The 72,089-nt window shown below is 41.4% G+C and overlaps 1 protein-coding gene across 6 annotated transcripts; it reads right to left on the bottom strand.

Annotated features, from left to right (window-relative positions):
* Positions 1–43,297: 43,297 nt before the first annotated feature.
* Positions 43,298–70,017, bottom strand: slc23a4 (solute carrier family 23 member 4). 6 transcript variants are annotated; one of them, XM_064951529.1, is made up of 13 exons: positions 69,811–70,017; positions 66,350–66,497; positions 57,709–57,843; positions 57,193–57,350; positions 51,365–51,524; positions 50,193–50,374; positions 49,555–49,675; positions 48,738–48,894; positions 46,822–47,075; positions 46,504–46,668; positions 45,755–45,863; positions 45,473–45,568; positions 43,298–43,707 (listed from the first exon to the last, which is right to left on the bottom strand). In XM_064951529.1, exons 2-13 carry the CDS (start codon positions 66,395–66,397, stop codon positions 43,454–43,456), a joined length of 1,839 nt encoding a protein of 612 aa, XP_064807601.1. In that variant the 5' UTR covers positions 66,398–66,497; positions 69,811–70,017; the 3' UTR covers positions 43,298–43,453. The 6 variants fall into 6 exon arrangements, with proteins under 6 accessions (XP_064807601.1, XP_064807600.1, XP_064807602.1 ...); XM_064951528.1 differs by lacking the exon at positions 69,811–70,017 and adding an exon at positions 68,598–69,535; XM_064951530.1 differs by lacking the exon at positions 69,811–70,017 and adding an exon at positions 66,686–68,579.
* Positions 70,018–72,089: the final 2,072 nt, after the last annotated feature.

Genomic DNA, 72,089 nt, shown 5'->3' with positions numbered 1-72,089 from the left:
GATGGGTCTCTATTTTACAGCAGGGGTAGCCTGACATATGTTAACAGAATCATCACCATCTGTCTCAATATGGCCGTCCGCCGCAGACTCCTCCATACTGCTATGCCCTGGTTTCTGCAGAGTCACACTGTGCCAACGGCTGTCAAACATCCACAAGGGGCAGAAAGGGTTCAACCTGTCTCTGACTTTCTTCCCTCTTCTCCTCGGTGTCATGCATTTCAGTAAGTGTGTCAATCTCTTCTCCAGTTGCCTCCTCTGGTTGCTCCTTGTCACCCACGGGCCATCCTCACCGCACACTCCTTCGTACGACTTACAAAGCCTCCTCTAGTTACATGATTAATGAGCTTTTCAACACACACAACACCCCAGCTTCTGTGTTTAGTGTATCATATACAACCTTCCCCGTGAGGAGTGACATGAGACAGTCAAATACTGAGGGTTTTGCAGGAGTATTTTTTTATATAAGCCCCTGGCTGTTTGGACATGTATAAATATCTGTGAATATGTGTGACTGAAGTGGATTAGACTGTACAGCTCCGTGCCAACTGCACACCATATGACACTGATCCACCAGCCAGGAGGATGCCATTGGGTTACTGGGATGTGAGGCTGGCAGATTCCGGCCAGAGGAAATCAGTAGCAGCTAGGACAATAACCAAAGCACAGGGCATTCTTGCATGACTGGCACGCTCAGCTCTGCTTCGGAGAGAGAAGGAAGTTGGTCAGAAAGATGCTGGGGATTGTGGATGAAGTGCAGTGGGTGGATAAAATTTAATTAATGAATGGCTGGATGGATGGATGGATGAAATAATGGCTGGGTGGAAATAGGTGAAGTAAACCACCTTTGTTGTCATGTCTGGCTCATTAGTCATTCGAACTTGCTTTACTGTACTGGGAGCACAGGTCGCAGGGATATTCTCTGAAGTTTTGCCCTGGGAAATAGAGGAGAAAAAGAAACATGACAAGGAAAAAGCAGACATATTACTCACAGAGTTAAACATCACATGAATCTTCACTTTCACAAGCACCCTAATGGAACTGTTTGATGTCTACACTGCATGGCCTGATGGGAAGCTGCTACTGACGTTCTCGGCCCAATAATTATTCCTCGGTGGCCACTCCTCTCTGCAGCTGTGGGCCACATGAACTCGCATGAATCTGGCCCCTTGCTGCCACATTTACATGGCAGGGATAAAAATAGACCAAACCTGGGGGGACCGGAAAGACAGGACCCAAGCATTTCTAATACTGACTTGAGTAGACACTACTGTATACATACCTTACATGGGTAGGTCCTGGACTTTAAACTACTTTGCTTTTTAATTCTATAAAATGTAGTGAATGACCCTCTCCCAGAGCTAACGTAGACCATGCCACAAACATCTGAACTGGATGTTCCCTAAATCACCCATGAATACGTTTGTAGCTCATAGAGAGAGCTGCCATGTAGTTATAGTAGACCAGTACGTACAGCACAGTACAGCACAGTACAGCACAGCCCCTCTCTCTCATATTGGAAATGGAACTGTATTTGTTGCTGGTGCTGAGGTCTCTATTCTAATACAGGTATAACTGGAGAAGTCTGCCTTTCTCATGAAGGATCTAAACCAGCTGTCTCAATTAAAAAATGTCAGGTCCCCTCAACATGTATGGTCCCAGTCCAACCCCAGAACATGCTCTAAATACCATTAATCTCATATGGTCACACTAATCATAAAGCTGCTGGACCTTCCAGACTTCATCAAGTCACACTCATTTAGTCTTGACATTACACATTCATTACACATCTAACACAGCAGATATGTAAGATCCTTTATCCTGCTTCCATACCATAATGGCATTTGTTAACGGATTGGTTAAAACCGCATTCCAGACGGTGTCTATTCTACAAGTTACCACCGGCAAAATCTATGACTTTAAAATGCCTATTTACTTTGATTGCGCAATCCACTGTCTCAACAGCCCAGCCAGGCAATTTATAAACTTGATCTCCACTATAAAAAAAACATCTATACATTATCTCACATTTCTTTTAGTCAAACATTGATTTTTCAACAGCTGAGATTTGTATAAACCTTGCTGTCTGTCTCTCCGACATTTGCAACCTTGTTTCAATAGTCAAATTCGATCTCCAGCTGTCCCATAGCAATGAACGTGTCAGGACAAGACGGCCAGACAGACAGCTATACTCAGGCAGTTGAAGTCATGAATCAGCTGGCATCATTTTTATGGATATATACAAAGAAATGTCAATTGAAAAAAGGTCAAACGAAGTGCAGCTAGTTTGCAGTTTTTCCAGCTTCAATTTGAAGTGATTGTGTTAGCTGTGATGTTGGCTAGCTCCTCTGAACAACAGTGTCCTGACGAGTGAGCACATTTTCTATGACAGGCGAAATTCACCTCATTAGCTTCTTGTTATGGATCAATCCAAATAAATGTCACTAGAAAACAGTTTAAACAAATGCAAATGCAGCTACTTTGCTGTTATTTTGGCTGCACTTTTTTGACATGACCGTAAGTTAGTCGTAGATGGCTAGCTAGCAGGCAAGGGATAAGCATGTTGCGAGCCAGTATGTCGCTTCCATAGATGAACAGACAGAATGAGGTAGCAAACCTAGATTTTTGTCGGGACTATATCTTGACTATGAAATAGTTTGAATAAATTCATACAAATGACGGTTATGTTATTAGAATTTGTTGCTAACCCATTGTATAGAAGTGATAATGCCCTCAAAGCCGGTGTTTGGGGATATATTGGCACGGTTCATCTCGGGCCTAACACCCGTGCCAATATATCCTCCAAACACTGGTTTCTCTGGGATTATCACTTACTGTAATTACACAACCAAAGCAATATGGTATTTGTCTTAAACGTTTACAGTCATGGGAATTGGCCTATATGGATAGGGCAAAATTGAAATGTTTCATACAGAATAAATATGAAAATGCGTATGCATAACCATGGTAGCAATTGAAGAAAACAGTTTGGATGTAATGGGGAAATTATTAGACCAAAGGTGATAACACAACAGTTCACCTGACACAAGACACATTACACTGTTGATTTGATGTGCATCTGACATTTACTGTACTTTTCATTGCATTTGTTGATAAAGAAATCTGAAAATATTCTGGATACATTTAATAACGTGTTAAGACTATTCCTAGAAAATCTGGGGTGGGTGCAACATAAAACAAAAAAAATGAGAAGGGTTTGAGTGAGAGGACGAGGTGGTGTCTCCAAGTGGCTGCACACCTCTCCAAAGTGAACACAGTTCCTAAGAATGTTCCATACACTTTTATGACTCAAAGAGTCTTCAACTATAAGGTAACTTTTTTTTGCTATCCTAGCCCTGCTGTTGAGGAACTAGAGCAAGCACTCTTGTAGTTGTTTTGTTTGGAACACAACCCTCATCTGCTCCTTCACACAATTACTCTTATTGTTTACTCAATCCACAAAATGATTGCATTCAGGTGCGTGTGCTGCGGAAAATTTTCTTCACAATAAACAAACATAGGCTCATTCTGTTCAGAACAACCCAGGGTATTACTCCATGTCATTTTGTAACTGTACATCAAACATGTTGATCATAAACGTTGACAATGTATATGACATGAGTTTTATGAAATGGAAATGTGATGTGCACATTTGGACTCATGATTGCTTGATTTGCTTGAATGACGTCGAAGCGTTATTTATTATTATAATCCTCACATCTTTCAAAATCTTTCTTCATTTACAGTATTTCTCTCACAGAGACAACAAACATTTGCAAAAGTTGCAAAATTAGTGGGAGGGATGTGGCAACTTCTTGCCAGGCGAGTTGTTCAAGTTTAGAATAGCTGTCAGTCAAAACCAATACATGGCTGTGAGGCACAGAGCCAGACTCTGATGTCATGTATAGCATGTTACTGTACAGCCACTGCATTCCAATGTAGGTGCTTATTCGTACCCAAATCTACCATTTCCAATGGAAATTAACGTTAAAGTCTGTGTGGGAATTTAGAAGAGGGTTGGCCACCAGAAAGACATGACCTATAGACTTAATTCAATAACCGATTATTTTTTATGTTGACTTTGTGACAAACCAAAGCAAAACTTTTACCATTTCAGTTCTTTCTTCCTCCTGGACTATGCATTGTGGTTAGTATTTCATTAAGAGCCTCTGTGAAATATTTTGTGAAATACATCTTAACCTTGTTACAGGCTTTGGTTTTTCTCTCCATTTCGAGGTTGGTTAGCATGATAGCACGTTAGCTGAGGTATGCCCTGCTCAGTCACCTCGTTAGTTAGTATGTGCTACAGTACACCTGTGCTGGCAAGTCATCTCATTAGTCAGGATGTGTTTCACCTGTGCTAGACCAGCTGGGTTTTTAGTGCATCAGCTGAGGTGTGATTTCCAGCTCAACCACTTTAGTTTGAAAGAAGCTTGAGATTCCATGTTTCCCCTGTTTGTTTTTGCTCCATATTCTTTTCACTCCTTATCCTAAGTTGGTCTGGGTTCTTCTTTTAATTTGTCTTTTGGGGGCAAACCTAGTGGGTGTCCATGGTGGGTGTCTTTTAGAACCCCTTACTAGTGGCTTTGCCAACTTTCAGAACCTTTTTTGAAATGCTTTATCTGTCCATAACAACCTGCACTCATACAAACTGGATGTTACTGTTATGATAAAGATTTGTATACTGTACATACTGTATAGGCAAATGGACATGAAGCAGAGATTAAAAATATGCACTAGCTAAATCTAGCACAATAAAACCAAATGTTGAAAAAAAATCAGTTCACAAATGACGGGTTGAAAGGTGAATATATAGGCTAGTTGTACATGTGTTGTGTTCTATCGTTGAATTCATATCCGTTTAGTTTTATTTAATATTTAGCATGGGTAATTTGCTAGCCACAGATTCTTCTTCAATGAGGCTTAACTGTGGTTGGAATCCAACATGTTGCATTACCACCCCCAACTGAACTATAGTATTGATCCATTACACTTTGTGATACAAAATGGGAAAGGGAAAATACATTTAAAATATACAAAAATATATATTTTAATTATCCTACCAACTAACCCTACACGCATTAAAACCCACCACCTTATCCCACTACTTTAACCCCATCTAATCCTACCCCAGGCCACTGATCTGAGAGGACAGACACCACTCCACACACCCTGTAACTCTTCTGAAGTCAAATCTCGTTCCCCCAAGTACTTCTCTGAAGCTGCCACCACAACATATGTCTTCATATGTGATCTGGGGACACACTGGGGAAGTGTTTGGGCTCTCGTTGAAGAGAGAAGTTTTTTCGGCTCAGTAAAGCTTCAAATATAAATTAGTGGAACACACCTCTATTCAAACTGTTGTTAGAAAATAAAACTATTTTAAACTGACAAGTTGAAACATAGCATAAAGATAATTACGAGGCAGCGTGCCTTGGTTTGAGGGCAACATGGGTTCACTGACCTGTTGTGTAACAATGACATTTTGGAATAGTGAGTGTATTCTGACATCACGCACATTAAAAAACTCACGCTGGGGTGACCATTTTTGTTCCGAAGAGCAAAACAAAACAGATCTTGACCCAAGTTGTGTGACACAGAGCGCTCGCTCCCTCTAGTCAGAAGAAACACAAACTAATATCACAAGTCCACGACAGGTAACCTTCACTGATTCAACTGCACCCAACTCCTTTCCCACCCACCCTGAAACCACAAATGGATCCTCCAAAAGGTCAAGGATCCACTTTTTCCAAAAATGTCACTCCTACTGGACCCAACTTATCTCTATCATAACCATGTCCATCACCTTCTACCCTTTCCATTTCACCTTCAGAACTTGAACTGTCGTCCAGCTCACTCTTTTTGAACTTGACACCAATCATCCTCGACACCAATCTTCCTCGATGTGGGTGTCTCTCGTGTGTGTTTGCAGGTGGGTAGAGTTAGATAAATAGTAAATGACACATTGTAAATAGGACAATATTTTCATGTTGCACATTTTAGTTTTCAATATTTGTAAATGAATTTCTACAATTTATAGTTGTTTTGAGGTTTTTAAGTCATTGAAATTTGGAGCTATTGACTCCCATGTAAATTGTGTAATTTACTGATGGTCCCTAACTATCCCCATAGGGATGTCTAATGTCAAACCAAGTTGCCAATGGGCGTTACGATTGAGTCATGTGCAGCTGCACTCCGAATGGTTGATTACTTGGGTGCTGTGGGCATGTGGGCAGAAAAACAATAAACCCAACCCATAGGAAACTGTTATGGTATCCTTCAATCCGTGACATCATTTTTTTCCTGTCATCTTGCAAATCTCCTTTTTGGACTTTATGACCCAAATTATCCTATTTACACTTTGCAGTCAATTTTGACACGAAAATAAATGTTTCTAAAGATGCCATGTAGGCCATTTTCAAAAGGAGAATCTATATTTTTAGGGGCAGTCTCTCTTGAAAGAGCGACTGAACTTCCTGATTAAGCCTTGTTTTGAAGCTTGAACATTAAGTAATGTTAGCGCCATGACTGAAGCCAAACAAGAGTTGTCTTGGGGGTGTGGTTTGTTGTGGATGTTTCTTGGGTGTGTCTTTGCCATTCAGTCACAACGAATAAGGGCATTAGTGAGTACAGCGAGGTAAGCTAAGGTAGCTTTGTTATGGAGAGAACAATGTTTTGAAGTTAAGGACTTTTTCCCTCCTGACCTATTCGCCATCTCAAGGTGGTCAGCTACATGGCCTAAAATATCAGTGAATTCGGCTATTTCAGCCACACCTGTTGCTGACAGGTGTATCAAATCGAGCACACATCCATGCAATCTCCATAGACAAACATTGGCAGTAGAATGGCCCATACTGAAGAGCACAATGACTTTCAACGTGGCACCATTATAGGATGCCACATTTCAAACAAGTCAGTTCGTCAAACTTCTTGCAGAACTAGAGCTGCCCCGGTCAACTGTAATTGCTGTTATTGTGTAGTGGAAATGACTAGGAGCAACAATGGCTCAGCCGCGTAGTGGTAGGCAAACATAAGTTCACAAAACGGGACCGCCGAGTGCTGAAGCACATAGCTTTTAAAAATTGTCTTTCCTCAGTTGCAACACTCACTACCGAGTTCCTAACTGCCTCTGGAAGCAACGTCAGCACAATAACTGTTCGTCTGGAGCTTCATGAAATGGGTTTCCATGGCTGAGCAACCGCACACAAGCCTAAGATCACCCTACGCAATACCAAGCATCAGCTGGAGTGGTGTAAATCTCGTCGCCATTGGACTCTGAATCACGCTTCATCATCAGGGACAGTGTCTCCTGACCCCTCCAGTCTCAGCCTTCAGTAGTTTATGCGTCGGGGGGCTAGGGTTAGTTTGTTATATCTGGAGTACTTCTCCTGTCTTATCCCATGTCCTGTGTGAATTTAAGTATGCTCTCTCTAATTCTCTTTCTCTCTTTCTTTCTCTCGGAGGACCTGAGCCCTAGGACCATGCCTCAGGACTACCTGGCCTGATGACTCCTTGCTGTCCCCAGTCCACCTGGCCGTGCTGCTGCTCCAGTTTCAACTGTTCTGCCTGCGGCTATGGAACCCTGACCTGTTCACCGGACATGCTACTTGTCCCAGACCTGCTGTTTTCAACTCTCTAGAGACAGCAGGACTGGTAGAGATACTCTTAATGATCGGCTAAGAAAAGCCAACTGACATTTACTCCTGAGGTGCTGACTTGCTGCACCCTCGACAACTACTTTGATTATTATTATTATTTGACCCTGCTGGTCATTTATGAACATTTGAGCATCTTGGCCATGTTCTGTTATAATGGCCACCCCTCATAGCCTGGTTCCTCTCTAGGTTCCTTCCTAGGTTTTGGCCTTTCTAGGGAGTTTTTCCTAGCCACCGTGCTTCTACACTTTGCATGCTGTTTGTTTCAAAGTTTAATTTAATGTAAAAACATTTTATTGTGGTGATGGTATCAACTGCAATTTTAATGCCTAGCTTTGGGTTCAGCTGTCCTACAACACAATATTCTATAACTGGCTAGTTTTGTCTCGTCTCTTGTCTCTCCTTATGGGGCGGCAGGTAGCCTAGTGGTTAACGTGTTGGACTAGTAACCAAAATGGTTGCAAGATCAAATCCCCGACCTGACAATGTATATCTCTTTCGTTCTACCCCCTGAACAAGGCAGTTCCCAACCCATTTCCTAGGCCATCATTGAAAATAAGAATTTGTTCTTAACTGACTTGCCTAGTAAAATAAATAAAAATGTCTGGTATTAGATCTATCCCAGGGGACAAATCCCAGAACTCCTAATATTCCAACAGGTGTAAGCTGCATGTGGTCATTGCAAAAACTTCACCCAGCTTGAGCAAAGAATATGTTCTATTTTTTACAGAAAGTATTCATACCCCTTGACTTTTTCCACATTTTGTTGTTACAGCCTGAAATTAATGGATAAAAATAAATTCTCACCCATCTACACACAATAGCCCATAATGTCAAAATGAAAACGTGTCAAAATGTTTAGCAAATTTATAAAAAAATAAACGTCTCATTTAGTGTACATCACTCTTCACACCTGAGACAATATTTTGTAGAAGCACGTTTGGCAGCCATGACATCTGTGAGTCTTTCTGGGTAAGTCTCTAAGAGCTTTCCACACCTGGATTGTACTTAATTTGCCCATTATTCTTTTCAAAATTCTGCTAGCTCTGTCAAATTAGTTGTTGATCATTTTCAGGTCATGCCATAGATTTTCAAGTAGATTTATGTCAAAACTTGGCCACTTGGGTAACATTCACTGTCTTCATGGTAAGCAACTCCAGCATCTCCAGTGTATATTTTGCCTTGTATTTTAAGTAATTGTCCTGCTGACAGTTAAATTAATCTCTCAGTGTCTGGTGGAAAGCAAACTGAACCAGGTTTTTGCTTGTGGTTAGCTCCATTCCGTATTTTTTTTTCTCCTGAAAAACTCCCCGGTCCTAAATGATTACAAGCATATCCATAACATGATGCAGCCACCACTATCCTTGAAAATATGAAGAGTGGTATTCAGTAATGTGTTGTATTGGGTTTGTTCCAAACATAATACTTTGTATTCAGGACAAAAAGGTATTTGCATTGCCACATTTTTTATAATATTGCTTTAGTGCCTTGTTGCAAACAGGATGCATGTGTTGGAATATTGTTAATCTGTACAGGCTTCCTTTTTTCACACTGTCAATTAAGCTAGTATTGTGGAGTAACTACAATGTTGTTGATCCATCCTCAATTTTCTCCTGTCGTTGCCATTAAACTCTGTAATTGCTTTTGAAGTCACCCTTGACCTCATGGTGAAATTCCTGAGTGGTTTCCTTCCTCTTGGCCACATGAGTTAGGAAGGAGGAAGCTTTGCATTGGTCAGTAGCCTACAGAGTAATAAGAGTGCATTAGCTGAACTTATGTATATATTGTCAACAAAGTGTTTTGACAACTTTCAAGTGTAACAATTCCATGTAGAATACACCATACTTCACATAATGCTGCAGAAGCTCCAACATAACTATGTGCAAATGTAATACCTTCATATATGATGTCCTTACAGGAAGGTATAACACTTCACCAATCAGGCCAGACGGAATAGTTGTGCAGCAATGCTCCCCATCCAACCTGACAGAGCTTGAGAGGATCTGCAGAGAAGAATGGGGGGAACTCCCCAAATACAGGTGTGCCAGGTTTGCAGCATCATACCCAAGAAGACTCAAGGCTGTAATCGCTGCCAAAGGTGGTTAAACAAAGTACTGAGTAAAGGGTCTGAATACTTACACTACTGTTCAAATGTTTGGGGTCACGTAGAAATGTCCTTGTTTTTGAAAGAAAAGCCTTTTTTTGTCCATTAAAATAACATCAAATTGATAAGAAATACAGTGTAGACATTGATAATGTTGTAAATGACTATTGTAGCTGGAAACGGCTGATTTTTTTAATGGAATATCTACAGAGGACCATTATAAGCAATCATCACTCCTGTGTTCCAATGGCACGTTGTGTTAGCTAATCCAAGTTTAGCATTTTAAAAGGCTAATCGATAATTAGAAAACCCTTTTGCAATTATGTTAGTACAGCTGAAAACTGTTGTTCTGATTAAATAAGCAATAAAACTGGCCTTCTTTAGACTAGTTGTGTATCTGGAGCATCAGCATTTGTGGTTTTGATTACAGGCTCAAAATGCCAGAAACTGAAGATCTCTTACAATGCTGTGTAATACTCCCTTCACAGAACAATGCAAACTGGCTCTAACCAGAATAGAAAGAGGAGTGGGAGGCCCCGGTGCACAACTGAGCAAGAGGACAAGTACTTTAGAGACACCTCCCAGGTCCTCAACTGGCAGCTTCATTAAATAGTACCTGCAAAACACCAGTCTCAATGTAAACAGTGAAGAGGCGACTCCGGAACCCTGCTTACCTTCCCCCAAACTCTTCGATGGAGAGCCGGGCACCTGTCAGGCGTTTCTTGCTCAGTGTGCCCTCATCATCGAGCTTCAGCCCTCCTTCCCCTCGGACCGCTCTAAGATGGCGTACCTCCTCATGCTGATGTCCGGGACGGCTCTCGCCTGTGATATGGCTGTATGGCTGTCCACCTGGGATCTGCCCCTCTGAGTGGAATCCCTCTGAGTGGAATCCAATCTATAAAATCATTAGCCTCTCTGCTGTCCGTCTTCTGTTTCCCTGTACCCTTCATATACATCCTACCTTTCATGTGTCCAGAGTTAAGCCCATTTCTCAGCCCTTTGTCTCCTGTTTCCAGGCCCCACCTCTCCCTCGTCTCATCGATGGCCAACCGGCATACACGGTGATGTGTCTCCTGAAGGTTCGACCTTGGGGCAGGCGGTTCCAGTACCTGGTTGACTGGGAGGGTTATGGCCGTGGGAGAGGTGCAGGGTCCCCGCTAGGGACATCCTGGACCCAGGCCCACAGAGGGTAGTTCATATGGCCCAATACACTGTCAACCAGGACCTATATACCAGGTCGTGTCAGAGGAAGGCCCAAACAATTGTCAACAACTCCAGTCACCCAAGTCATAGACTGTTCTTTCTGCTACCGCACGGCAAGGGGTAACGGAACGTCAAGTATAGGTCCAAAAGGCTCCTTAACAGCTTCTACCCCCAAGCTATAAGACTGCTGAACAATTAACTTCTTATGGCTGCAGGGGCACTATTGAGTAGCTTGGATGAAAGGTGCCCAGAGGTGCCCAGAGTAATCGGCCTGCTCCTCAGTCTCAGTTGCTAATATATGCATATTATTAATAGCATTGGATAGAAAACACTCTGAAGTTTCTGAAACTGTTTGAATGATGTCAGTGAGTATAACAGAACTCATATGGCAGGCAAGAACCTGAGAAGAAATCCAAACAGGAAGTGAGAAATCTGAGGTTGATACATTTTCAAACCATTCCCTATTGAAATCCCATTGCGATATGAATGACAATTCACTTCCTAGGGCTTCTACTAGATGTCAACCGTCTATAGAGATTTCAATGAGGCTTCTACTGTGTTGTGGGACTGAATAAGAGGGAATGAATCAGACTACTGGCAGAGAGCCAGTTCCCGGTCACGCGCATACCGCATGATATCTTCCTGCATTCCGTTCCTCCTCAAGACACAAAGGAATTTTCCAGTTGGAACTTTATTGAAGATTTATGATAAAAACATCCTAATGATTGATTGATTATGTGCTTAGTTTGAAATGTTTCTTCGACCTTTTATATAAGTTTTTGAAGTTTTTGTCTGAAAAAATGGTCGACCAGCACCAGCGTTTGGATAGGTGTACCAAACGCGCTAACAAAAGTAGCTAATTGGACATAAATAACGGACATTATCAAACAAATCAAGCATTTATTGTGGACCTGGGATTCATGGGAGTGCATTCTGATGAAGATAATCAAAGGTAAGGGAATATTTAGCATGTAATTTCTGGTTTATGTTTACTCCAAAATGGCGGCTAAATTTATTATATTTCTGAGCGCCGTCTAAGATTATTGCATGGTTTGCTTTTTCAGTAAAGTTTTTTTAAAATCTGACACAGCGGTTGCATTAAGGAGAGGTATATCTATAATTCCATGTGTATAACTTGTATTATTATCTATATTTATGATGAGTATTTCCGTTGAATCGATGTGGCTATGCAAAATCACTGGATGTTTTTGGAACTAGTGAACATAATGTGCCAATGTAATCTCAGATTTCTTTTATTTAAATATGAACTTTATCAAACAAAACATACATGTATTGTGTAACATGAAGTCCTATGAGTGTCATCTGATGAAGATCATCAAAGGTTAGTGATTAATTTTATCTCTATTTGTGCTTTTTGTGACTCCTCTCTTTGGCTGGAAAAATGGCTGTTTTTATTGTCGTTTGGTGGTGACCGAACATAATCGTTTGTGGTGCTTTCCCTGAAAAGCATATTTGAAATCGGACACTGTGGTGGGATTAACAACAAGAGTACCTTTAAAACGGTATAAGATACATGTATGTTTGAGGAATTGTAATTATGAGATTTCTGTTGTTTTGAATTTGGCGCCCTGCACTTTCATTGGCTGTTGTCATATCATCCCATTAACGGGATTGCAGCCCAAAGAGGTTCAAATGGCTCCCGGACTATTTACATTTACTCCCCCAAACATTTCACGGTAAGGTCTACCTATACCTGTTGTATTTGGCGCATGTGACAAATACAATTTGATTTGATTTTGATACAGTACAGTTACCTAATTTACCTAAGTTACCTAAGTTACATTACCTAATTTTCAAGCTTCTGTAAGTGCGATCCAAGTGAGAGAATACATGCACTAGTACACCAGAGTGCATGTAATATCTGCATGAGTACAATGTAATTACTAGGTGTTACACAGGATTTGGCTAGTTAAAATGAAGTGTATCTTGAGGGGTACTTGTAATTATAGTGTACCAATAGCCAGTGGTGGAAAAAGTATCCAATTGTCATACTTGAATGAATGTAAAGATACTTTAATAGAAAATGAAAGTGAAAGTCACCCAGTAAAATACTTGAGTACTTGAGTAAAAGTCTAAAAGTATTTGATTTTAAATATTCTTAACTATCAAAAGTTAAAGTATAAATAATTTCAAATTCCTTACATTTATAGTGGATATATCCAGGAAAGCCAAAGTTCCAACAGCTGGGCCTAAAATAGTGTATAAGAGATCATACAAAAGATTTTGCTGTGACTCTTATGTGGATGATGTTTAAAATATGTGTTGGTCTGATGTGATTAATGAGGAGCATCCAGACACTGCACTTGATGAATTTATGAAATTGGTTCTTGTAGTTATTGATAATCATGCACCTGTTAAGAAACTGACTGTTAGAACTGTTAAGGCTCCATGCATTGATGAGGAATTGAAAAACTGTATGGTTGAAGGAAATGGGGCAAAAGGAATTTGAGAAATGATGTGACTAACTCAACAAAAAGAAGAAGAAACTTTATTATGAAGCCAAGATCAATGATATAAAGTGATGATTGATGGAAGAAAACTTTTGAGTACTTTAAATGAAATTATGGGCAGAAAGACAAATTCAACTCCATCTTTCATCGAATCAGATGACTTATTCATCACCAACCATTTGATGTTGCCAATTATTTGAATGATTACTTCATTGGCAAAGTGGGCAAACTTGGGCTGGAAATGCCAACAATGAACAGTGAGCAATTTTAATCAGCAATAAAAATAAACAAATATTTTGTAAAGTTAGTGTGGGAGAGTTGGATTTTATCGATCAATAATGACAAACCAGGGCCTCCCGGGTGGCGCAGTGGCTAATGGCGCTGTACTGCAGCGCCAGATGTGCCACCAGAGACCCCTCAAGATACACTTTTTTGAAACTATGTAAATCACATGTAACACTTACGTGATCTTCCTGTCCGGGTTGGCGCACCCCCCTTGGGTTGTGCTGTGGCGGAGATCTTTGTGGGCTATACTCGGCATTGTCTCAGGATGGTAAGTTGGTGTTTGAAGATATCCCTCTAGTGGTGTGGAGGTTGTGCTTTGGTAAAGTGGGTGGGGTTATATCCTGCCTGTTTGACCCTGTCCGGGGGTATCGTCGGACTGGGCCACAGTGTCTCAGCCTCCAGTATTTATGCTGCACCAGTTTATGTGTCTGGGGGCTAGGGTCAGTCTGTTATATCTGGGGTATTTATCCTGTCTTATCCGGTGTCCTGTGTGATTTAAGTATGCTCTCTCTAATTCTCTCTCTTTCTCTCTTTATTTATCTCTAAATAAATGTGATTAAAATTTGATTGAAATAAAAAAGATCCCAGAAATTTTCCATATGCACAAAATGCTTTTTCTCTCAAATTGTTGTCCCAAATTTGTTTACATCCCTGTTAGTGAGCATTTCTCCTTTGCCAAGATAATCCTGACAGGTGTGGCATATCAAGAACCTGATAAAGCAGCAATATTGTTACACAGGTGCACCTTATGCTGGGGGACAATAAAAGGCCACTCTTAAATGTGCAGTTTTGTCACACAACACAATACCACAGATGTTTCAATTTTTGAGGGAGCGTGGAATTGGCAAGCTGACTACAGAAATGTCCACCAGAGCTGTTGCCAGAGAATTGAATGTTAATTTCTCTCCCATAAGCCGCCTCCAATGTCATTTTAGAGAATTTGGCTGTACATCCAACAAGCCTCACGACCGCAGACCACGTGTAACCACGCCAGCCCAGGACCTCCACACCTGATGAACATCTGATGACATCTGATGAAACTGTGGGTTTGCACACCAAATAATTTCTGCACAAACTGTCAGAAATCATCTCAGGGAAGCTCAACTGTGTGCTCGTCGTCCAACTTAAGTGGGAAAATTCTCCCACCATTCTGGTGGTGGTGGGGTTATGGTATGGGCAGGCATAAGCAATTTGAATGCACAGAGAATCTGTGACAAGATGCTGAGGACCATTGTCGTGCCATTCATCCGCCGCCATCACCTTAATTTCAGCATGATAATGCACGGCCCAATGTCACAAGTATTTGCATACAATTCCTTGAAGTGGAAAATGTCCCAGTTCTTCCATGGCCTGCATACTCACCAGACATGCCAACCATGTTTGGAATGCTCTGGTTTGACATGTACGACAGTGTGTTCCAGTTCCCGTCAATATCCATTAACTTCCCACAGCCATTGAAGAGGAGTGGGACAACATTCCACAAGCCACAATCAACAGCCTGATCAACTCTATGCGAAGGAGATGTGTTGCACTGCATGAGGTAAATGGTAAAGGGGGTGTGGTATATGGCCAATATACCACAGCTAAGGGCTGTTCTTATGCACAATGCAGCTCAGAGTGCCTGGATACAGCCCTTAGCCATGGTATATTGGCCATATACCACAAACCCCTGAGGGGCCTTATTGCTATTATAAACTTGTTTCGAAGATAATGAGAAGAGTGAAAATAAATGTTTTGTCATACCACTGGTATACATACCACGGCTGTCAGCCAATCAGCATTCTGGGTTCAAACCACTCAGTTTATGAAAATGATTCAGGTAACTGACAAAATACTGACAAAATAAAGGAAACACCAACATAAAATGTCTTAATAGGGCGTTGTTCCACCACAAGCCACCAGAACCGCTTCAATGCATCTTGGCATACATTTTACAAACGTCTGCAACTCTGTTGGAGGGATGTTACACTATTCTTCCAAAATAAATGTTATAATTTGGTGTTTTGTTGATGGTGGTGGAAAAAGAAGTATCAGGCACTGCTTCAGGATCTCCCATAATTGTTCAATTGGGTTGGAATCTGGTGACTGAGACACACACCAACACACCCTTTAAACTTCCTATGCTCCTAGTATAGTATACCTATATAAACAATACAGTACAGTACGTCCGACCTACAGCCAAAAGAGGCAACGGTAAACGGTTTTTGTAATGAATACACACATTTTCTGTGTTGTCTCTCTCTCTGTTGGCTCTCTGTTGACTGTACTGTACTGTACTGTATATATACAGTGCCTTGCGAAAGTATTCGGCCCCCTTTTGCCACATTTCAGGCTTCAAACATAAAGATATAAAACTGTATTTTTTTGTGAAGAATCAACAACAAGTGGGACACAATCATGAAGTGGAACGACATTTATTGGATATTTCAAACATTTTTAACAAATCAAAAACAGAAAAATTGGGCATGCAAAATTATTCAGCCCCCTTAAGTTAATACTTTGTAGCGCCACCTTTTGCTGCGATTACAGCTGTAAGTCGCTTGGGGTATGTCTCTATCAGTTTTGCACATCGAGAGACTGAAATTTTTTCCCATTCCTCCTTGCAAAACAGCTCGAGCTCAGTGAGGTTGGATGGAGAGCATTTGTGAACAGCAGTTTTCAGTTCTTTCCACAGATTCTCGATTGGATTCAGGTCTGGACTTTGACTTGGCCATTCTAACACCTGGATATGTTTATTTTTGAACCATTCCATTGTAGATTTTGCTTTATGTTTTGGATCATTGTCTTGTTGGAAGACAAATCTCTGTCCCAGTCTCAGGTCTTTTGCAGACTCCATCAGGTTTTCTTCCAGAATGGTCCTGTATTTGGCTCCATCCATCTTCCCATCACTTTTAACCATCTTCCCTGTCCCTGTTGAAGAAAAGCAGGCCCAAACCATGATGCTGCCACCACCATGTTTGACAGTGGGTATGATGTGTTCAGGGTGATGAGCTGTGTTGCTTTTACGCCAAACATAACGTTTTGCATTGTTGCCAAAAAGTTCAATTTTGATTTCATCTGACCAGAGCACCTTCTTCCACATGTTTGGTGTGTCTCCCAGGTGGCTTGTGGCAAACTTTAAACAACACTTTTTATGGATATCTTTAAGAAATGGCTTTCTTCTTGCCACTCTTCCATAAAGGCCAGATTTGTGCAATATACGACTGATTGTTGTCCAATGGACAGAGTCTCCCACCTCAGCTGTAGATCTCTGCAGTTCATCCAGAGTGATCATGGGCCTCTTGGCTGCATCTCTGATCAGTCTTCTCCTTGTATGAGCTGAAAGTTTAGAGGGACGGCCAGGTCTTGGTAGATTTGCAGTGGTCTGATACTCCTTCCATTTCAATATTATCGCTTGCACAGTGCTCCTTGGGATGTTTAAAGCTTGGGAAATCTTTTTGTATCCAAATCCGGCTTTAAACTTCTTCACAACAGTATCTCGGACCTGCCTGGTGTGTTCCTTGTTCTTCATGATGCTCTCTGCGCTTTTAACGGACCTCTGAGACTATCACAGTGCAGGTGCATTTATACGGAGACTTGATTACACACAGGTGGATTGTATGTATCATCATTAGTCATTTAGGTCAACATTGGATCATTCAGAGATCCTCACTAAACTTCTGGAGAGAGTTGGCTGCACTGAAAGTAAAGGGGCTGAATAATTTTGCGCAAAGTTTTTGATTTGAGGGGGCCGAAATATCCAATAAATGTCGTTCCACTTCATGACTGTGTCCCACTTGTATACTTCACAAAAAATACAGTTTATATCTTTATGTTTGAAGCCTGAAATGTGGCAAAAAGTAAAGTTCAAGGGGGCCGAATACTTTCGCAAGGCACTGTAGGTATACTATAGGTTTATTGGTATACTATATATATATATAGTACCTATATACCTATAGTATACCTATATACATATAGTATACCTATATACCTATACTATATATATAGTATATATAGTATACCTATAGTATACCTACATATACAGTACAGTATGTCCGACCTACAGCCAACAGAGTCAACACAGAAAATTAGTGTATTCATTACAGAAACCGTTTAACATTTAAGAACCAAACTGAACAAAACAGGGAGGGTCTACCTAAATTTGTCCAATAGAAATTCTCGTTTGCGTTTTCTGTTTGACGTAAACTCATCTAGTTGCTAAATGTTTGGCTACAGACTAAACGTTTTGCAACGATCTGTGTAATGGTTACACCCCAGTTCTAAGGTCATGACATTTCATGACATAATTATTCCGGTCAATTTACATGTTGACGAATACATGCACTCATAATTTACATGCACTCATAACTTAAGATTTTTTGACTCTATAAAAAGTAAAATAAAAGTCCTATTTTGTCCAAACGGTTAGTTTGGGGCCTCTGTGATAACGGTAGCTCACTACACACTTTACAGCTGCTCACTAAAATACTGCTTTTACACCGAAAGATTTCTGCCTGTATATTTATATGCTAGGTCACTAGCAATAAAACATGTACAGTAGTCAGAGTGCAAACGCAGTATATGTCTCTTGCAGTGAAACTAAATCGCACAAAGATTATTGTATCACAATAATAATCACATTAAGAACAGCCAGTCACTGCATTGGATGAGGCCACATCCAAAGGCCTAATCCCAGGTTTTACTGAACAGACATATTATACCGTAACCCTCAGTGTCGGTAACCTTGCCATGGACACAATGAGTCTGGGCTGCCACTGATTCTGAAAAGTACCATGAGTTCATTGCACATACCATCAGAGGCCTAGTGTAGTTGCAGCCATATCAGAGTAGAGGGGTCTCACAATAAGGCAGGAATGGGCCCTAGGATTCATTTCACAAAACAAAAACAAAATATATATTTTAGAATAGTAGAATACACAAGGTGCATTTTTGAAATCTGTTTTTGCATCAGCAGTTTTTTCTCTTGTTAAAGTCTGTCACAGATTGTTGATATGGACTAATTGAGTTACTAACATTTTTTTAGATTGGTAAACTAGTTTAGCAGCCAGCTATCTAAACTTAGTAATCACGGTGCCAGATAATATGGCTTAGGCTTGTTACTGTACGTGCTATATATTCATTATACACAAACATTATAACAAATTGTGTATTAATAAAGCTTTATTTTTGGTACTGTGTTGACTGTCTGGGTTGTGGGTGGCATTTTGGAATACATGTTTGTTTTCTGAAAGATATTTCACTCACTTTGTGCTCTGTATACCCCCTCATGCGCGTCTGTCATTGTACTCTACCTTTCACATCGCACAAAGTAGCCTACACATATTGTTCTTTGACTCGATTCGAACATAAATTCAGTAGATTAAGACAAATGTCTTTCATATCTCTTTAATAACACAAGTCAGGCACATGAACTCCCAGCCTTAATCTTTGGTGTCTCATAAATAGTGTCCAGTCAAAAGGGATTGTTACCCTCTGGTTAACAGGGCCCCTTGGGTGAGCAGCAATCATTTCTCTAACAATATTAAAATAATCTATCAACAAAAATAAGATTACTGATAGACTAGTGACAAGTAAAGGCAAATGTGGACACACACTGAACAAAAACTCCCAACATAAATAGGCCTATGCATAATAACTGTGTAATGTGGACACTTGAGTCCACTTACGTATGTTTGTTCATGTTAACTTTTGAAACAACCTTTGATGGTTGTAACTCAAATCAAAAACATGTTTCAGTGAAAACACAAAAAAGGACTCTCCAAGGCACTTCAAAACAATTTCTCAGCATCTTGTTAATGTTTTAGACATTCCACATGGCTGATATGGTAAAGAATATCTTAAGGGGGCTCATGGGTGAGAATAGAAGATGGTTAATCTTATTTTGGATACTAATTCAGTTCTGTCATGCAGCTGGACAAAAAGGGAGAGAAAACTCTTGAAAACAAGCCCTGTCTCAACCACAAGAACGCAACTGAAATGTATGTCTTCAATTACATAAAACCCACTCAACCATAGTCTCCTTCATTTGGCTGCCTGTCTTGGAGCCTATAATGACACTTCTTCACAGTAAATCACTACACTTTCATGTTAATGCACCCACAATAGCTAACAATTTAAATTAGGAAATAAAACGTGACAAATCCTAGGTTCTCCAATACAAATCTGTAACAAAATACCAGAGAGCCAACACACAAGTATCTAATTTTAAGATCAAACTGGTATATGGATTACTGTAAATTCAAGCTAAAAGAGGCGACCTCCTTGCAAAATGGAAATATCTGTGGTTTGCAACTGACGAAAATGGTACGCTAACAAGAATTTGGAAACCTCCTCTGCCATGTTCTTGCATACAGTGGTAGCAAAGAGAGGAATAATGCCCAAATTAGCCAGGGGGAATGTAAATATATAGTGAACAAAAATATAAACGCAACATGCAACAATTTCAAAGATTTCACTGAGTTACAGTTCATATAAGGAAATCAGTCAATTGAAATACATTTCTTTAGGCCGTAATCTATGGACTTCACATGACTGTGCAGGGTGGAGCCATGGGTGAGCCTGGGAGGGCACAGGCCCACCCACTGGGGAGGCAGACCCAGCTAATCAGTTTTTCCCCACAAAAGGGCTTTATTACAGACAGAAATAATCCTCAGAATTTGAGACATTGGTGGCTTTGTGTTATGTGACAAAACTGCACATTTTAGAGTGGCCTTTTATTGTCCCCCAGCACAAGGTGCATCTGTGTAATGATCATGCTGTTTAATCAGCTTCTTGGTATGCCACACCTGTCAGGTGGAAGGATAAATTGGTCACTAACAAAGATGTAAACAAATGTGTGTACAACATTTGAGAGAAATAAGCTGTTTTTGCAACATGTAACATTTCTGCAATCTTTTATTTATTTTATTGGCCAAGTAGTTCTGAAGTTTCTCTACAGATTCATTCATTATTACTGTATATAATGCAACACATTGTTGTTGATTGAACTGTAAGAAGAAAAGCCTCAGACAACCAGTCTACCCCACATAGGTATTTCAAGTTGCATGTTCATAAAAACATGTATTTGAGAAAGCCTCACTATGCAAGCATGTATTTTAGATAGCCAAACATGTATTTGAGAAAGAAGCAAAAGCTTGCATCTGAGAATTAGGCTGCACCCAAGGATGTAATCAAGAAGAACTATATGCCACAACGGCAGTAGGAATTCTAAATCACTGATGACAAGATATTCAAGGGGGTAAGCTAAAGATGTATTGATTAATGACAAAACAATAGTTCCTTAAAGTCCTGTGAGTTGTGGCCTACCTACTCCAGAAAGGACATGTCACCCCTCTAAATACTTCCCAGACTCTGTCTGCCAGAGGACGATTTGCCTAATGACTTCCCTGTGGAGCACAATGTGTATTTTCATGCTTGTCCCCTGTATGCTTGTTTTCGAGTTGTGCCCTCAGGTTCTTCAGACCCTATAATTTCCCCTGGGTGTCTTGAACATGGGCTGTCAGTCTATGGTCTCTGGGACTGGGAATGTGTCCACTGCCGCCCCTCTCATGGGCAGACAGCTCTTACTGCCTGCCTTGGTGTGGAGACGTGGTTCTTTGCTTCTCTCTCTCCAGCTTCCCGCTTCTCCATGGAGAGCCTCAGCCTGGTGTTGAGGTGGGAATATGGTAGGGGGCATTGGGAAAGGATATTTCCATTCACGACTTCCTCCTGTCTCATTTTTTCCTCATTATTAGGATGCTTGCTGTTGCTGGCCCTGACTTGTCTGTTCCAGTCAAGCGTATTGATGACGTACACAGCGCAGACAGAGAGCATGTAATATTTTGGCATCTATAATTCCTCCAACGTTTCAGTTGTTTAACCTCAGCTGTGTCAAATTGTGAAATGCAATGCGCTGACCATCAACTGATCACATTCCACTCCCTCATCATCCACAGCAAGATAAAGCTCTCTCTGATCTATAATGTACAATGCCTACTGCAGCCAAACAGCAGGCTATAGCTCCACTCCACAACCTGGCCCAAACCTGAACTAGCTGCCTGTGATTTGTCAAGCTTTTAGCCAGAACTTTTATATACTGCCAATAAAGTCTCTAGCAGAGAACGGGGGCTCTATAGCAGCGAGTGGGTCTGCTGAAGAAGGGCTGCCTATTGATGGAGTAGTGTTTACAACAGAGATCCTCAGCACAGTAGGATGGATACATTCCAGAGATACATCAGGCAGTGCTAGGGAAGACATTAGTCTTCCAGGTTCCATCCCTCTATGTGATTGTGTTCTGATTGTTTTCATACTGTTGTTAGGTATGGAGTTCTCAGCCATACATACTTTCAACAACACGTTTTGCTGTACTGTGCCGCTAGTACTGCACCACCATATGGCTCTTCTATATCTTCCACACAAATGAGTGGAAACTGATATTTGATTATATTGAAAAGAGGGATATACATTTTTTAAAATTATTATTACCCACATGGTGGGGGGTTTCTTAAAGCACGGTACCACAGGGAAAAGACGTCAATACAACATCTTTTCCATGTTGGTTCAACGTAATTATATTGAAATGACTTGGAAACAACGTTGATTCAACCAGTGTGTGCCCAGTGGGGTTTCCTCTCCTCAATTAAAGTGTATCCTCTAGTAAATTAAAAATGGCTTGCTTGACAACAATAACAAAGACCTGCAGACTACTTGTATCAACAGTAAACACTGAGACGGTTTCATCCCATTACAGTCCACATTAAGTTTTCAAAAGTTTTTTTCTTTCTGGGAGACGCTAATGAGGTTCTCCCATCGCACTGGAAACTCAGTCATTCTCAGAGAAAATATGATCATTAAAATATTATGAGACACATTGTAGAACTGCTAACGGGCTTGGGGTATAGGCCATCCACCGCAAGACAACAAATATTATTTTGATACGTGTTAACACGAAGACTTTGATATATGGCTGTTTTGCAGGGAGGCTGGGATGCAGCTGCTGAATGCAAGTTTGCCTGTTTGTTTTGATCCTAATCATGGGGGGTGTCTTTGGGTAGGAGTCGTTTCTATTTCCCCTTGCTATAAGTCACTGTCAGAAACATATTTTCAGCATCGGAACATCTGCTCCCTGCTATTGGGAAACTGAATAGAGTGACAGGAAATCTTGCTGAGGTCACAATAAATCAACTGCAGCAGAAAGACTTTGAGGAGCCGCTATTATAGAGCACACGAGCCTTGCAAGCCGAGCAGTGGGCAATAGTGAGAAATTCATTATGCTGGCTTCACCTCTAGGGTCACAGAGAGGAAGGAAGTCGGACACTGTACCGAAATGGAGCCGAGACACTTTTTTCAAAACAAGCCGTGGACAACAAGATTCCCTGTTTCCAACTGCAGCTAGGAATAAGAAGTGGTATCTCTGGCCACAGGAGGCTGCTGAGGGGAGATTGGCTCATAATAATGGCCGGAACGGAGCCAATGGAATGGCATCAAACACCTGGAAACAATGTGTTTGATGTATTTGATACCCTTCCACAAATTCCTCTCCAGTCATTACCAGGAGCCCATTCTCCCCAATTAAGGTGCCACCAACCTCCTTTGTCTCTGGCACATATAGTATCATTACCTTCACCCCTTTGAGTTATCCTGTTGCTTATCCATGTTGGAAACAAATGACCCCAGCCAATATTTGTTTATAAGCAACGAAGAAGCAATTCCATTGAAGTAGGACGTCTGGGAATCTGAGTCCAGTTGAACCTTTTAACAGTCCTTAATCCATGGGGGAAATGCATTTTTAGAGTACAAGCTAGTTGATTCGTTGATTAAGGATTATTATGGCCTCCTTAGTACAGTTCAATGGAAGCAGAATTACGGCAATACTGGTTCGTCTACAGTACATCAGGGTTTCTCATTGTTTTCTAAATAAATGCTTCCTCCAAAATGTTCAAAATCATTGTGGCTCTGCTGTTATAGTCTACCAAATAAAGCTGTGTGCAGTATGGCAAGGACTTGGCACTCCCTTTTTTATACAGTATTCACTACATACATTATAGGACTAGTAAACACATGTGGTCTGGCAAATTCAAACACCCTATGGCCTAAGGCTAACATCTTACCCAAACAGCAATCCCATGCTGTCAGATGACTCTTAAAGTCACGTCTCTTCAGAGGCCACTTTCACGTTTAGGTTTGAGATTTTCGAAATTAACATTGGAATGACTCTCAGAATTGATCCCGCATGGTCGAGTCGTGTCATTCCTCAGTGTTTCCCCCAACCGATTGAGTCAATAATTTGGCTTTGGGTGGTGTCAATCATCCTTGATTATGTATTACTGTGTACATGTAGTGTATGCCTAATATTGTGAAGAATATATGTACTGCATTGTAATTTGTTCACGAGACACAGTACTGACTTGAATACCCCTCTCCTCAGCATCATCTCTCAGCATCATCTGCCAAACCCACCCCCTCGACGGAATCATACAACATAGCCATTAAAAAGCTATAAATTTACCATTTACGCTGGCTTTCTCTTGTCCGCATGTGGCTTGGATTGAAATGAGCTGGTATTTTCTGTGTCCCCTGGAAGCTATAATTTTCAGAGATCAACCACCTCCACATAAAGCAGCATGAAACATCCCCTATGGGAGCGCTCCTCCTTCACTCTGAGTGCATTTTATCCATTCTACATAGGCACTTGGAAAACAAATAAAAGAAGACTGGGAATGGTAAAAGGTTTTTGAGTTTTGGCACTGTCCACCTCGTTTTCGTAGGTTTTTAAAACGCGGAAGCCAAACGGGGAAACTATGGATACAACTTCCTCCGCGCCTCTGCATTATCATAATTCATAGGCGCGCCACTAGAAATCCCTGCTTTAGCATGTTTCTATTGGACGATACATCCTTACAAAACATACCATATTACTGGCCTGCTAATGTTCCTGGACCTTGTAGGCTAAACTGACAAGAAAAGACCCATAAGTGATCCAAATGGTTGCCAGATCAGGCAGGCTAGCTGCAGTTATTTCGAAATGAATATGCATTCAAAATGCCTGGCCTTTGAGCGGTTATTCAAATGACATAGGCTATTCACTGCAGTTACCAGCCTAGACTAGAGTTTTGTACTCACTTCAATACAACAATAACATTCTTCATGACATTGTGTTGTTGTAGCTTGGGTAGGATACATTTATTGTCCCAAAAAACGGAATGAATAGGGTAGGTTATCGAGCTATGTGCCCGTGGACAGGGAGCGCTGACATGGTTTCATAGGCTACTCTTGTCGCAAAATAGCCTATAGACCTACAACAAATTAGTATAGGCTACTGTACCATTTGTCCCATTTCTCATTTACATGTAATTGGACCCATGTCACAGTACTAAGCTATTTCAAGTCTTTTTTCTAATCCGAAGCGCAGTTTAACAGTAGAAAAGACGGTACACCTTTTTCATTGATATTTGTAGTCTGAATACTGTAATGTCAAATTTCTCATGCAGAAAATATTTCATTTATAAACATAATACAAACAGTGAGCTCCAGAAGTATTTTGACAATGACACATTGTTTTGTTGTTTTGAAATGATACAATTATTGAGGTTTAATTTGAGAGTATCATTGCATGCTAAGAATATGGGACCATTACTCAAATTTGGACACCATTAATAAACATACAGTGGGGCAAAAAAGTATTTCGTCAGTCACCAATTGTGCAAGTTTTCCCACTTAAAAAGATGAGAGAGGCCTGTAATGTTCATCAGAGTTGATTTTTAATTAATTTATTTGCAAATTATGGTGGAAAATAAGTATTTAGTCAATAATAAATAAAAATGTATAAATAATAAAAGTTTTTCGATACTTTGTTATCTACCCTTTGTTGGCAATGACAGAGGTCAAACGTTTTCTGTAAGTCTTCACAAGGTTTTCACACACTGTTGCTGGTATTTTGGCCCATTCCTCCATGCAGATCTCCTGTAGAGCAGTGATGTTTTGGGGGTGTTGCTGGGCAACACGGACTTTCAACTCCCTCCAAAGATTTTCTATGGGGTTGAGATCTGGAGACTGGCAAGGCCACTCCAGGACCTTGAAATGCTTCTTACAAAGCCACTCCTTCGTTGCCCAGGCGGTGTGTTTGGGATCATTGTCATGCTGAAAGACCCAGCCACGTTTCATCTTCAATGCCCTTGCTGATGGAAGGAGGTTTTCACTCAAAATCTCACGATATATGGCCCCAATCATTCTTTCCTTTACACGGATCAGTCATCCTGGTCCCTTTGCAGAAAAACAGGCCCAAAGCATGATGTTTCCACCCCCATGCTTCACAGTAGGTATGGTGATCTTTGGATGCAACTCAGCATTCTTTGTCCTCCAAACACAACGAGTTGAGTTTTTACCAAAACGTTCTATTTGGTTTCATCTGACCATATGACATTCTCCCAATCTTCTTCTGGATCATCCAAATGCTCTCTAGCAAACTTCAGACGGGCCTGGAACACTGGCACTGCAGGATTTGAGTTCCTGGCGGCATAGTGTGTTACTGATGGTAGGCTTTGTTACGTTGGTCCCAGCTCTCTGCAGGTCATTCACTAGTGTGGTTCTGGGATTTTTGCTCACCGTTCTTGCTCATCATTTTGACCCCACGGGGTGAGATCTTGCGTGGAGCCCCAGATCGAGGAAGATAATCAGCGGTCTTGTATGTCTTCCATTTCCAAAAAAATTCTCCCACAGTTGATTTCTTCAAACCAAGCTGCTTACCTATTGCAGATTCAGTCTTCCAAGCCTGGTGCAGGTCTACAATTTTGTTTCTGGTGTCCTTTGACAGCTCTTTGGTCTTGGCCATAGTGGAGTTTGGAGTGTGACTGTTGTCTTTGTGGACAGGTGTCTTTTATACTGATAACAAGTTCAAACAAGTGCCATTAATACAGGTAACGAGTGGAGGACAGAGGAGCCTCTTAAAGAAGAAGTTACAGGTCTGTGAGAGCCAGAAATCTTGCTTGTTTGTAGGTGACCAAACACATATTTTCCACCATCATTTGCAAATAAATTCATTAAAAACCCTACAATGTGATTTTCTGGATTTTTTTTCTAATTTTGTCTGTCATAGTTGAAGTGTACCTATGTGGGGCGGCAGGGTAGTCTAGTGGTTAGAGCGTTGGACTAGTAACCGAAAGTTCGAATCCCTGAGCTGACAGGGTACAAATCTGTCGTTCTGCCCCTGAACAGGCAGTTAACCCACTGTTCCTAGGCTGTCATTGAAAACAAGCATTTGTTCTTAACTGACTTGCCTAGTAAAATAAAGGTAAAATAAAAAAATGATGAAAATTACAGGCCTCTCTCATCTTTTTAAGTGGGAGAACTTGCACAATTGGTGGCTGACTAAATACTTTTTTGCCCCACTGTATAAGTTAATTTGTCCCAATACTTTTGGTCCCAGAAAATGGGGGGACTATGTACAAAATTTTCTGTAATTTCTAAACAATTCATCCAACATGGATGAAAACACCATCAAATTAAAGCTGACAGTCTGCCCTTTGACCTCATAGGTATTGTACCCGTTCAAATCTAAAGTGCTAGAGTACAGAGACAAATACTTTTGCAGCTCACTGTATAGCATAACCATTGCAGAATACATTTCTCCCTTTTTCAGTACATGTTGAGAGAGTTGAGTTCGTATTCTCGAAGTAGCCAAACAAAACAAATTACCGTGTGCATCTCTCACTTAGCTGGGCCTATTAGGTAGGCTATTATAATTGTAAAAGATTTCTCTATGAATCTGACAGGGAGCGCGGTTTACAACATACAGAAGAATTGAACAGTTGAACAGACAGTTGATCTTTTGCATTGAATTGCGTAGGCTACCACTGTAAGTAGGCCTGCTGTAGTTTTAATTTTTTTCTCACTAGACAATGTTTCAGAATCCGCATGCAAGGCAGCATATTTAGGCTTGGGAAAAAGTGAATGCAAAACATTATTGCATTCAAACGATCTGTTAACAGGTCCAGAAAAAAAAGTCCAGAAAAATGTGGTTGTCTTTCAGATATGGTCAGATACAGCAAATATCACTGCAAAATAAAACATTCTGCCAACATCTCCAAAGATATTTGATCAAGTTCGCCATACATTGCTATTTCCTTTTAGATAGGCCTACTGTCTTGGCCTACCTCCTATACTTCCAAAGTTAACAGCAAGTAAGGCTGTTATTATTACCATAGAAGGTGAATGATGGGCGTTTTTCAGGCAGAATTATAATGCTTGTTCACTTGCACACAATTTTACAGACAGATCTCATTTATAACGGGAAATATTTATATGTTTAGAAATCGAAATGGCGCATGCAGATATTTAGTGTTTATGTGTTTCTGAAAACAACTGCGCCCTTGATTTGATTTGATTTATTTGCTGTATAGCCTATAAAGTATATTTTTTACCTTGATGTAGGCTACTACTTTCACCACTTTTAGTCTTGAAATCTTTGGTTGTTTACTACACTACCTTACTCCCTCTGTTTAGCACATGGCCTCACATGTGAATCCTTAACTTCTTGAAACTCCCCATCCCGGATCCGGGTTTGTGACTAAAGCCTCAGGCTCATTAGCATAACGCAACGTTAACGATTTCTGAAAATCGCAAATAAAATGAAAATAATGCGTCTGCTCTCAAGCTTAGCCTTTTCTTAACAACACTGTCATCTCAGATTTTCAAAATATGCTTTTGAACCATAATAATTGACTAATTTGTGTAAGAGTATGCAAAGCTAGCATAGCATTTTGAGTAGCATTTAGCACGCAACATTTTCACAAAAACCAGATAACCAAATAAATAAAATCATTTACCTTTGAAGAGCTTCTGATGTTTTCAATGAGGAGACTCTCAGTTACATACCAAATGCGCAGTTTTTCCTGAAAGCGTCTGTGTGTAGGAGAAATCGTTACTTTTCTACATTGCGTCTGGCTACCGAAACGAACCGAAAATTCAGTCACCTACAACGTAAAACTTTTTCCGGATTAACTACATAATATCGACCGAAACATGGCAAACGTTGTTTGGAATCAATCCTCAAGGTGTTTTTTCACATATCTCTTCATTGATATGCAGTTCGTGGAAGCTTGCTTTCCTCTCTGTATCACATGGAAAAATACTGGCAGGTGACTTTTGCGCACCAATTTCGGCGCAGGACACCGGGCGGACACCTGGTAAATGTGGTCTCTTATGGTCAATCTTCCAATGATCTGCCTACAAATACGTCACAATGCTGCAGACACCTTGGGGAAACGACAGAAAGGGCAGGCTCATTCCTCTCGCATTCACAGCCATATAAGGAGACAATGGAAAACAGAGCCTCAAAAATCCTTGTCATTTCCTGGATGCCATCTCATCTTGGTTTTGCCTGAAGCTCACGTTCTAGGGCACGCACAGAGAATATCTTGGTATTTCTGGACACGTCAGAGTGTTTTCTTTCGAATGGTATCAATTATATGCATAGTCGAGCATCTTTTTGTGACAAAATATCTTGTTTAAAACGGGAACATTTTTCATCCAAAAATGAAATAGCGCCCCCATAGATGTAAGAGGTTAAAGAGATGGTTGGGGAAAAGGCTTAAGAGGGTGTGAACAATGCTGACTGGGTCTAGAAAAAGAAGAGCTCTCCAGTAGTTGTACCAAAACATTCAAAGGCCATTTTCTAAAAAGTGGGGTTACAAGTTTATCAACGTTTAAAGCAGAATTACTTTCCCATTGTTCCTCAACTGCAGTGTATGATATATAATTTTATTGCTCTGAGTCGCTACTTTTATCCAATGTTATTTACACCATGAAAAATGTTTCTACATAAGCATTTGCCTACTGAAGTAGGTTACGACGCTGAATTGCAATCAAGACCCTGGTGAGGATGACAAGCATGCAGGTGAGCTTCACTGAGGCGGTTTCTGACAGTTTCTGCAGAAATTTCAACTGCTGTCTGGGTGGCTGGTGTCAGACAATCCCGCAGGTGAAGAAGCCAGATGTGGAGGTCCTGGGCTGGCATGGTTACACGTGGTCTGCAGCTGTGAGGCCGGTTGGACGTACTGCCAAATTCTCTAAATCAACGTTGGAGGCAGCTTATGGAAGAGAAATTAACATTCAATTCTCTGGCAACAGCTCTGGTGGACATGCCTGCAGTCAGCATGCCAATTGCACCCTCCCTCAAAACCTGACATCTGTGTTGTGTGACAAAACACACATTTTAGAGTGGTCTTCAATTGTCCCCAGCACAAGGTGAAATTTAATCAAGTCATACATTGATATTTCCTTTAGATAGGCCTACTGTCTTGGCCTACCTTCAATACTTCCAATGTTTAATGATCTGTGTAATGATCATGCTAGTTAATCAGCTTCTTGATATGCCACACCTGTCAGGTGGATGGAATATCTTGGCAAAGGATAAATGCTCACTAACAGGGATTTCAACAAATGTGTGATGTTTTATTTAAGCTCATGAAACATGGGACCAGCACTTCTCATGTTGCGTTTATATTTTTGTTCAGTGTATAAAGATGTGAAGTGCTAACCACATAGGCACCCAAATTGAGTCACAACATTGTAGCGATGTTCTGATAATTTAAGACACTTTATACAAAGCATGGAGCTAAATGATAAATTAATCATTATAAATGCACATTTCATTGTGAATTGAAATGCTTTTCACCTCTACTTGTGGATAAATTACTAACTGGTTGCCCCTCTCCCGGGACTATGTGTCCAAATCATTAAACAGTTGGATAGTTTGGTGTGCGTATGTGTGAATGGGGAGGGATACAGTCTGGAGAAAGAACAGTTTGGATAATGAAGACTAATACGCTCTCAGCGACGCCTCTCTTTCTTGCTCAGGGAGGACGATAGCACAACATGTTCTTAGAGGATGACTTTCAACATCACCTTCCGTGGAGGAAGTATCACAGCACTTTAGATGGGAAACTGATTTACTTTAACTGTAAGTGTAGCCTAATATCTGTAAGCTAAAGATTGATAAAAATAGCAATTTAAAAAAAACTTGGTATGAGATACGTACTGTTTGGCATAGTAGTAAAAAGATCCACTCAAACTAATCTCTCATGAAGGACTTCGTTCTAGGTGCCGAGGTTACAATCAAACTGACATTACGTTTTTACAACTATTATTCTAGTTGGTCTCAAACGGTGTCAAATGGAACAGTAATATTATCCTAGCCCATATTGTTTGGTGGTTACAACATACAGTACACACTTTTAATATTCAAACAGTTGTCATCATTTTTGCTATCGTATCAATGTCAAGACAACCCTAAATCCTCTAACCTCCAATGTTTCTTGGAAATGTACAAAGACAGGAGTGTAACATTTTGCTTTACAGCTAAACCCCTATTGGCTTTTCTTAGATATTCCAAAGAGAAAAGAAGAGCAAGTTGAAAGGGTTATTAAACATGTGGCTATGGTTATGAGGAAAATAATGGTACAAACGTCTAAAATTGTACTGGATTTGCAAAGCATCTCATTGGTCATCATTTGGAGCTTCATGCAGCCAACACAAATCAATTTCAAATGTTTCACAATGGCTGTTTTATCTTCTTGGTATAGTGGCTGTAAGACAAATCTATTGCAAGCAAAATGTCAAGCAGAACCATCCTCCTGATGTTAGACGTCTGGGATGACAAATCCACTAAAATCCCCACCACAGAATAATGTATTTTTCCAACAAAGAAAACAAACATGCATTGTCATACTGAATGACATTGATGTTGCCTGATTTGTAACCTTGTATTTAGATTGCCAGCTTCCAGGATACTGGCCAATGATATACAGTTGGTGACATAGCCTGTGTGTTCTGGAAATGTATAGATGTTAATGACCACACTGGGAGGATGGAGTGAGTGGAATATGTGTACAATCTATTTAACTTGGAACTTGGAATCCAATAATATTTCCATCTTTGACAATATGCATCTCACTTCTTGCAAACAATTAGTCTGAAACTGTTTAGAAAAGAAATGGCCTCGCTACTGGGAATTAGATTTCCAAGGCATTGTAATAATGTTTTATAAAGAATATGTTTCCCTGAATGATGTATACTGCTAACTGCCTGCCAACTCATGCCCCTCCTCTGGTTAACTCTATAAACCAATCCAGCTGGGGTCTGTTTTAGACTGCTGTGGATTTTCAGAGGTGTTTGTAAAAATGTCCTCTGATGCTGTGACCTGGAGGACAAGCTACAAATGCTACCCTACTCAGACTCAATGGGTGCAATGTAAATCCACACAGCTCTAAATGGTCCCTAGCTGTACTGCGTAAACTATATTCAGACAGCCTTTCTGATAGTTTCACACACCCATTTCCAACTTCTGTAAAAAATTCTCATTGACAAACCATGAATTACAAAGCATTTATTTTTCCATAAAGCGTCTTCTTTACAACACAGACCTGTAACATGGGCAACCACATCGGCCCAGATCTCTGTCACGTGGTTATGCCATTGTTTCTGCTAGAGTGATGGGGGTTGTTTACACACAAAATGGAAAAGTCCTTGTTGGTTCTGTAAATGTGTCAAAGTTTAATGTCACGCTCATAAAATAGGATGAGGTCTGGTTTGGATTATGGTCTGATCTGACACTAGTATTGCAAAGCCGTTCCTTATACCAGGTTTTTAATGGCTGAATTTGTGGCACCTAAAGTAAATATACACAGATGTTATACATGTAGTGTACATGCCAACACGCTGACACACACCTAATCCACTTCACACGTGTTTACAGTCATACTGTACACACACACACACACACACACACACACACACACACACACACACACACACACACACACACACACACACACACACACACACACACACACACACACACACACACACACACACACACACACACACACACACACACACACACACACACAGAGATCCCTCTGTGACTAATGAACTGATTTGCGTGTTTGCTTTGGCTGATTCGACCATCCTCATTAATCAAACAGGGAGGAAACATCTCCTGGGCCTTTGAATGCTCACATAAAGAGTCCAAACACAAATAAAAGTGAGACTGAAGAAAAGAAAACACAGTGAAAATTTCCCCTCAGAAAGGCTGAGCCGGTGAACTTCAGCAGTGTGGCTGGTATTAATGCTCACGTAGATTTATGAGATAAATGATTGTCCAGAGTGTTCTCTGTAATGCATATCCACACTACTCATCCCCAACAGGCCGGGAGAGAGGGACGCCAGCCCTGGAGACCATACAGCTGGCCTCCCAGATCACCTTTCAATACCACACGCTCTCTGAGCTGCTAATGTTTGTGTAAATAACTTGAAAAGGAAATGTTCGGTTCACCACAGAATGTTAATCGATTTAGCTAAACAATGTATTGAATCACTACATAGCCAGCCAAGGGTATATGAGACTAACATTTTCCTTTTTAGAATAATTTGGATTACATTGCATTTCACTGTAAAAGCATTGATGTCTTGATGTGGTTAAGTGGCAGCAGAGAGATGAATACAGAATGCTTGGTAATGCCCGTAGATCATTTACCCACTGTTTGGTGGGTAAGCTACACATTGGAGCTTGTGTGATGCCCTTGATGCGTTTGATGCCTTTCCCATTGAGTCAGTAGAGCAGAATGCACCTTGACCCACATTTTCCAGTAAACCTTTCGACAGTCAACACAGTGCAACTGGAATAGAAGGACAGTCAGAAACCTATATTGAAGCACATCCTATTGCTCATTTCCTTGTTTTTCACCTTAGCCAAGCAAGACTCATATTACAGTCTGACGGTCTTCGGCCACAAAAATGTTGTGTCCTTTTAATGCATATTCACTAAAATCAATTGATTTCCCATTTAAAAGTTCAATTATAAAACGTTATTTGGTTAAGTAATTACAGTCTGCTGATAATAGACAGGGTATGTTGACTTGTTAGTTCATAATGAAATAGATCTTATAACCTGCAAAAGCTAAATAACGACGGCTAATTGACCCTCTTTAACCATGGGATACTATGGATGCTTGTTTTGAAGGGGTCTATTGAAGTTCACTGCAAAGGGAGGGACCTACCTTCTAACAATCATCTCCTAATGTCTGTGAAGCAGTGAGTCAGTCAGGGAGTCAGTGGTGAGACCAGACCACAGGGCAGTGAGTAGCTCAAGATTCCCAAACCACAGAAAAGTTGTTTTGATTGAACCACTATTGCATGTGACTTCAGAATGATCCTCGATATGATACAAGTCTCCTTCCCGAAACTCTTGAGCCATGGCGTGAGTTGACTGTTACCTAATCAGTTTGTCAGCATTTAGTCAGCCAGTGTTGCCACAAGTTGCACATTGCCTAAGTCTATAATATAATAGTCAGTGAACTTGAAGATTTTCAATTCACTTTCTTGTTCGAAAGGCGTAGCACACTTACTCGACTTTATTATGCTCTCACTCAAACTTGAGTGTTTTGTTTCCATGCCTTTGTGGGAATAACAACAGATGCCATGTGCTATTTCATAAATCAGGCTACAGTATAATCACTCTATATTTATGCAGGACATAGTATTATACGTTATGTTGAGTGCTGTGTAACAAGTGGCTCTTGTAATGGTGAATTTCAGAATATATGAATGTCTGGACTTACAGTATGTTGCATATAGACTTATTTTGCATAATGTAACACACAAAGCCCTCAACCTAAGCTGGTGGCGGGACTTTGTTGACCTGCTAGATGTCTTTGTTTCTCTGAATGGCAGAAAGAGATTACAAAACTACAGCGATGGTGGAGATCAGAGGACATGACAAGAAAAACAAGCATATTTAATTTCATCAATGCTGAGTCTCAAACGATACGCGCTTTGAGGTTTTGTATGAGATACTTCTCACAACCCCTGGGTTCCGCATAGGGAATTCCTCTCCTCGTATGGGTACATTAGACTTGGAACCAGCACTAACATCATTACTCAAACTGCATTGGAGCCTCAAAGAAATCCTAGCATTTAGCACCGGACTAAGATTTCATTACTGATGCTTTATTTGATATAAATGACTCAGACGTCTACGGTATAAACAACTCAGACGTCTACGAGGCCACAAATCGATGACAGTGAAAGCATCCATATCAATCTCCTCCTAACCTCCCCTCTCATCTCGGCCCCTCACCAACTCAACCTGCCCAACACACCATTCATCCCTACTAACGGCCTCCTCATAAAGTCTATCCCTCTCTTGGACTGTGTTTGCCTGACACATACCATTTACTCCAGCCTAAAGCGTTGGCGCCAAGTGCACAGCTGTGAAAACAATAATTTCACATGCATTTCCCAATTTTAGAGCTTGAAATCATTTGACATTTGGGGTCCTGTGTCTGTGTACTGGTGTAGGCTTTGGGACTACAAAGACTGAGCGGATCATCAGTCGGAGACAGATATGATAAGACTGGTCCACTGGGGACCAGATGTCAGAGAACACCTGTCAGAGAGAGAGAGAGCAGTGGCTATTTTAGCTTGTAAATGTTGGTGGGTTAAAAAAATAATAATAATTGTGGGATGCGTGCCAGCAAAGCCACTACATTAATTGGACGGTGACAAACGGTGCCCACAAACTGTTAGGGCCTACATAAAGCTGTCCCAACAGTAGAGTCCCAACAGCAGTCCCAACACCTTACCACTGCTACACCTGGCTATCAGCGGAGCCTTGTCTGGCAGTGAAACAGTTAATTCAGCCTCATTTACTGCCTTTAAAAAAACATAGCTGATATAGCTGACTTGCTTAACTTTTTGGCGTACCCATCCCGTTAGCGGTATCATTTTTGTCAACATCCGCTGAATTGCAGAGCGCCAAATTCATATTAAATGACTACAAATATTACATTTTCATGAAATCACAAGTGCAATATAGCAAAACACAGCTTAGCTTGTTGTTAATCCACCTGGCATGTCAGATTTCAAAAATGCTTTACAGCAAAATCTATCCAAGCGTTTATGTTAGAACATCTCTCTCAGCAGACAAAACATTACAAAACATTACATTACAGTTAGCAGCAAAGTGGATTGGTCACGAAAGTCAGAAAAGCAATAAAATTAATTGCTTACCTTTGATGATCTTTGGATGTTTGCACTCCCAGTTAAACAATAAATGTTCCTTTTGTTCGATAAAGATTATTTTTATATCCAAAAACGTTCATTTGGTTGGCACATTTTGTTCAGAAATCTACAGGCTCGTGCAGGTCATGGCAGGCAGACGAAAATTCCAAATAGTATCCGTAAAGTTCGTAGAAACATGTCAAACGTTTTTTATAATCAATCCTCAGGTTGTTTTCAATAAATAATCGATAATATTTCAACCGGACCGTAGCTTTTTCAATAGGAGAGAGAGAAAAAACGTCTGCTCCAAGCTGTACTGCTTGCAAAACTCTGCTCCAACTCTACTCACATCCACTGATGCGATGTGATCGTTCTCGCTCATTTTTCAGAATAAAAGCCTGAAACTATGTCTTAAGACTGTTCACACCATGTGGAAGCCATAGGGAAAGAAATCTGGTTGATATCCCTTTAAATGGAGGGAAGGCACAGTTTCTCTTAGGCACTTCCTGGTTGGATTTTCCTCAGGTTTTCGCCTGCAATAACAGTTCTGTTATACTCACAGACAATATTTTGACAGTTTTGGAAACTTTAGAGTGTTTTCTATCTACGTTTTCATCCAAACATCAAAATACTACACCCTACACTCAACAGGTAAAACAAATTGAGATGTACACACTATGGCATAAGGGGACGACAAACGGATGAGAGGCCATCTGTAATTTTTATTAAAACATTAATGAGCGATTTGTTCAGAACTTTTGAAATGTACAGCAACAGAATTCAGAACATGGGCCGTTCTTACAGTGTTCTCCCTGTACACCAAGTCAGAACCATAGGATAAATAAAGGCGCCATATAAGCAGACACTGAAAGCTCTTACAATATTCAATGATTACATTTCTCAAAAAATGGTTATAGGCTACATGTGCACTACCAAGTCAGAACAGTAGTCAAAATTAAGAGGTGAAAATAGACCAAATTATTAGGACGAGGCACATGGGCTACTAACAGCTTACTACACAGCATTGTCTTGTCTTTACTATCATTAAACTGAAGACTTATAGTTTTTATCAAAGTGATTAATCATGTAACTGTAATTACATGATATTACATGATATAACTGTAATTAACTAGGGCACCAAGGAAAATATTCAGATTACTAAGTTATAATTTCCTAATATAAGCTTTCAGATATTTTCATATCTGATCAATAGTCTTCTGATTAATGAATTATTTACTTTACCTCACGTTAGTCTCATTCCAAACGTCATAAATTGTTGGTTATCTGCATGAACCCAGTCTTCACTATTAGTCATCCATACATCAATTGTCTTAAATTATTTATTTATTAACTAACTAAACAATCACAGAAGTGCACACACAATAAAACAAAGTAAATATGGTTACAAGAAATGATAAGGGAATGTGCCCTAGTGGGTTAAACTGGCATTGCGGCTTGTTAGACAAAAGGGAAGTGGGGGTCGACTGAGAAGTCACTACAGAGTTAATAATAATAACAATTGAAATGCTAATCCTTTGCACATGAACGCTCACTCATTCGGGAACAATTGCAATCAATATATATATATTTACGCTCAGTGTGTCCTCGTGATCGCTATTGAAAAGTTAGTTTCTGTTGGAGAGTTTTCGTCCTCTCTCTCTCTCTCTCTCTGTCGTGGTTAGAGTGGATAGTTCAGAGCGACATTCATTCATGTTGTTGTAGTATGGATGTTTTGGCAGTTGTCGTTCTTCACTTTCAATGATACCGAATTCCTAGCTACAGACTAGTAATTAATATCAAAGACTTGTTCTTATTCTGTCGGTATCGATAGTCTAAGAGTTTAACCACGTGGTATGGTTAAAAGATTCAGCAATGGTCTGTGGAGAAAAACATGGTCTGGTGAGAACTTCTCAAAGTTGGAGTTTTATTCGAAATTTCAGAAAAGGGGCTGGGCTCATGGGCGGTCCTCTGATTTAGTTATACTCAAAAGGGAATTGGAGTTTCCTTCATTAAACAGTCCAAAATCACATAACACAATTTTACGAACAGTATCATCCTCACTCATTCATGTTATACAACAATTAGATGTAAACCTCATATCTGAGGCTATTATATAAACAGCATTATGGTAATGTGGCCACACCGTCTCCCATGAGCTTCCCCAAGTTGTAACAAACGGACCAGTTCGTAACTGGATTTTTCACCGATCTTTTATACCTTCTCCGGAATGTAAATGTTGTTCGGACCTCAAGTTCTGTGAGGTGGAAGAAATTCCTTTGTTCTCTCTGAAAATTCACTCTGTCTCTATACTGTGGCCATGAGGAGATAATATCTTTGAGGAATTTACGTCATCTCTGACCACTGCAGCCTAGTTGTAGGAGGCAGGGAGAGGCAGGGATAGGGAATGGGGCTTGCTGTACCCAAAGAGGGCAATGTCATGACAACATACACTTAGTATTACTTTCTTAGCTCCAGTATACATATCTCCCTGGCATATTACATCATTTATGCAGCAGCATACAATACATTTTTGGACTCACCCTTGTTGTGCTGTGCTCACTTGAACAGAAAGGTGGTGCTTTGTCCTTCGTGGGCACCGATACGTTTTATCTATAATTTTTCTTTATTATTTATCTTCATATGGCAAGGATTAAAAAGGATTTACCAGTAGATTGTCAACTTGATTCATGACGATGACTGCCAGCTAAGATTTTTGAAAGTCAGTCCAATCAAAGCTACTGTAGATATAATCAGGCAGTTAACCCACTGTCCATAGGCCGTCATTGAAAAAAATAATTTGTTCTTAACTGACTTGCCTAGTTAAATAAAAGGTCAAATAAAATAAAAAAAATGTCAGGTTATCTGCGGCCAATAACTTTGAGCCTTATTTGATGGGCACTTCTAATGTAACTCTATGGCAACACCCAAGGGGCTTGAATTTTCTAGCTCTACCCTTAAACTTAGCGGTGACGTAGTGTCCCAATGAGTGACAGAACACTGAGCCAATCACGGCGCAACGCTTCGTATTTTCTGCTGACTTGCCCCACCACAGAAAGCACTGAGCTAGGCTGAAACATCTGCATTTTGGAGCTGCCTTACTCAAGAAAACAAAAAAGAGACAATGTTTGTATGCGGCTTTATTAACTCAATGATATAAATATATATTTTTACATTGTTTTCAAACTGATATGTGACACGTATTAATGCCAAAATAACATGCAAAGCAGGAAAGCCCCCCCACTCCAAAAAATGTGGGGCCGCCACTGAGAGAGAGAGTGAGATCTCAAAAGTCATGTGAAGTAAATTACAGAAAGGCAGAACCATTTAAATGTAATTTTAGTGACAACCTTTTAGAATATTGATTACTGACAATATTGCATCTATGCAAATCACTCTTTGTCAAATAACTGGCATTGTGTTAGTGTGCATGTGTATGTGTGCGCTTACGTGCGTGTGTGCATAACAGCTGACCTGGCCATATCACCCAGGTTCTATGTGATAATGCTCTGTTTGGCCATTAAAATAGGGATTTCCTCCTTGGCCAGCGTTCCAGGAAACAGGCCCAAGTCCCAGATCCCAGCAGGAGATGTAGTCGTATTCAATGTAATGGCCTTGGACTGAGGCATCACAGCCTATAATAGTGCTTCAAGAACAGTCTCACAGGCTTTAGTTGTTAATACCCTTAACTAGGAAAAGGATGAGTTCAGGACTAAGTTGAAGTGATAGACTTGAACAGGCCATAAATTTAAACATGCCCGGGCAGCTCTGACATTGAATAGGTAAAGGAAAACAAATGACACTGTTTTTATTTTTTTCTTGCCCGTCAACTTGGGTATGGTGTAATGTCCCTCTCTGCGTCTCTCTCTTTCTATCTATCTCTCTTATTTTTCCCTTAATCTCACTCTCAGGAAGCAAGACAACAGAATGCAGGCCCAGGTGGATGAGAGGAAGGTGTGAAAGCTGGGACAGAGCAGAGGAGGATCCAAGAAGAGACGAGTAGGAGGAAGAGACCTTGGACCTTACTAAGTAAAGAACAGAAGGCCTGGCTGGCTGGAGGTCTGGACACATATCCATAAAGTTTCTCAGAATAGGAGTGCTGATCTAGGATTACAATAAATGCACAGGTGTGTGTGTGTGTGTGTGTGTGTGTGTGTGTGTGTGTGTGTGTGTGTGTGTGTGTGTGTGTGTGTGTGTGTGTGTGTGTGTGTGTGTGTGTGTGTGTGTGTGTGTGTGTGTGTGTGTGTGTGTGTCTGATCCTAGATCAGTACTCCTACTCAGAGGTCCTTTATGAATACGGGCCCTGGTGTTCTGTGTGCTGAGAGGGGGTGAGAGAGGCTGGAACCTCGTGGAGCCTCTGGCACTGCAGCAGAAACAGAGGAGGAGGAGGAGAACTGTGTGAGGATCAGACCAGGATGTTAAGCAAACTTTATTAGGGGTTGTCTGTGTGTCTTTGGATTTAAATGTTTTGGAGAGCTTCACAGTGGAAAGGGGAGACAATTAAGTGTAGCTCTCAGAATTTCCCCAAAATTCCCCTTTTGAAGTCTCCTGTTTTAAATGAAATACAAAGGAAAGGAAAGTATTTACAGTACAGGTGTGGATGGGAACCATATAAATGAAGACTAAATCAATATAATATTGTTCACAAATCACAAATATTTGGTATCTCATAACGGTTTAACCTCTGAGAAACTTGTGTAAAATATGTTCCTTCGACAGAAATGATTGTACAGAGGCTGGGGGGCTCTGTGTGAGATGAAGTAATCTTCATAACCTAGAATGATAGAAACAACATACAACATTATCATCCATCCACACCAAATATTTCATATTTCCCTCAGTAGATATGGAGGAAAGTCATTATTGGAGTAATCTGAACTGAGTATTGTACATATTTGACAAATCTGGTCACAATGGAATATTATTCTGGACACATGTATTCTCCTAGGTTTAATACAGAAATGTTGTTGTTCAGTCTGCAGGGGATTTAGTATTGTAGTCATTGTAGTCATTTGTTAGAGTCATTTTGCTCAGTCAGCGCCAGATCCAGCATATTTCCACAGTGCTATTTTCGGTGCAGATTTGATACAGCAAATATGGCTTGTCCTAGAAAGTCACGATTCTACCGGAGACTGTGGGGATTTTCTTTACTGCTTCATGCGGCTAATTACAGTGATCATTCTGCTGTCTATGAAGAACAGATGGACAATGGGTTTGATGGTCATGCTTGGTGAAGTGTGAGTGCATAAGGGGACATTTGTTCAGTCCAAAAATTCAGTGATGGGAGTTGGTAGGGTTTTAAAAGGGGTGGTGGAGGCAGGAGGGGGAGGAGGGTTTCACCAACTGAATTTATCCTAAGCATAGAGTACTGTAATGACGACAGATGGCATCTGAAGAGATGATGATCTCTCTGGAGCCAGATTGGGAAGTGCCTACTGTGTACTGTAGCTATGATAAGATGTGCTGACATGCAGTTTTCAGCCCACCATGAAGCATCACTATAGGATAATTATGAGTTATATTGGTTTACTTTAAGTTACAGTATGCTCTTCTTAATTGGTTTAGGTATATTACTCCGGAAACAGTCAACTATATGTGATTTTTCATGGAGAATCATATTTGGTCATCTTGAAAATATACTCACTGTACTGTACTTCTATTTGTGTGCTATTGCTTTATGCATTCATGTGAAGCATCAGATGATCAGTGGCAATTGTAGTTGAGGGAATTAACTTGAAAGGTTATATATTATGTTGTCTACTGTCTTCTAGTGGACATTTGAAGGTAGCATTGATGGTCTCAGTACATTTTCAAACAAACCCTAAAGGAGAACAGTTAACTTAGTTAATTTTTGACTGGCAGTATTAGAATTGACTGGGATGCATCTGGTATTAGTTTGAGAAGAATGCCATCTCCTGGCACATTGCAGTAGGACACTGAAGCTGATTCCGTTCTTACGCTGACCAGCTCGCTACCAAAGATTTCTAGAACTGTGTCGCTACTTAATGGTAACAGTATGTCAGGGGAGACTACATCAGTAGAGGATGAAAGCAGAGAGGCTTAAACAGTGTGCCTGACAGTAGACGTGCCCGAGCTGGGTGAAAATGTGGACAAGAAGCAGTGACCCTGGCCATACAACTGTGCTTCCATGAAAAGTCCCTTAGATAACACATTGCAATTGATTCATCACAATGATTTAAGGGTTTGTTCTAGATGTGATAGTGAGAACCATATGTTTCCCCCTTATAGTTTTGTTGCCTACAGTTCTATAATTCTGTCAGTACTTAGGCATGTCCTGATAAACGTTCCACACATATTTTAGTTTTTCAATAGATAACTTAAGTACCTTTCCATACTTTCTACATTAAGGACGCAGCTAGGTCTATTTGGACATGGCTGACTTCTATTCAAACAGCAAAAAGACAAACCACCTTCTCCCCTTTTACATGAATAATGTTTCACTAGATTTACTCATATAGAAAGAATGTCACATCCTCACATAGACTGAGGTATTACTAATAGGGCTAAGAGGTGTAACCACATTCAATTTGGCAACTCTTTGAATTGGAGTGTGACAAAAAGCAACCCATTTCTTTGTATTTGAATAACACACTGTGTTTATAAATCATGTATAGAGTATGACATACGCTGTATGTTATTAGCCTTTTCTAGACAAATCTTAATGTGCAATACATATGGTTCAAGCCACATGCTCTGCAGCACATCACACGATGAAACCTTTGGCAAGACTTGGAGAGAAAAGAGTTATCATTCTTTCTCTCTCTCCCTCATTCAGGCCTTTACCCACCAGCTGTTAGAGTGAAGAGAGAGATGGCGTCAATGGTGAACCCCACCTTTCAGAGCGCTATAGAGGATGTGAATGTACTCTTTGAGGTGAGACATTTTTCCTTGGATATCTGTCTCCTGACCTCTGATCTTTCCAATCACATGGGCCACGTGCGCCCAGAGGACTTTGAGGGTACTGTGCTGACCACTGGCAGAGTTCTTTCTCAGTGTGTACAGAGCCATCAAGCAGGACCTGACAGTGAAAGCTGAGGAAAAACCTCACAGATAAATGATAGCTCTATGTTGTGGATTGATACTGTACTGATACATATTGTCGTCTTCATTTCCAGGGCTCCATTGGTCTCCATTTTCCAAAACTTTTCCATTAATCATTATAGGAAGTGTCAAGAATGATTTTATTGGCGACCCTTGTACTATCGTATCACCGAATCAAAATTACAGTTTGAGATACATTTTAATCATATTGCAGTTTAGATTTTTGTTAGTATTCAAAACTCTTGGAAAGGTTTATTACTAGTGCTACTCTGAACACACTTGGAAATGTAGTTCTGAAAAAAAATATGTATATTTACAGATATTATTATTTTTAAAATCTTTTAGTCAAATGATTATATGGTTCCTATACAGTGTGTTATCAGTAAAATACAAGTTCCATTAAAATATATATATATTTTTACAACACTTTACTGTAAAAAACAACATGTATCACAACAAAAATGTATTTACACCACACAAATGCTAAATATTATTGCCAAAAGTTTATTTAGAAAATGCATAATCAAATCTTTACAAGATATGAGTATAAAATAGACAAAATAGAACAGAACGGGAGGACCATATTACGAGAGCTGCCTCTCTTTTTGTTGTTGTTTTAGCCCGTGTCTGGTCCTGCACAGTGTTCATAGGGCCACTGATCTGATAGGCTCTGGCTTCACAGGCTGCTGCTTGGTCGCCAAAGAGTCCACCTTGGCCTTGTCCTGTGAGCTTGGTGCATTTGGAGGGAGGAACGGCACATATCGAACCCAGGAGAAGGAGGAGAGACAAGAGCTAATTCCAAATGGAAGGTTGTACACCTCACTGCTCTCCAAAGTGTTGCTGGAGTCATCAAGGGGGATCTTGTTCCAGTCCATGATGCCCCGCTCCCGTAGGGTGCCTGTGTGGCCCAAAGCAGTAGAGTAGAATGCTTCAACTCATCCATAACAGAGACTGAGAACAGGCTATGATATTGTTGACATGAAAGAGGAGGACTAGTGCATTTGAAACGGTTGGATAGATACAGTGTTCCCCATCCTCCCTTACTGGAGACGTAATTTATTCAAATACGGGATACTCAAATGTGTGTGTAATGTTACATTTGTATGGTACTGTATGTATTAGTTATCTAGGAGGCTAACGCCAATGCTAGCTAGGTGGCTAACATTAGGGTTAGTGGTTAGGGTTAGGATAAAGTTTAGGTTAGAGGTTGAGTTAGCTAACATTCTAAGTAGTTCAGGGATGCAAACTAGTCACCTTGCGGCGTCAATCGTAATTTTGAATCCTAAATAGGTGACCTACGTGATTCGTGTTGATCTGATGACAAAAGTAACCAGAAAAACTGGCATTTGGGAAGTTTGAAGTGAGGGAGAAAGTGTGGTGGAACAAGTATTGTTAGCGGGATTGAATTATCCATTAGCTAGCCAGAGAAATGTTGAGCAAAATTAGCCAACTTAACTGAACAAATAATTGAGTTTATGGTGTGAAAATTAGCTGGCTAATAAAGTCAGACAACGTTACAACATCAGATGAGCTAACATTAGTGACCTCAGCATTTCATTATATTATTAACTGGTAACGTTATATGGCTCCTTGCCATTCCTTAAGTTATAACACTTTAGTTGCTTACTGGACCGTGGCAATCTGTGTGAAATGTTAACTAGTTAACGAACTAACTACTATATGTGAACTAATGTTTTCCCTCTACAGTATGTGGTTCATTTTCAGAATGAGAGAATTAGGTGAAAATGAGGCATTGCTTGTTAAACAGTTCTGTGTAGCTGGAGCTGGGCCTGGCTTATACTGGATGCCATTGTAGAGGTGAAAGGAACACCACACACACTCCTTTCGCAATACAGTGGATAAAAAGAGGTATGCCAGGTGTACTCTCTGCCTGAAAGAGTTCAATTATGCCAACAAAGAGTATCATGCTCTGCTGTCACATTGTAGAACAGATGTCCAAAGGCAGAAAGTGTACAATGTAATAATGTTCAGTGTAGCGCAAAGTGCTTTTGTTGTGTTGAACTTGACAGTAACACTTGTGTGAGTGAGGGGGGATTATTCAATGTTTTACTCAGTGAATGTTATTTTTGCACCCATGTAGCCTTGGGCACTTGATCTATGTCTACTCTGATTCAGAGGGGTTGGGTTAAATACAGAAGACACATTTCAGTTCAATGCATTCAGTTGTACAACTGACCCTTTCCTTTCCCTACTATAGTGGCCACTATAATAGAGCAAAAAAATGTAGGCCGTCATTGTAAATAAGAATTTGTTCTTAACTGACTTGCCTAGTTAAATGTAAGAAATTCCCAAGTGCTTTATTTAGATGTGTGTGTGGTCACAGGCATTCTATTATAAAGGCTGTCATGGTTAACTGCAATTAGTTAAAATCTGCATAAAATGCTAAAGTTGTCCGTGATGAGATTCTAGTAGTTGCAAGGTAGCTAAAAAGTAGTAAGTAGTTGCAAAGTTGCTAATTAGCTAATATTGTCCATGATGAGATTCGAACATGCAACCTTTGGGTTGCCATACATTTATTTTTGCGTTAAGTAACCATTCGCCTTGTGTAATCATACCAACGTAGCATATCATACTAAGTTGAGTTTCCCTGATGTTTCATATAGTCTATGAAACCAGGCTGGTCCTCCTGGGTGGAAGCTTACCTGGAATGGTGTTGTCAAGGAATAACCCAAAGAAGCCTCCAATAAACATGCTGGTTGTTAGAAGCACCTGCAGCAGTTGGTCCAGCTCGACCACACCTGACAAAGAGAATACAGTTCATCACACTGGGCCAAGTCACATACTAGAGGAATCTCAGATCACAGCAACATGACCTCCACTTGCCCTCTTTTGTTCTTCTGCTGAGCTTTTTCCACCCAGCTTTATTTGTAAGGAATTGTGAATTTTCTTAGTCATAGTGTTTCATGCGTTATCTGCTCTGATACCTGTTGCTATGGCATCCGGGTTCTTGAATATCCAGTTTGGAATGACAAGGCCGGAAAACATGGAAAATCCAAAGATAAACACGTTCCGGGAGGAGTTCATGTCTGCATACTGTCAAATGATAAGCAGAGAAGAGTTGACAGAGAAACACCACAAAGTCATTAGGGTTGTTTTAATTCTAATAACTTTCAAAACATTGTACCAAAAACATATTCACAGATTTCTTGCTTATTTTGAAATTAGCTATCTGAATTTTGCAACCCTACAAGCAGAGTTGGGTAGATTACTTTCTAAATGTAATCTGTTAGTTACAAGTTACTTGTCCAAAATGGTCATTTCTAACATAACTTTTGAATAACCCAACACCTGAGTAATGCAATCGGATTACTTTGAGTTACTTTTGGATTACCTTTACCGGCATTAGAAGACAAATACAATCCATCAAACTCATTTGGTGTGTCAGAATAGTGGTCTCTGACTTGTGATCAGACTCGCTCAGGTGGAACAAATTTAAACTTCCGCCTTTCTTCAATGGTGAATTGAATATCATTGAGAAAACAATGCATTTTTTTTTACAAACATCCTTTCTGAATATAAAAGTAATCTGATTATTATATTTTTGCTGGCAATTTAACTGAAAGGTTAGACATGGCAAGCAAGACATGACTGAAAAAGCCTTCATATGTAAAATGTCTCTATAGTGGCCATTGTACTATTCAACGTGTAAATAAACCTAGACAACTGCGTTTACCTGCAGATTTGAAACTCCAGCTGCAGAAATGACCCCGAACATGACCAAGAACATTCCTCCAATCACAGGTGTGGGGATGGTGGTGAAAATTGCTCCAATTTTACAGAAAAGTCCCATGATGATCATCAATACCCCACCAGCAACGATTACCATGCGACTGCCCACCTGAGAGAGAAAGAAATAACCATGTCTTTTAAGACTGTATACAGTGTATATCGCTTGTATAACTTCCATATTCCAAAAATCATTGATTTACCTATAATATGCTCAAAATTGTATTGCAGTCTAAATCTAAAAACAGCCTCTAGCCCCTCTCACCTTGGTGATGCCCAGTGCACCCACATTCTCACTATAGGAGGTGGTTCCGTTGCCCGTGCCCCAGGCCCCAGCCAGCAGACAGCCAATCCCCTCAATGCCAATGCCCCTGTTGATGGCATGCTTAGGGGGTGGAGGGGCCCCTGATAGTCTGGCACAGGCGTGGTAGTCCCCCACCGACTCTATCATGGAGGATAACACCCCAGCCAAGATCCCTACCACTCCAGCCAGGCTCACAGTTGGCAAACCCCACTGACCTGAGATTGGAATCAGAATAAGGGGTTCCAGTTAACATACCCAAATGTATTGTATTTCTATTCATATACAGTGTCTTCAGAAAGTATTCAGACCCCTTTACTTTTTCCACTTTGTTAGATTACAGCCTTATTCTAAAATTGATTTAATAGTTTTTTATCCTCATCAATCTACACACAATACCCCATAATGACAAAGCAAAAACAGGTTTTTAGAAATGTTTGCTAATTTATAAAAAAATATAAATTAAATATCACATTTACATAAGTATTCAGACCCTTTAGTCGGTGCTTTGTTGAAGCACATTTGGCAGCTATGACACCTCAAGTCTTCTTGGGTTTGACACTATAAGATTGGCACACCATTTTCTCCCATTCTTCACTGCAGATCCTCTCAAGCCATGTCAGGTTGCTGCACAGCTACTTTCAGGTCTCTCCAGAGATGCTCGATCGGGTTCAAGTCCGGGCTCTGGCTGGACCACTCAGAGGACATTCAGAGACTTGTCTCGGAGCCACTCCTGTGTTGTCTTGGCTGTGTGCTTAAGGTCATTGTCCTGTTGGAAGGTGAACCTTCACCCCAGTCTGAGGTCCTGAGCGCTCTGGAGCAGGTTTTCCTAATGGATCTCTCCGTACTTTGCTCTATTCATCTTTGCCTAGATCCTGATTAGTTCCAGTCCCTACTGCTGAAAAACATTCCCACAGCATGATGCTGCCACCACCATGCTTTACCATAGGAATGGTGCCAGACGTGACGCTTGGCATTCAGGCCAAATAGTTCAATCTTGGTTTCATCAGACCAGAGAATCTCCAAGCGGGCTGTCATGTGCCTTTTACTGAGGAGTGGCTTCCGTCTGGCCACTCCACAATAAAGGCCTGATTTTTGGAGAACCTTCCAGAAGGACAACCATCTCCACAGGGAACTCTAAAGCTCTGTCAGAGTGACCATCGGGTTCTTGTTCACCTCCCTGACCAAGGCCCTTCTCCTCCGATTGCTCAGTTTGGCTGGGCTTTGGCTGGTGTTCCCAAATATCTTCCATTTAAGAGTGATGGAGGCCACTGTGTTCTTGGGGACCTTCAATGCTACAGACATTTTTTGGTACCCTTCCCCAGATCTGTGCCTCAACACAATCCTGTCTATGAACTCTACAGACAATTGCTTCGACCACATGGCTTGGTTTTTGCTCTGACATGCACCGTCAACTGTGGGACCTCATATAGATAGGAGTGTGCCTTTCCAAATCAATTTACCACAGGTGGACTCCAATCAAGTTGTAGAAACATCTCAAGGATGATCAATGTTAACAGGATGCACCTGAGCTCAATTTCGAGTCTCATGTAAATAAGGTATTTCTGTTTTTTATTTTAACTATTTTATTATGGGGTATTGTGTGTAGATTGCTGAGGATTTTTTTAAATCCATTTTAGAATAAGTCTAACATAACAAAATATGGAAAAGTCAAGGGATCTGAATAATTTCGGTAGGCTTGTTCCATAATCGATAAACCATACATATTAGTTACCCATACAGCACTAACTACTGAAGGTTCGGTGAGGATTGTGATAAGCCCTGAGTTTTTTCTGACCATGTGACCGTACCAGGAAAAACTTGAAAATCAGGTTTTGGAGTTATTGCTTATGATCCCACTGAGCAGCTGTGCTCCGTACCTGGATATGGGAATCTGAACCAGGGGGCCTGGCTTATGACATCCCCCTTCAGGTCTGTGCGAGCCAGGTAGCCGTACTGCTCCGGGTCGGAGGGCAGGACATTAGAGATGGTGAAGATGTAACAGATCAGCCATGACAGTGTGATGCCAAGGAGCACCTGAGGAAGAAGTCACACACAGTACTGTACATGCAAATATTACACCAGTCATTATCAGGACCAGGAGTGTTTCCAGACCACAGGAACTGACCAGGGAAAACTTTGGGCTATATAAGGTCCATAAGTGAACAATGAACAACTTTGAGTCTTTGGCCTCAATTCAATCTTTAGCGTAGTGGATAGTTTTGCGTTGTTGGAGGTGTAACTGCAGTATGAGCTGACAAATCAGTGAGTGGCTGCTAGTGTGACACCAACCACTCCCTTCCTTATTATCCCTACCGCGTTAGAAGTTCAAAATGGTGAAAGAGAGAGTAGGCTCTATTGATTATCGAAATTATGACAGGCTAATGCATGTTTTCATGTTAATTTGGATGGGGGGGATTTATAGCCTATCAGTCTAATTGCGGTGTAGACAATAGAGCATCACGCATTTGAGTGGTTGAACTTGTAGCGCAGCTTCATGAACTTCTTACATGGCTGCATGGGATTTGTCGACTATAAAGTCGGGTGTAGTTTTTCATCCAATAGCAATGTCACGCAGGGAGCCACTTGTGGATTGACAGCTCTAACACATTTCCACACCCGACACCTCCAAAACAACCGCTGTGCGGCTAGTGCGGATCTGATAGAATCTAGTCCTTTATTTTCCAATGGACGTACAGGGAGAAGCTGGAAGATGTAGATCCTGGAGGTGTGGAGTTTCTTGGTCTTGTTGTATGTGGGGAATGGTACAGGGATGTGTCGGAGGTACTGGGAGAACAGGATGATCAGAGCAGTTGTCCTGTAGGAAAGAGAAAATCTCTGTTCACAAAGCAGAATGAGCCATCCAGTGGTGCATTTAGAATGGGTAAGATTTTTTCTAGTATCCACTCAAAATCCGCTCTCAATCCACTCTTTAGGTATTGTTTTCATTACTCCACTGCTGATACAGTCCCAACATGTCAAGTGTCACATCATCATGATGATGTGGAAAGTGACACTTTGCTTCTTGAAAGTCCATTATCTTGAAAACTTGACTGCTTACATGCAACAGTAGACTAATGAAAAAAAAAAAACATTTTTTCGAGTGGATTTTTCTTTAACTGGTTCTGACAGCTCATGAGGTCTCCTAAATACCTGTCATCTAGGCGGGCCTCTTATGACTAAATAGGCTTCATGCATAGCTTTTTACCCATAAGAGTAAGAGTAAAATGTCTCTCTTCTCAGCACTTATGACAAATCTTCTACTCTGAGACGCTTTGTGGATATGGGCCCTGTTCAACAGTTGATAACTACAGGCTTGTGGGGAGTTTACACACATAGTGGAGATGCCCCAGTGGTTCCCTGCGCTCATTCCAGCCGAGTCATACAGGGACAGGCCAATCAGAGTGATGGTGGGTGCGATGGTAAGGGGGCCAATAAAACGCATGAAGAAACCGATGAGGCCAGAGAAACCCACCAGCACCTGGAACAAAGAGCCCACCATGATGGAGCCCTGCAGCTGTAGAGGAATACAAACGCACCACATGAGCAACCACATCAATAAACACAAGTAATAGTATTTAATCCTATTTCATGTGAAACACATTAATGTGTATACAATATGTAAACTCAGCAAAAAAAGAAACGTCCTCTCACTGTCAACTGCGTTTATTTTCAGCAAACTGAACATGTGTAAATATTTATATGAACATGAGATTCAACAACTGAGACATAAACTGAACAAGTTCCACAGACATGTGACTAACAGAAATTGAATAATGTGTCCATGAACAAAGGGGGGATCAAAATCAAAAGTAAGTCAGTATCTGGTGTGGCCACCAGCTGCATTAAGTACTGCAGTGCATCTCCTCCTCACCAGATTTGCCAGTTCTAGTTGTGAGATGTTACCCCACTCTTTCAACAAGGCACCTGCAAGTTCCCGGACATTTCTGGGGGGAATGGCCCTCCAATCCAACAGGTCCCAGACGTGCTCAATGGGATTGAGATCCGGGCTCTTCTCTGGCCATGTTCTAACTGTGACCTTAATTGCCTACCGTCTGTAAGCTGTTAACGACCGTTCCAGAGGTGCATGTTCATTCATTGTTTATGGTTCATTGAACAAGCATGAGAAACAATGTTTAAACCCTTTACAATGAAGATCTGTAAAGTTATTTGGATTTTTACTAATTATCTTTGAAAGACAGGGTCCTGAAAAAGGGACGTTTCTTTTTTTGCTGAGTTTAGATACTGGTGTATCAAGGGTTATCAAAAAATGATCAAACTTGCTCTCTTTACATTTACATTATTGTCATTTAGGAGACATTTAATATTTGTCAATCCCATTACTAAAAGGCAGCAGGTAACCGAAAAGTTGCTGGATCGAATCCCCAAGCTGACAAGGCAAAAATCTGTGATTCTGAACAAGGCAGTTAACCTACTGTTCCCTGGTAGGCCGTCATTGTAAATAAGAATTTTTCTTGACTGACTTGACTAGTTAAAAACAAATCACCTCTCGCATGCGGCTCTGCCACACATCTATGTACTCAGGAGAGGTGGTGTTGACCAGGGAAGCGTTCTGGGTCCAGGCAGGGCATGTCCACTCTGGCATTGACAGCATAGCCATGGAGGGAGCTAGAAAGGCAAAGGTACCCCCCTGAACAATGGGCAGTCTGAAGGATAGAGAGAGATGGGAGATAGAGGGGAGAGTAAGACATATACCTGAAATCACAAATTGCAGAGATTAGATGTTCTGGCTAGAATCTTTAGACTGTTACATAAGGAATTCTTCCCCTTTGTAGTATAATCAGAAACCGACTTGTCTTGTGAAGTAGTAAATGGAGGTTATGGTTGGTCAGGTTGGACCAGAGATGAAACAGCAACACTGGCTCTTTTGCCATCTTCATGTTCTATACAGATCTGGGACTAGGTTGATGGTTGGCTTTTCTGAATAATGATTCATCAAGCATTTGCCTGCATGATTATGGATTCAGGTGACCTGTGCTCTGTGTAAGGTCTCTCAGCTTTTGCTCCATATACCTTACTATCACTTTGGGTCATCAGAATTGCTCCTATTGTCACGGGATACTTGGAGTGGTGGATTGGAATCAGGCGCAGAGAGCAGGGTTCAGTATATCGTGAATTTATTCTCCGGCACACAAACGGTCACGCCAACACACAGGGCGCATAGAATAGACCAGCCCAAACACAGGACAAAACAGTCCGGAGAATAACCACATGAAAACCACAATCCAACAGAGTAACAAAAGCAATCCCGCACAAAACAAGGGCGGACCAACCTACTATATATAGGGAAGCTAATAAACTAAAATACACACAGGTGAAACTAATAAGACAAAACCAACAGACAAACGAAAAAGGGATCGGTAGCGGCTAGTAGGACGGTGACGACGACTGCCGAGCACCGCCCGAACAGGCAGGGGAGCAAACTTTGGCGGAAGTCGTGACACCTATCCATAAAATAAGTGAGGGAAGGAGAGAGCTTTTGCAACATTTATGTCCAAAATAAACTTAAATACTGTACATACCCTTCAAATTAGTGGATTCAGCTATTTCAGCCACACCCGTTGCTGACAAGTGTATACAATCAAGCACACAGCCATACAATATCCATGGACAAACACTGGCAGCAGAAAGGCCTTACTGAAGAGCTCTGTGACTTTCAACATAGCACTGTCTCAGGATGTCACCTTTTAATCAAGTTAGTTCATCAAATTTCTGCCCTGCTAAACTGTAAGTGCTGTTATTTTGAAGTGGAAACATCTAGGAGCAACAACGGCTCAGCCGGGAAGTGGTAGGCCACACAAGCTCAAAGAATGGGACCACCGAGCGTGGAAGTGTGTAAAAATGTTATGTCTTCAGTTGCAACACTCACTAATGAGTTCCAAACTGCCTCTGGAAGCAACATCAGCACAATTACTTTTCATCAGGAGCTTCATGAAATGGGTTTCCATGGCCAAGCACACAATTTTTTGACCTTTATTTTACTAGGCAAGTCAGTTAAGAACAAATTCTTATTTTCAATGCCAGCCTAGGAACAGTGGGTTAACTGCCTGTTCAGGGGCAGAACGACAGATTTTGTACCTTGTCAGCTTGGGGGTTTGAACTTGCAACCTTTCGGTTACTAGTCCAATGCTCTAACCACTAGGCTACACTGCCGCCCCGACAAGCTGAAGGATTACCATGCGCAATGCCAAGCATCAGCTGGAGTGGTGTGACGCTCGCCGCCATTGGTCTCTGGAGCAGTGGGAATGCGTTCTCTGGAGTGATGAATCGCGCTTCAGCATCTGACAGTCCAACGGACGAATCTGGGTTTGGCGGATACCAAGAGAACGCTACCTGCCTCAATGCATAGTGATAACAGTAAAGTTTGTTGGAGGAAGAATAATGTTCTGGGGCTGTTTTTGTTCCAACTTCTAGTGGAACGCCTTCCCAGAAGAGTGGAGTCTATTATAGCAGCAAAGGTGGGACTAACTCCATATTTATGCCCATGGTTTTTGTAATGAGATGTTCGACGAGCAGGTTTGCACATACTTTTGGTTATGTAGTGTACAATACATTCAGAAAGTATTCAGACGCCTTCCCTTTTTCCACATTTTGTCATGTTATAGCCTCATTCTAAAACAGATTCAATAAAACATGTTCATCAATCTACACACAATACCCCATAATGACAGGCTTTCAGAAATATTTGCAAATAAAAAACAGAAATACCTTATTTACATAAGTATTCAGACCCTTTGCTATGAGAGTCAAAATTGAGCTCAGGTGCATCCTGTTTCCTTTGATCATCCTTGAGATGTTACTACAACTTGAATGGAGTCCACCTGTGGTAAATTCAACTGATTTGGAAAAGCACACTCCTGTCTACATAACAGATTGACAGTGCTTGTCAGAGCAAAAACCAAGGCATGAGGTTGAAGGAATTGTCCGTAGTGATCCGAGAAAGGATTGTGTAGAGGCACAGATCTGGGAACAAAAAATGTCTGCAGCATTACATTTCCCCAAGAACACAGTGGCCTTTATAATTCTTAAAGAAGAAGTTTGGAACCACCAGGACACTTCCTAGAGCTGGTCGCATGGCCAAACTGAGCAATCGGGGGAGAAGGGCCTTGGTCAGGAACCCGACGATCACTGACAGAGCTCAAGAGTTCCTCTGTTGAGATGGGAGAACCTTCCAGAAGGACAACCATCTCTAGCCAGACGGGAGCCACTCCTCAGTAAAAGGCACGACACCCTGCTTGGAGTTTGCCAACAGGCACCTAAAGGACTCTCAGACTATGAGAAACAAGATTCTGTGGTCTGATGAAACCAAGATTGAACTCTTTGGCCTGAATGCCAAGCATTACATATGGAAGAAAACTTGCACCATCTCTACGGTGAAGTATGGTGGTGGCAGCATCACACTTTGGGAATGTTATTCAGCGGCAGGTACTGGGAGACTAGTCAGGATTGAGGGAAAGATAAAGAGATCCTTGATGAAAACTTGCTCCAGAGTGCTCAGGATCTCAGACTGGGGCGAAGGTTCACCCTCCAACAGGACAACGACCAGAAGCACACTGCCAAGACAACGCGGGAGTGATTTCGGGATAAGTCTCTGAAAGTCCTTGAGTGGCCCAGCCAGAGCCCAAACTTGACTATCGAATATTTCTGTAGAGAACTGAAAATAGCTGTGCAGAGACTCATCCACATCCAACCTGACAGAGCTTGAGAGGATCTGCAGAGAAGAATGGGAGAAACTCTTCAAAATACAGGTGTGCCAAGCTTGTAGCATCATACCCAAGAAGACTCAAGGCTATAATCGCTGTCAAAGGTGCTTCAACAAAGTACTGAGTAAAGGGTCTGAATACTTATGTAAATTTGATATTAGTTCTCTTTTCTATACATTTGCAAAACTTTCTAAAAACCTGTTTTTGTCTTGTCATTACGGTGTATTGTGTGTAGATTGATGAGAGGAAAAAATCAATTTTAGGCTGTAATACTTTCCAAATGCACTGTATGTGGGTCGATCTTGAATTGTGGTGGCATTTGCATCCTCCGTCTTTTGCAACCATGAAACACACTGGAGTGGCTGCTCGTGGGGTTATTGAACATGAAGCCACACCCGTCTCACTCGCATTATAAATTCAGAATGAGAAAGTGTAGGTTATAGAGAATTATTGTGACACAAAAATAGAAAATCATTCAATTAAATAATGAGGAATTATATTAGCCTAATCGAGGTGTAAATAAGGCTAACCTACATTTCACATTCCATCGTTTTAACACAGTTCTACCTCCGACACTGCCAAAACATCTGCTATGCCGGTATCGGCAAGCGCAGATCTGATATAACCTAAATTTGATGAAATATGTTCAGATTTGTTAAATATTTTCAACATTAGTGTACTGGTATATTGCGATCATCTTTGAATTCTGGGACTTTGTTTTGTCAATCTATTTGTGTCAATAATTTAAATCTCAGTTCCAAAATACTTCAATAATATCTCACAGCTGTAATGTGCTGACTGCTCAACCGACAGGATTTCCGGTTTCTAATTTTCCAAATCTGGAGTCAATCTGATTTGTGCTTCATGAGAATAATTTGTAAGTATTTTTAGCATTAGCATGCAAGTTACAGCGCGGACATATTTCAAGCAGCAACTTATGTTATGGAGTGAATCTGATGTAATGGTTCATGGAGGAGAAAATAATTGCAGATGATTTTGAGCATTAGCATTACATACAGATGTAGGGATCTTAATTTAAACCAGTTTGCTACAACAAGAAAATAATAGTGTGATCAAATTAAGTGATCAAATCCTACATCTGTAAGTCTTTGGGGAGTGGAGTTACAAAGGGTTTAAATGGACACGTAAAATCAGATTTGCTTATTTATCAATAACTCAACCAATCCCTTAGTTTTGCTCGGACTAAATCAATAATCTTTGCTTGAGTTATTTGACCATGTCAGCTTTGTGGTGAACCCCTAAAAAGATGATAGAATGTTTGTTCCACTTTGACATTGGAGTACTTTGTGTAGATCGTTGAATTGTTGGGTTTACAATTGAATCCATGTTAATCCCAGTTTCCTTCTTTTCACTTCAACATTTAGGTTTTAGTATTGTGGAGTAACTACAATGTCGTTGAGCCATTCTCAGTTTTCTCCTATCACAGCCAGTTAACTCTGTAATTGATTTAAAATCACCATTGGCTTCATGCTGAAATCCCTGAGCAGTTTCCATCCTCTCCATCAACTGAGTTAGGAAGGACGGCTGTATCTTTGTAGTGACTAGGTGTACTGATACAGCATCCAAATTGTAATTAGTAACTTCATCATGTTCAAAGGGATATTCAACGTCTGTTTTTTTATTACATTTTTACTCATCTACCAAAAGGTGACCTCCTTTGCAAGGCACATAGATGGGGGTAGTCATTCAAAAATCATGTTAAACACCATTATTGCACACAGAGTTAATCCATGCAATTTACGGTATTATCTGACCTGTCGAGCAAATCTTTACTCCCAAAGTTGTTTAGGTTTGCCGTAAAAAAGAGGTTGAATATTTATTCAAGGCTGTAACAACAAAATATGGAAAAAGTATAGGGGTGTGAATACTTTCTGAAGGCACTGTATACTTCAACACTCCTCCTGCATATGACCAAGCAAATCTCTTCCCATGCCAATTCAGGCTCGATGACCTGGAATTGTATGAGTGGGGGAGCTGAGCTCCATTACCAGTTCTTCCGTTAGAGATTCAGCTCTTGATGGCTTTAATTTCACATAGACCCAGTGCCCAGTCGAGAATATGCTATGGTGTGAGGCTAATGCAGCACACTGACCTGAAAAACTGGCTCTGAATATCAACAGAGGCTTAGAAAGAAACGTGAGAGCTCATACTGTACAACCTAGTTAATCAGATGTTTCAGCAAAATCAATCTTTATAATAAACGATAGTCTACTGCTGGATCTCCTGGAAAGCATGACAACCAAATCAGATATTGTGTTTTGCCTTAAGTAAAATTCCAGGAAATTGCCATGGATTTTTATTGTACTTTGTTTTGATTCCCACATGACAATGCAACAAAGAGACGCCTCGACCCTTTGATGTCTGACAATTCATGACTAGTAGATTCCTTTATACAGTGTCATGGTTGGATGACTCCACCTTGATATTGCCCAGGATATCTTATCAAGGTCAATCTTTATTGACCAAATAAACAATAGACTCCCTTGTACCTTCTTCTCCCTGCTTTTGGCCCCATTTATGTTCACAGACACTCGGTTGCTGTTGAATAATTTGTTCAAAGCCATGTCCAACCCACCACAGCTTCACTCACCTGATTCCGAAGGTGACCTGCAGCAGGGTGCACACGCCTGACACAAAGAAGATGGTGCTGATGAGGTGACCCTGGGTCAGGCCATCATGCTGCAGACACAGACCCTGAGACAGGATCAGAGGGATGGCAATTATCCCCCCAAACGCTGTCAGTAAATGCTGAAGAGAGGGGGACATGGATGTAAGAGAGGAAGAAGAGATGCACTCATGAGGGTTACCTCCACTGATACTGAGGCCAAGATGAGCAGATGAAATCACAGGTACAGGAACAGTACTTGCCATCAGCCTCAACAAAACTCACACAGTTGAAACTCTTAAGATCTTATTCTTGAGGCCCTCATGTGACTTTGTGATTTTATTTTTCATTTGCAGGCAAATTCTTCCTCAAAAACTAGGTTAGTTTGACTGTTCATCCAATTGGCTGATCAAATCAATGGAATCCCAAGGAGGCCCAACCTCAACGAGTGAGAAGGGAACCCTGTGGCCTCCAATAAAACAGAGTAGGGATTGGATTTACCTGGATGCCCAGGATTATGCATAGGTACCAGGCTGGGACGTCTGTGACACAGTAGGCCAGCTTGTTCTTGTCATCCTCCTCAGAGAGGTCGGAGCCCTCTCCATCATTCTCCAGCTCACAGAAATGCCCATGAATCTACAGGACAGATAGCAAGGTCTCATTCATTAGGACAATGGAAAACATTTCATTCTGCAACGGAATAGGAAAATGTGCATCTCTTATTGGCTAATCCAGGTAGTACCTCACTGTTTCCGTGCATTTTCTTCTGTTTAATCCCAAATGTGCTGACTCACCGGCATAACATTACCCATACTACAGGAATAATACAGGCATAATATCACCTATCACCTCTGTATTTCGTCGTCCTAACGTAGTCTACACTGCTTTCTGCCCAGCAGCTAGCTAACGTCCACTAGCACAGCAGCTAGCTAACGTCCACTAGCACTGTAGAAACTATTACACTCAACGACTCGATTAGTGTAGTGTTAGCTAGCTACATAGTTGTCTTTGCTGTCTTCGTATCCAAGGTAATTGTGTAGTTTAGAGTGTGTAGACTTAGAGTGATTATCTTAATTTACCGAGGTTAGCTAGCCAGCTATTTGTCGTCCTTAATGTAGGAGTCACTGCTAGCTAGCTAGCCAACAGCTAGCCAACGTCTTCCGAATTGAACTTCAACAACCCGGTCAACATTCCGCCTCGCTCCACAGGTAGTATCACATTTTCATTTCACTTCATTACAGTACAACGGTTTGATTTGTTTGATCGTAGCTAGCTAGCTACATAGCCGTCTTTGTATCTAAGACAATTGTGTAGTCTGGAGCGATTTTCTAGGTTAGCTAGCCAGCTATTGTCGTTCTTTTAACGTAACGTTACGTAATCAACACTGCTAGCTAGCCAGCTAGCCCCGAATAGCAGCACTGTAGAAACTATTACACTCGACGGAACGACTTGATTAGTGTAGTGTCAACAATGTAGCCACTGCCAGCTAGCCTACTCCAGCAGTACTGTATCATTTCAATCATTTTAGTCAATAAGATTCTTGCTACGTAAGCTTAACGTTCTGAACATTCGATAAGTGTAGTCCACTTGTCATTCCAATCTCCTTTGCATTAGCGTAGCCTCTTCTGTAGCCTGTCAACTATGTGTCTATCTATCCCTGTTCTCTCCTCTCTGCACAGACCATACAAACGCTCCACACCGCGTGGCCGCGGCCACCCTAATCTGGTGGTCCCAGCGCGCACGACCCACGTGGAGTTCCAGGTCTCCGGTAGCCTCTGGAACTGCCGATCTGCGGCCAACAAGGCAGAGTTCATCTCAGCCTATGCCTCCCTCCAGTCCCTCGACTTCTTGGCACTGACGGAAACATGGATCACCACAGACAACACTGCTACTCCTACTGCTCTCTCTTCGTCCGCCCACGTGTTCTCGCACACCCCGAGAGCTTCTGGTCAGCGGGGTGGTGGCACCGGGATCCTCATCTCTCCCAAGTGGTCATTCTCTCTTTCTCCCCTTACCCATCTGTCTATCGCCTCCTTTGAATTCCATGCTGTCACAGTTACCAGCCCTTTCAAGCTTAACATCTTTATCATTTATCGCCCTCCAGGTTCCCTCGGAGAGTTCATCAATGAGCTTGATGCCTTGATAAGCTCCTTTCCTGAGGACGGCTCACCTCTCACAGTCCTGGGCGACTTTAACCTCCCCACGTCTACCTTTGACTCATTCCTCTCTGCCTCCTTCTTTCCACTCCTCTCCTCTTTTGACCTCACCCTCTCACCTTCCCCCCTACTCACAAGGCAGGCAATACGCTCGACCTCATCTTTACTAGATGCTGTTCTTCCACTAACCTCATTGCAACTCCCCTCCAAGTCTCCGACCACTACCTTGTATCCTTTTCCCTCTCGCTCTCATCCAACGCTTCCCACACTGCCCCTACTCGGATGGTATCGCGCCGTCCCAACCTTCGCTCTCTCTCCCCCGCTACTCTCTCCTCTTCCATCCTATCATCTCTTCCCTCTGCTCATACCTTCTCCAACCTATCTCCTGATTCTGCCTCCTCAACTCTCCTCTCTTCCCTTTCTGCATCCTTTGACTCTCTATGTCCCCTATCCTCCAGGCCGGCTTAGTCCTCCCCTCCCGCTCCGTGGCTCAACGACTCATTGCGAGCTCACAGAACAGTGCTCCGGGCAGCCGAGCGGAAATGGAGGAAAACTCGCCTCCCTGCGGACCTGGCATCCTTTCACTCCCTCCTCTCTACATTTTCCTCCTCTGTCTCTGCTGCTAAAGCCACTTTCTTCCACTCTAAATTCCAAGCATCTGCCTCTAACCCTAGGAAGCTCTTTGCCACCTTCTCCTCCCTTCTGAATCCTCCTCCCCCTCCCCCCCCTCCTCCCTCTCTGCAGATGACTTCGTCAACCATTTTGAAAAGAAGGTCGACGACATCCGATCCTCGTTTGCTAAGTCAAACGACACCGCTGGTTCTGCTCACACTGCCCTACCCTGTGCTCTGACCTCTTTCTCCCCTCTCTCTCCAGATGAAATCTCGCTTCTTGTGACGGCCGGCCGCCCAACAACCTGCCCGCTTGACCCTATCCCCTCCTCTCTTCTCCAGACCATTTCCGGAGACCTTCTCCCTTACCTCACCTCGCTCATCAACTCATCCCTGACCGCTGGCTACGTCCCTTCCGTCTTCAAGAGAGCGAGAGTTGCACCCCTTCTGAAAAAACCTACACTCGATCCCTCCGATGTCAACAACTACAGACCAGTATCCCTTCTTTCTTTTCTCTCCAAAACTCTTGAACGTGCCGTCCTTGGCCAGCTCTCCCGCTATCTCTCTCAGAATGACCTTCTTGATCCAAATCAGTCAGGTTTCAAGACTAGTCATTCAACTGAGACTGCTCTTCTCTGTATCACGGAGGCGCTCCGCACTGCTAAAGCTAACTCTCTCTCCTCTGCTCTCATCCTTCTAGACCTATCGGCTGCCTTCGACACTGTGAACCATCAGATCCTCCTCTCCACCCTCTCCGAGTTGGGCATCTCCGGTGCGGCCCACGCTTGGATTGCGTCCTACCTGACAGGTCGCTCCTACCAGGTGGCGTGGCGAGAATCTGTCTCCTCGCCACGCGCTCTCACCACTGGTGTCCCCCAGGGCTCTGTTCTAGGCCCTCTCCTATTCTCGCTATACACCAAGTCACTTGGCTCTGTCATAACCTCACATGGTCTCTCCTATCATTGCTATGCAGACGACACACAATTAATCTTCTCCTTTCCCCCTTCTGATGACCAGGTGGCGAATCGCATCTCTGCATGTCTGGCAGGCATATCAGTGTGGATGACGGATCACCACCTCAAGCTGAACCTCGGCAAGACGGAGCTGCTCTTCCTCCCGGGGAAGGACTGCCCGTTCCATGATCTCGCCATCACGGTTGACAACTCCATTGTTTCCTCCTCCCAGAGCGCTAAGAACCTTGGCGTGATCCTGGACAACACCCTGTCGTTCTCAACTAACATCAAGGCGGTGGCCCGTTCCTGTAGGTTCATGCTCTACAACATCCGCAGAGTACGCCCCTGCCTCACACAGGAAGCGGCGCAGGTCCTAATCCAGGCACTTGTCATCTCCCGTCTGGATTACTGCAACTCGCTGTTGGCTGGGCTCCCTGCCTGTGCCATTAAACCCCTACAACTCATCCAGAACGCCGTCTGGTGTTCAACCTTCCCAAGTTCTCTCACGTCACCCCGCTCCTCCGCTCTCTCCACTGGCTTCCAGTTGAAGCTCGCATCCGCTACAAGACCATGGTGCTTGCCTACGGAGCTGTGAGGGGAACGGCACCGCAGTACCTCCAGGCTCTGATCAGGCCCTACACCCAAACAAGGGCACTGCGTTCATCCACCTCTGGCCTGCTCGCCTCCCTACCACTGAGGAAGTACAGTTCCCGCTCAGCCCAGTCAAAACTGTTCGCTGCTCTGGCCCCCCAATGGTGGAACAAACTCCCTCACGACGCCAGGACAGCGGAGTCAATCACCACCTTCCGGAGACACCTGAAACCCCACCTCTTCAAGGAATACCTAGGATAGGATAAAGCAATCCTTCTCACCCCCCTTAAATGATTTAGATGCACTATTGTAAAGTGGCTGTTCCACTGATGTCAGAAGGTGAATTCACCAATTTGTAAGTCGCTCTGGATAAGAGCGTCTGCTAAATGACTTAAATGTAACAAAAGCGTAGTATCACTCATAACTAGGGTTACAAACTAAAACTGTTTTTGCCACGGCCTGGCTTTCATGTGATTTAAACGTGAGCTTGTGCGAGGTGTCGGACTCGACGACAGTTGCTATCCATTGGAGCACTGCAATTGGTTGCCCACAATTCTGAGGTGGGGCATAGCGAAAGGTCAATTAGCAGGTCATCTATGGTAATTTTGGTTATTCATACTTAAATTCAAGAGAAAATTGCCTAATTAAAGAAAATAAACATCTAATCAACAATGGCAAATGCCTGATTTGTTGCACTTGCCACAAGTTTGGCAGCAAAACATTTATAACAAAGACTTGACTTAAAAGAAATAAGTGTGTAAAAAAGAATATAAAGGATATCATGCTGAAACCCTCATATTAAACACCAATGGTATTCACTAAGTTGATGGTTTATATTTTGGATAGTGTTTTCCAGCTTTGTATTTCTATTCTTACATTTTGTATCATCTTATTTGATTGTTTTATATATTTTACATGTGACAAGGCCACACAGAGGACGAGAGATAATTACAGACACCTGTGATAATCTGAAGTACCCAAAAGGGCCACTAGATGTCTTGCGATAAATGAAATATAATCCTTGAAAGTTACCAAAATGCTGGTAGTTTACCGTAATTTACCCTCCGTTTGCAACCTTACCCATAACACAGGCATAATATCACCCATAACAACACCCATAATATCACCCATAACACATGCATAATATTACCCATAACGCATGGCATAATATAACTCATAACACAGGCGTAATATCACCCATAATATAGCATACAACCCAAAGGGGTTTTCAATGATTTACTGAAAGTGTGTTTGTTTACAGTCAACATTAAGACATTCTGGAATCCCATGTCACGTAAAGTAGTTGTAGTTACGAATCCCTTTTTGGCCCGGCAGTCTAGGGGGGGATGGTAACGAGACCCGTAACATAACTCATGCAAATTATAATAGTGACAAAGTGAAAATGCGAACAAAAAACCACAGACAACTTAATTACCGTCAAACACTCAGGGTTTATTTGAAAACACACGGTAAAGGGGGTGCAGGAAAAAGGGCTGAGCTGGACCCAAGGAAAGAAACAAATATCCAAAAACACCCCTAAACTAGACTAGCATACTACTATACAGCTAACGAACTAACCAAAAATACAGTGGGTGGTCCACCCAGTTCTACCTAGTGTTCTTAGACAAAGTAGTCCTACGGGTAGTGTATGCCCATGGGCAACTTGTCTTGGTTCCCCCTTTTCCCACCATCAAACACCATAACACAAACAATACCTCACAGGAGGGGACGAAGTGATCTGGAGGTGCTAAAACAAACAAGAGAACTACCGAGAGACTGTATGAGAGACTGTATGAGAGACTGTATGAGAGACTGTATGAGAGACTGTATGAGAGATGTAATGACAGAGGTAATGACAGAGGTAATGAGCTCCAGAGGAAACAACTGAATGGGTTTTTAAACCAAGGGAAAGGAGATGTGATTGGGTAATGGAAACAGGAGGAGGTGTGTCTTCTGATTAGCGACTGATTGTGGAATAATGATTGCCACCTGTGAGGAGGGGAGAAGGAGAGAAAAAAAAGAAATACACACACACACACACACACACACACACACACACACACACACACACACAGAATGCCTGTATCCGTAACAGTTGTGCACCAACACTAGCCTATCAGTGTTAGCTGAATAGATTGCCTCAGAGATGCATGTAGCCTGTTGGCATGCGTTAGCAGTAACCGTTTATTTTAAGGTATTAGCAAATAATTGGCCAATAAGACATGACTTCTAATAACACAACACTTTTCACAGTCAATGATTTGCACCAGAGAGCCGTACAGTATGTTAGTTACGCATGACGGACTGGAATGTTGAGGCTCAGGTGATCATCAAGGCTGTACCATAAGTAAACAACACTTCTCAGTCTACTAAGAATGAGCACCTTCATTCTGCTTTACCAGACCCATCCTAGAGTCCAAATTCTTTAATCTCAAAATATACATGTGACTGTTGGGTTGAAATAGCATGCACGAAAACAAGCCCCATTCAAAGGTGCTCAAGTCACTCAGTTCTTATGAATTCACTCTGACTTCTGGGAAATGATGACTATTCTAGACACTTTTTACAACGGTAGGCCTACGCAATCTGGAGAGCATCACCTGTGTTATGCTATGTGGGTTGGTAAGAGGAAGAGAAGGAGGAAGAGATATTACCAAGGCTGAAAATCACAGGGAATTTGTTTCTTGAGTTTACACATTAATCTATGTCAAAACCTATACACAGGGTCAGGGAGTAATGGATCACATGTAATCCATTACATGTAAGGGATTACAAAAAAAATGTTAACTGTATTCTGTTATGTTACCAGCAAAAATGTTGTACTCAGATTACAGATACTTTTGAAAAAGTAGAAGATTACTTTTAAATTCAGAAAGGAGGTTTGCGAAAAACAATCTTTGACACTTTTCCCCCCAATTACATTCAAATCAGCATTGAAAAAAGGCGCAGGTTTAAGTTTGTTCAAACTGAGCGAGTCTGACCAGAAGTCAGAGAACACTATGATGACACACCAAATGGGTTTGATGGATCGCAGGAGAAGAGCATGAATAGGCTTTTGTAGACTACAGTCCAATCTATGTCTTCCAATGGTGCGACTGCTGTCGGCATCCAAAGATTATCCAACTTGAATAAACGCTTGGAGGTAAGGATGACAGCAGTGGTGTAGTCTACGGTGATACGTATGTCATGTATTATTGTTATCTACAAAGCACATTGATGTGAATCACAATGCTTCTCTCTCATTTAGCTATTTTTGCCTTACGGATTGTGGTTGTTGTGGATGGCTGTTCACAAATCTAAATGTGCATTTTAACCCAATAATGGTTGAATTCTAGAAGTTTAAGGAGCCTATCAATCATTGTTTTTGAAACCAGTGGACAGCCAGCGAAAAATGCGCTCTTGCAACAGCTGCATAGTGAGGATCCCAGCCTACTGAATAAAAGTGAGGCTTTTATTGCTCAGTCCTAATGGACACATGTTCAAACTCACATACTTTCTATAGACTTAAAGGGACCATCTGTAGTTGCTACATCCATTTTTGGACTTATATATATAAGTCATATATATATATATATATCCATTGATTCTTGATGACTATAACTTATAAATGCCTCATGAGCTTAGTTCAACTGTCACATTCCATGAGAACCCAAAATATAAGCTTGTTTTTCTCCAATGTTTGTAAACATTGTAAATGTAAACAAACACTGTATAGCTTCATAGCATAGCTAAAACAATCATGTTGATATCATGGATGGTCAGTCCTTGCGTCCATAGCTCTGTCTATTAATCTGAGAGTTGTTACATTTCTCCAGGCCCATCCCTCAGCTTTTTACCAAAACAGAGACGGGGCAAGCATTTTGTTATTGTTTCATCTGTGGATTTGCCCTTTAAACAGCTGCATATTATCAATATATCAAAGTGTCACCAACAAAAAGGTAAACAAATGCAGCATATGGCATTCATTTTTCACATGTAAATAGCACTTTTCATCAGCTCTCAAAGCATGCCATTCCATGAGGACAGCATTTTTTATACAACTCAAATCAATAAGCGGAATCAGTAAAATAAGTGGAATCATGACAATAAAATAGTAAACAACAGTGTAGGGCAGGCAAATAAGTCCTTAGTTTTGGGGTCATGCTCAGGTTAAACAATTTGGCTAATCTATACTTCCATATTTCCAAGTCCTATTCTTGAAGATCAAGGGGTATAACATTTATTGGAATGACTGGAATTCTGATAGACTTTCGTTTTTAATGTGAAGATATAATTTAATTGTATTATTATATGTAGTTGAATGTCATGGGTTGGAAGAAGCCTACTTAACCAACCAATAAAGTAAAATGTAACATCCATATATGGCCAGCTATGTAAACTCTAACATTGGTGTATCCTGCAATAGATGTTGTTCAATTGGTAACATACATTTTTGTCTTCTTCTAATGCCTCTAGAGGGGAAAGTAATCTAAAAGTAACGGAATGTAATCAGATTACATTACCGAGTTTGGGTAATCCAAAAGTTAAATGACTGGTTACAATTTTGGACAGGTAACTAGTAACTGTTACAGATTCCATTTAGAAAGTAACCTGCCCAATCCTGCCTATTCATGTAATAGGTTGCACTTGCAAACCTATGTAGCCCAAAATGTAATATTTGTGTAGATAAACATCTCTAAAAGTTCCAGGTTTAAAGCCAGTACATGTAACATGTCCTGCCTATACAGTGTGTGTGTCCATAGGTCCAATAACAACATAACCTCTACTCATAGCCACAGCAGAAAATGTCAACATAATCCGCCAGAAGTGGAATAAATGTGTACATACTCACAGCAAATGTGTCGTTTTCGAGACCATTGCTTTCCTTCTCTAGAGACATGGCTCCAGTCTGGACTCTGGACTTGTGAGTTATGAGTGAAAAGTCTCAACAAGAAGTGTACTACCTCGACCTCTCTTTCTCTGCCTCTCACAATGGTTATCTATTGGAAACAATAACACAATAAGAGACCGTAACACTCTACTGTAGTACCCATTTGTACAGTATAATGTATTGTAGAACGGCCCCAATGTATCTCCAAAAGATAGGTATGCCTGCTCAATGCGTTACATTTCCATCCAAGCGTTAAGAAATGTCTCCTTTGTAAATAAACCTGTCCACTCAACTGACCGTGTGTTTGCCTCTAATAGTGTCTCTGTTGGCTCTCTCCTTTCACTTCAGTGATAATCACTTGATAGATAATTATTTATCTGGCCAGGTATATAATATAGAACTGGCCACCCTTAATAGCCCCTCCCCCATCCTCATTTATTCAGAGCGCTGTCAATCTTGCTCAGATTGGAGAGAAAAGAGAGTGTGTTTGTTCTCAAAGTTCAGCGGGTGGTTTAGGACCATGCAGACGCCTTGGAGCGGGCCTGAAGGTAGAGCTATGGAGAGAGCAGATGCAGTGAGGGAACACTGAACAGCGGGACTTCTCTCTCAGTTGAGTTGATAAAAGCAGTGCAGTAATGGAAGATGGCTAAGTAACTGCTGTTTGACTTGACAGGAAACTAAACTATAGCTTTTGTAGGATAGCACAAAGCTCTTCAAGTGTTGGTGCAGTGTTCCTAGACCCTGAGATGTGTTTAATCCCTGAACTAGTGTGTAGCAGCTAATTTCTGTATGGCATGTGTTTGTCATAGAATGTTATGTACAGGTAAGTGCACTTGAGTAAATGAGGGATACAAAGTATATTGAAAGCAGCAGAATTTAGCTTTTTCCTGGAATCTAGAGCCATAATGTCCAAAATATGTCTATTTTTCTGTGTATCTAAGCATACCTAAATCCACCATTCTGCACTAACTGTCATTTTTATTCAGACAATTTGGAACAGCACAAATAAGTAATCATAACATTTAAAACTATAACTCCCAGCTCCATGGGCATTGGAGCGGTGGTGCTGGGGGATGGAACCGCCAGACTCCTGTCTGGACGTCCGCGGGTGGCCAGCAGGTTATCCAGCCGAATGGAAAGGTCCACCAGCTGGTTGAAGGTGAGGGTGGTGTCCCTGCAGGCCAACTCCCGACGGACATACTCATGCAAACTGCAGCGATAGTGGTCGATCAGGGCCCTGTCATTCCATTCCGCACCGGCGGCCAGGGTCCGAAAGTCCATGGCGAACTCCTGGGTGCTTCTCGTCCTCTGCCTCAGATGACAGAGACGTTCACCAGTCATTCGAAATGGTCCCCACATGGCGTTGGCACACTCCAGGGCTTTCCCCGAGAGGCATGAGACGAGAGTGGAAACCTTCTTACGGCCCGAAGGTGGACGGTTGCCAGGTAAAGGTCCAGCTGTAACAGGAAACCCTGGCAGCGTGCAGCCGTCCCATCGTATTCCCTGGGAAGTGCGAGATGAATCCCACTGGAACTAGGTGTGGAGGGGGTGAGTAGTGGAGACCCCGGTGGTGCTGGCGAGGGCGTTGGACGGACTCTCTGTCTCTCCCAGTGGTCCATCGTCTGGACGACGCTGTCCATGGTGGCACCGAGGCGGTTGTCGTGTCTTTGGCTATGCCGGATTAAGTTATATGACATGCTATTCTATAAAATAATTTCTCCGTAATTAATATTACCTGATTGAGCTAATCATGTAAATGTAATTAACTAGAGAGTCGGGCACCACAAAATAATATTTATAGAGCTGTTATCTTCCGAATAAACTCTTGAACACCTAGTAATATTTTACATCAATAGCCGTCAATATTAATCGCCATCTTAATTCAGTCTCATCTGAAATTTGTCAATTATTGGTTATCTGCACGAACCCTGGCTCGCAAGTTCAATCAGCAATACAGAATTGGGTTTAATTATTTATTTACTAAATACCTAACTAATCACACAGAATTACACATACACATATTTAACTCATAACTTGATTACAAATTACGTCATAAAGGAAAACGTCCCTAGCGGGTGGAACAGATACGACAGCTGGTTACACAAAAGAAAAGAGGCTGGGTTTGAGTGAAAGAGCGGGAAGACTGAGGAACAAAGGGAGAAGCTGTGCTACCACCCATTTGTAAAAGGAAAATGCAATAAATATTTACTCTGAGCTGCGCTTCGGTAGGTTGGTGTTAGATGGAAGGCCGTGTTGCCCAACCGAGTCCTTTGTCCCTTGAAGAATGTCTCTGCTGGTAAATGGAATACGTTGTAGTAACGTCATTGTGTGGTAGAGAGGATACTCTGTCTGTTCCTTCCTAATGCTCGTTTGCAGCGGCTGTTGCTAACTCAACGGCTAGGAGGTATCACTTCTGTAGTGAATAAGAGTTCAAAGTTCATACCATTCGCAACTAAAGCTCATGCTGATGTTGGCTTCGTTCTGTAGTTATTATCTGAACCATTCTGACATCGGACCGTCGTCCTCACCTCCTCGGAACTGGAGGTTATATTGTTGTCAAGGGCTTATATAGGAAGGGAGAGGAGGGCGTGTTTGAAAAGTTTTATAGCCTATGTCCCTTCACAGGGGCCACTGATTGAGCTCTATCTTGTGAAAATCCAAATCTCACATTTTAGAAGCTAAAATCACATTTCATCCCATCCCGAATAATTTCATATTCAAACTTTTAAATTAAACAACAATTCCATGTGAATCCGATAACCCTGATGTGTAGACTTTCCACTGTAGAGTTTATGTCATCTTATCATTGATGAGAATGTCTCAGATGACTACCGAACTGACATCATATTCATTAAGTACCACCGCATATGTTCAATTGGTCGGATTACCAGAATATAGTTAATTTCCCCCCACCTTCTGATGTTCCCAGAATCTCTATGTTTAACAAGGGTTTTGCAAATGTAACATCAGTAGGGTAGAGAGAGCAAAAAGGGGGGAAGAGGTATTTATGACTGTCATAAACCTACACCCAGGCCAACGTCATGACACAGTGAATAAGGCAATCATTTGCACAGAACGCAACTGCGTCACAAAACATATACCCAATGAACCAGTGAGGCAGCACAAAGTACAACACAAGTACAAAGTACAGGCTGCCCCAAAGCACGGGTAATAAAATAAGCCAGCCGGAAGCGTGCCAACCTCAACAATAAACAATTACACACATAGACATGGGGGGAACAGAGGGTTAAATACATAACATGTAATGAGGGAATGAATACCAGGTGTGTGGCGAAACAAGACAAAACAAATGGAAAATGAAAGGTGGATCAGCGATGGCTAGAAGACCGGTGACGTCGACAGACGAACGCCGCCCGAACAAGGAGAGGGACCGACAGTGGAATGAATGTTTTCATACTCACATCAAATGCGTAGTTCTTGAGACCATCGCTTTCCTTCTCTGGCACCATGCTCCAGTCTGGACTCAGCTAGGATGTTGAGTCCTCTGGGTTATGAGTGAATAGTATCAACAAGGGAGCAAAGAAGAGCGAGCATACAGAAGACGGAGAGAAAGTGAGAGAGAATGTGTGTGTGTGGGGAGAGACTGCCTCATTAACTGATGTTGTCACGTTCTGTTGCATAATTCAACATGTGTCAATAGCAAGATACTCTCAGATTAAAAATCAACACGCTTGGCTCTAGATTACACCTATCTATACATACTTTACATTGTTTGCAAGAGTAGACATCATATCACTATAATCAGAGTGTTCATTTTCGGAAGTTACTTTCATTTCATTTCATTTCTAATTTGTTAACACTTCAACTGTAGCAAAGGATAACTGTATTAAATGTAATCTGGCCTCCCTTGAAAAAAAGGTATAAAAATTTAGCCAATCAGTATTGAGCTAAACTGAGGGAGCTCAACTGTGAATGGTCCTGACGCACCCAAAAAGTGTCAAGGGAAGCCCGCTTGGATTTTGGTGAGAGGTACGGAGCAGATTGACATGAGGAATAGTTTTGATGCCCTGGTGCTTGATCTACCTACGCCTTCATTGCTGGGACTGCCTGTGTCTGTGACTGCTGTGCTGACTCCAACCACGCTGACTCCAGCAGCAGATTCGTTGTCGAGTCCAGCACCTTTTCCTCTCTCTGGATCTGACGGGGCACTGCCTACCGTGGGAGGTCTGGACCTATTGCCGGGAGCTGCAAGTGTATGCTATCATGCTTCTCATGGGCCTGTGAAAGGTTCCACAAATTTCTCCAGCATTTGTATTGGGAAGTTCAATGGTGAGAAATGTCTCAGTCCGTCGAGCAAAACCGTTGTGCTATACAGGAGCATGATTATAGGGCATCAATAAGCTGCTCCCAAACATTTTAAACCTGCATCAAGAAATTGAGTCTATCATAGTTCATGTGGGATTCAATGACATTATGAAGGACAGCTCAGAACAGCTGAAGAAGGATTTTAAAGAATTGAGTTGGTCTCTACTTGACACCAACAAACACCCCATAATATATGGCCCTGTGCCCTCCCTAAATCGTGGCATTGAACGTTTCAGCAAACTTTTAGCCCTCCATAACTGGCTACGTGACTATTGTGGCGCTGTGGATGTAACATTTATTGACAATTTTGATACCTTCTGGAAACAATGCTTGTTTTATAAGGAGTATGGTATTTGGTGTTATCCACAAAAACATAGATTCAAATCCAGATTTAATTTCATCTCTTGCCTTGAACTCCCTCTCTCTAGGCTGTCCAATTACATCAAGGTATACCTCAGGATTTTTCTCATACTCCCTCTTAACTCTAGAGTTAACATAGTCATCATGGGGTGACTTAATAATGGGAACCTGTTGAATTGCTCTAATTAAGGCACAAAAGACCAATCCATCCATCTGGCAGTACATTCAACAGTTTGTTTTTAACACACATCCAGAAACTATCCTCAATACCTCTGTCTTGATATTTTAGCATAATAAGAGATGGCGCAACCTGAGTTATTTTACCACACAACCCTTTTCTATTCGTTATCAACCCTTTATCTCTATTTCTACTAACCCCTGCAGTCTCTAGTACCCAAATAGTATCACATTCTACAGTGGTGTTTCCTACATGAATCCCTTCGGTGTTGTGGCTGTAAAAACATTCATATTTACCTTTAATCACAGTGTTTCCATCTAACAAAGGTCCATTTAATTCAGTTCTAATGTTATAGACAGCACAATCCTTGTCACCCAACCCAGTGTCGTTCAACACAGTTCTGCCTCTAGTGCTCCCCTGAGCAATCCTACATTCTATATCACACAAGGGAATAGAATACTTTGTCTTGGTACAATGATCATTTTTCCAAGTTACACAGTTAGTAAATTATGCTGGTTCAGGGACTATTATAAGATCCGACAAAGGTGATTTACTACACAATATACAATTGTCCATTCTATGTTTATTTCTGCTGTATACTCAGCCCATTCATACCACTCATTCTTCACTACCTCTTCTCGTGTGGTATCCGTGAGTGGTTCAGACTCTGATATGTCTATGTCAATCATCCTTGCAATGTTCTTGTCTTGAGGTGGGTCATTAGAGTTTGTAAAAAAATTCCAAATGTCAGAAAAGAACCCTCCTGGTTCTGATGCTTTCTAGCTACCACAGGCTCTTCCTGTTTAGGTATTGGCGTAAGACCAATTCTGAATGACT

Source organism: Oncorhynchus masou, chromosome 31, assembly GCF_036934945.1.
Source record: "Oncorhynchus masou masou isolate Uvic2021 chromosome 31, UVic_Omas_1.1, whole genome shotgun sequence".
Lineage (NCBI taxonomy): Eukaryota > Metazoa > Chordata > Actinopteri > Salmoniformes > Salmonidae > Oncorhynchus > Oncorhynchus masou.
This window is presented reverse-complemented; position numbering and strand designations above follow the sequence as displayed.

What these genes read in the sequence shown, in the direction of transcription:
- slc23a4 (XM_064951529.1), bottom strand. Translation starts at nt 66,397, where the DNA reads ATGTCTCTAGAGAAGGAAAGCAATGGTCTCGAAAACGACACATTTGCT. An exon ending in ACATCTTCCAGCTTCTCCCT is followed by an intron (nt 48,895 to 49,554) that starts GTACGTCCATTG and finishes CTTCTTCCTCAG; the next exon opens with GTGCTCCTTGGCATCACACT. An exon ending in GTGCACTGGGCATCACCAAG is followed by an intron (nt 46,669 to 46,821) that starts GTGAGAGGGGCT and finishes TTTCTCTCTCAG; the next exon opens with GTGGGCAGTCGCATGGTAAT.